Below are 72,089 nucleotides of genomic sequence, written 5' to 3'. Positions count from 1 at the left end.
AAGATCGATTATGGATGTGTGGTTTATGGTTCCGCAAGACAAAGTGTGCTAAAAAGATTGGACCCTGTTCATCATTCAGCTCTCAGACTTTGCAGTGGGGCCTTTCGCACTTCTCCTGTCGAAAGCTTGTGCGTTGAATGTTGTGAGCCTTCTCTAGATCACAGAAGGAAAATGTTGACGCTTCATTATTATTTTAAAATTTCATCTCTTCCATCACATCCCTTTTTTAACTACAAACAAAGTCGTTTCATACATCGCTTGCAAAATGCTAGGCCAACAATAATTCCTTCATTTTTCTCAAGAGCTACAAACATTCTCAATAGTTTAGGTATGACTGATATTCATGTTATGCCGATTTTAAAACATCATCTCATCCCATGGAAATCTTATGGTATAACGTATCTAAATCCATTCAAAACTTTTGACAAATCTAATACGACTCCTACAGCTTACCAACAACTTTTTGCGCACCACAGGGAAGAATATATGAATTTTATTCCTATTTTTACAGACGGTTCAAAATGCTTTTCTAATACTTCATTTGCATGTGTTTTTATCAATTCCAATCTCTCGTTCCAACTTCACCCATCATGCTCTGTCTTTACTGCCGAGGTCACTGCTATTCTTCATGCTTTATCTCTACTTTCTAATAGTCCTCCTGATAATTATATCATATATTCAGATTCATTAAGTGTCCTTGAGTCACTGACATTGCTACATCACTTAAGTCACCCTTTGGCCTTTAATATTCTCGAACTGCACGAACATCTTACATATCAAGGATTCTCTATTCTCTTTTGCTGGGTTCCCTCTCATGTCGGGATAGCTGGCAATGATCAAGCTGACAATTTAGCAAAATCTGCCACTTCTATTTTAAACTGTCCTGTCCCTTTCAATGATATAAAAAAATATGTTAAAATCAAGCTCCACTCAAAATGGCAAAGTGTATGGGACCTCAAAAATACAAATAAACTCCATTCAATTAAACACATTATTGATCACTGGCCCAGTCTCTCTAACAGAAAGAATGATACAACTCTCATTCGTTTAAGAATAGGTCACACTCTACTCACGCACAAGCATTTGTTGCTGGGAGAACCCGCTCCTCAGTGTACAGAATGCCAATGCCAATTGTCAGTTCAACACATTCTAATTGATTGTCCACAATTCATTTCACAACGCACCCGTTGCTTTCAGTCTTCCTCTATCATTTTGAAGGACATTCTTCATAAAATGAATCATCCAAATCTTTTCACTTTCTTAAAAATGATCGGTTTTTACCATTTGATCTAATTAAAAATGGTTCAATTATAAGTTGTTTTTTTTACCTAAACATTGACAAATTATGAAAAATACTAAGTAGTTTATGATTATATATTATTATGATGATTAGCTTATGATTATATTTCAGTTTATAAACAATGTTTTAATCAATACCATAGTTTTGATTATGCTGCGTTTGGCGCAGCATAATCAAAAATGGTTTTTGCGCCATAAAACTCCACTAAATCAATCAACCCTGTCTCTATGGGTTTTTCTCGTAAGCTTTGATGTTATAATTTTTGACAAGTCTGGACGGTAAATGCTTCTCAGTCTGTCGTATTCACAAATTGAGGATTCCTGCGCTTTAATACTTCCAAAGTCGATATTAATTAAATGTAAGCCATCCAGACTTGTAACTCTCGAAAGTGCCACATAAGCTTGACAGGATGTGAATACTACAGAACCTATAGCCATCAGTGCATTATTTAGACCTAGGCCTTGACTTTTGTGTATGGTTATAGCATAGGCTATACATACGGGAAACTGTTCGCGATGAACATAAGCTCTATTAATAATTTCAAATTTAGTTTTGACCGGACTAAGCTCGTAAACATGTTCTTTATTAAATGTAATGTATATTTTCTTAATTATTTTTGAATTTTCCGGATCAACCTTTACTCTTTGCACCATACCGATAGAACCATTAACTTAACCAAGACTCACGTCAATATTTCGCCTTAACATGACTTCTGCTCCTATTTTTATAATTATGTTCTCTTCGAGGCCTGCAGTCATAGAAGCATAGTCTTCATATTTTTTTATGCATTCACGAGCTCTTTTTGCTAGGTATTTGAGGCAATCTATGCTATCTACAGCTGAAAGTTTTATTTCGGGATGTGGAAGAGATTCAAGCATTGCAGTATTTAATTGTTGACACATGTTTTTTGTAGGTAATAAGCAAACGGTATCGTTAGAAAGTTTCGAGAGGTGTTCAATTATTTCAATTAATCTGTTTTCTTTTGAATTGGATTTGAGAGTTATTTATCTAGTCGAGAGTAAGTCACGGTCTTTTTCTGTAGTCCCAACCTAATCTTATTCTTTTTAGCATTTCAACAAAGTTAGAATCATTGAGCTGTCGCATGTTAGTTGTAAGTTCATCGTATATGAACAGTTCAATCCAGAGATTCGGTATACTGAGGGAACCTAACAACTTGTTAGTTTCAGCAGTTGATAGTTTTTCAAAAGGTGACTTTTCTCTTACCTGCGGAAGCTGTAAGAGATCTCCGAAAACTACAAGATGTTTTTTTCCAACCCCCCCCCCCTTCTGATCGTCGCTTGTGTCGAATATTTCAGATAAGCGTAAATGAATATATGTTAAAGTAACATTGGATATCATCGACACTTCGTCTATGATAAACAACACTACTTCTTTCAAATCTGATCTCAGAACTTGGAGCACTTCATCAGACAGTGGCTTGTACTTCGGTGTTTGCTTGTGTTCTAGAGGCAGCTGCAATAGTCTATGTATAGTCAATCCATTCACGTTGAATGCAGCATTTCCTGTTGGAGCACTAACTGCCACTTTTTTGTTTAAATACGTCTTAACCCAAACTTTCAGAGTTTTTATTAAAAAGCTCTTTCCGGTACCACCAGTTCCACTCACAAAACAGCGTAAAACGTTAGCATTATAATCAGTTGTGTCCATTTTATTTGTGATCATATCGAAGACTCTTTTTTGATCGGCATTAAGTTTTGCGATCATACTTTGAAGATCAGTTTGTTCTTCTTCTACCAGATTGATTCTCTGAAAGTCACCCATTGCGTTTGCAGCTTCCACAGCTTCAAATTGAATTATTTCAAATTAGATATTGTTACAAACCTGTAATTTTGCTTCCCAGCGACAATAGTGTCATCATAAGAAAGACCGTTTTACAGTAATCTGTATTGGATGCTGACGGATGCCGAGCCAGTGACCCCAGAGCTTGGTGACAAACTTGGCGACCATTTGGCGACTTGGCGACGAATTTTCCGACAAAATAGATAATGCTCGAAACTTCGAGAAATTTATCGATCCGTCCATTATTACACACATATTTTAGTTTTTCCTTGATTTATACACTAAACACTAATTGTATTCTAAATTTAAAGCTTCTATGTCTGCTAGAAGTGTCTTAGAATTTTGATGATCGGTCAGTCAGTCAGTCAGTGACAAAATTCACAAACTTTGACTAGTTATAATTCTTAAACTACTGGTTCAAATTTAATGAAATTTGAAATATACCGTGTTTATATAATGCCTGCTTGGTTATTGAAAATTTATGCTTCTAGTTTTATTCACAACGAAGTCACAGGGGGTCGAAAATGGCCTGAACTGCTTCGAGAAAAGGATGGTACGGCGTGCAGCTTGTTTTTGCTCGACTTGACGGGGGCACAGCCGTGCCCCCAGACTTTCAGTATCCATAAATTTTTTCAAATTTCAATTTCTTCTTGATTCTCGACCAACAAGACTTCATTAAATTTTCTGGATTCTGTATTATCAATCTTCCCCTGAATGCCACTTTCAAATCGTCATACTTCCCTCTCCAGTAATGAGAGAGAAAAAAAGAGTGAATACAGCTACATTCAAAACAGTTAATCCATCAAATGCATAAAATTATAACTGACTCTGTAGAAGGGATGCTTGAAGTGTAAAGGACAGTGAAAATTCAGCACGGCACTGGCAACTCTCCAACAACCCACCCTCGTCTACAAAACAAATAAATGGTTTAAATTAAAAGATTAAAATCGATTCGAGAATGCATAGAGTTTCAACTTGGTATGCAATTGAAAGGAATTTTTTTCAAAACTTACCCTGTAGGGAAGGAGTGTCTCCATATAAGCTGAATTTTATCTTACACTTATTGTATTTGCAATTAAGTTATATGAAACGAAAACGAAAACTCACCCCAACAACTACCGAGAGAAGAAGAGGAAACACCTATTTCCGCTAACGGCTTTTATTCTAGTCATCACTGACACACACACACACACATATACTCGAATGTTACATTTCTAAAAATCGGGATTATTTGGGAGGCGATACAGCGCCCTCTTTCGGAAAAGGAATTCTGAACACTGACTCCCGATGACGAATGTCATCAAAAAGTTACACTTAGAATTAAACAAATTACTAAAACGAATATAAAATACATTAAAATATTTAAAAATACACAAAAATTAATCAAGTATTGTCAATAGGAAGTTTGACCAATTTATGGTTGGGTCTTTTTAACCCTCCATTTGCAGTTTTTAGATTAACTGCTCTAATGAAATTGGTCCCACAATCACTGAATGCAAGAAACGTATCAGTACTCAGGTCACTGACGAGCTCCAAGAGAACCGCTTACGTGATGAAATAAACGAAGACGGAGACATACACCTTCACGGATTTCGCACCTCTTCCACGACGAGGAGTGATCAGAAATGGTTCACAAAAATCTGTACCGGCTCTCAGGAACGCTCTACCTGGTATGACACGGGACGCAGGCAAGTCGGTCATTATTTGCCTCGAGAATTCTGCACGAAACCGCGCACAGAGGACACAGTTTCTCACAATTTTTCTTATGGATGATCTGTCTCCCAACATCCAATAGACCTATCAAATTGCAGAATGAACTGATTGAACTCCTGCGTGAAGATAATTTTAATGGTACAGTCTTATAATCATAGTTGTTACTGGATGCTGTTTTGGTAATATAAAAGGATGCTTTACACTCGCTGGCAACCTGGAGTTTCCAGTTCTTCCCCCAACCCTGAGAAGTCCTTTACTATCCACAAATGGATTAAGCTGAATCAATTTACCTGGACTCAACACATTTCCTTTCTCTAGTACGGAAATTTCGATCGAAATTGCAAACTTCTGAACTAAATATATAATCCTATCAACATCCTCTTTCAACTCCAAACATTCCAAATACGATGTCGGAACCCTATTTTCTCTACTATTTCCCACAAATCTCAAACACCAAGCAACCACATTTTGCAATCTACACCAAACTGAAATTTCGTTCCAAAGCTCCTCGATAACCTCCACCTTAACCCTCTGAGTGGTTTCATTTTACGTGTAAACTTCTGAAAAGCGAGAGATGCCAGACTAGTTTTGTATCGTAAAAGCGCATCGGTTTTCCAAACGAGATGCACTGAAAGCGTTAGCCGAATTTTTGCTTTCCCCCAAACGTCATGTGGGGTCAAGAGTCCCTAAGGGTAGGAACAAGTTACCGCTCATTCAAGTCAAATTTTAATGCTTTCCTTTATTTTGGACGGCTACAAAAATCAGAGGGTTTCTAAGAATAGTGAATGGGAAGACTTCTGTTTCTTTTTAACCCGATCACTGATATAACACTTTGCGAATCGTTGCACAGCAGAATCGTTGAACAAAAATTTCCTTATATATTCGGTCTCATTTCATTTCATTATATAAAGAGAGAGAGAGCAGTCAATGTAGGATAAAATTTTCTTCATATTTCCTTATTATTCTTTTAAATAAATCATTGTAATATTTTTGTATCGAGCAATAACATTTGCAACGCGGTAGCAAATGTCTAAAATTAGAACTAATCATAAATAGTTCTGTTAATCTGAAATGCTTAAATAATAATAAAGAGCTGATGTATTATATTTTAGAAGAAATGGCATCATCTTCTATTATAATAAAACATACAATTTTTGAGTGCAAATCAGCAAATTGGTTGGACAGCTGAAAAAATATATTATTTTAGAGCCACATAATTCACTACCTAGGTATTAGTTATCCAGGCCCTGAAACATCTCGTAGCAGTTTTATCAGAATTCAATATTGTTTATAATCATTATTTTTTATTGAAAAATAATGACATCTTCGTTTTTAAATGATTCAAAATAATGAAATATACAATTTAAAACCTTATAAATTGTGCCAGTGTAAATGCATATCAAATGTTTTTATTTAGAATTTATTTTTGAAGTTGTATACTGTTCTAGTGATTTTAAAGAGTTAGTGAAATTTAAAACAATCCACATTTATTTCTATTTTTTCCCTCATCTATTTCCACCATCTTATGTTCACATTCAATGAAATTGTCATTTTCAAAAACATTCAAAGGCAACTAAAACAAACAAACAATTCTTTTAAGATATTATGCAGGAGTATTTTATTCCTCATAAATTTCAATATGTTTATAACGCTTAGAATTTTCTTTTAAAAAATACAATGTACATAAATGTTTTTTTCTAATTTTCGTCTAATCTGAAAAACTAGTTTGATACTTTTCATTTAAGCAGTTTTAAACTTATTAATTCAAGATATCTCCTACTGTACGATGTTTAAAAACTGCACGTATCACACACCTGGTTTTTGCAAATTTATCACCAAAATTTGATGTAAAAAATTTATTCGCAAGTTTCAGAAATTCTATATTCATATATTTTCCAACACTCAGAGAAACGGAATTATAAAGAAATGCTGAAAGAAAACAAATAGTATCCACCCACAATATCATCCACAGACGTTTATTATTATTATTATTATTTTGAAATTGGGAAATCATAGAGAGCAAGCGATCATTGATAACATATCTAATGGACAAAAGTTTTAATCTATACTTATAATAAAGCTCAATGTGTGTGTGTGTGTGTTGGCGCTCTACAGGCCAGACCATTCAACCTACAGCTACCAAATTTGGCACGTGTATACCTTGGAGGCCGGGAATGTGCACCTGGGGGTTATTTTTTCGAATTTTTAATTAGAATTTTATTTATTTAAAAATTAAGCGAAATTTTGGCGTGTTCCTGCTATAACTTCCGAAAATATTACCGCACAAAAAATATTTGTACATGAAGTTAAAGATCAAAAATTTATCTTTTAAATGATACCAATGTTTTAACCTTAAAATTAAATTTCTATTTTTAATGAATTTTTAAATAAATATTTAAATTATATTTTTCAACATTTTTTTTCGTAAAAAATAAAAATAAAATTTAAGCTGCACGAGCACGATTCACATTCATGGGAAAAAATTAGTTTTTTTCAAAGTGTTGCCATCACATTGATTAAAGCTCCAACTAAAAATAAATTAAATCTTTTTGGAAATGAAATCTGCAAAAATATAATTTTCGGCACGTGTCTGTAGGAAATAAAACAAATATGAAATATTATTTTTTCTAAAAAATAAATTCAAGAAAAATTATTTTATGATTTTTTACACTCTCTATATTATTAACCAATAAATCAGTTTTATTTTAAGGCAAGTTTTGTTTAATATGAACAGGATATCCATTCAAATCAGGGCCACACAGCTAATTTGTAAACCTTTAGTAAGATACAGATCTGCTAAAATGGTCTGAATGGAAAATGATTATATTTTATGTAACTTGATTCAATAAATGCTCTAATAAATAACGAATTTTTGATTTTACATAAACCTTCTGCTGTGGAAATCACGAATAACAAAATGTTCTTGAAACACTAATATTTTAAATAAAAAGAGTTAATTTCCAATCAACTAAATCAATCACTTAAACTGACTGATTAATGAAAATTTGAATATCCCTATTCAATAAAAAAGGATAATTTTAGATTTTCCATCGATCGTTTCAAAGAAAATACGCCAATCAGCGCGCAGGTTTCTCAAGATTAATTGGCCTAAAATTATGAAAATGTTGAGTTTTTCTAAATTTTTAACATTCAAAACTTCATAAATAAGTCTTAGTTGATCGTGGAAAATAGAAACATTCATTCATGTATTTAAAATTTGGTGTGTCCAGAATATTTCTCAGAATCTGATACCTTACTGCATTAAATTTAGACTTCATAATTTTTGAAATATATTTATAGGCCGGAACAAAATATTTTTATTGATTTCATTTCAATCCTTTTGAAAGCATAACTAAAAACTGCATTTTATGCTGAATCTGAGAAATTTTTTTGAATTATTGTTTGAGATATTACATGAATTATGAAAATATTTTGTAGTTCACATAAGACTTAAATACCGAGCGATTCTGTTTGCAATACTCATATTCAATAATAATAATAGTAAATAAATAAATAACAATAAAGATAAATAAAATAAAACCCTTGGTTTTATTAAAAAATATCTTTATATTAATTGCAATTTCATCATTTCCACTTTAAATTAAAGTTGAAGTTTTACCGGAAATGACAACAAATTAGCAAAATATATAAAGTAAATTGAACGAAAAGATCTAAACAACAGTATAAGTTTGGTATGACTATCAAAATCTGAAGATTAAAAAATGTTTTGTTTGAGAATCTATTAAGAGACCAGTTAATATATTTAATTGAAAATTGTAGCGAGCGGTAATACTGGCGAACCGGCTGGTCGCCAAAGGCGGCTAGTATGAAATAAAGATTGGCAGAATCGGTTGAAGCAGCTTAAACACCGAAAGGCTTTGGAAATAATTTTAAATTACCGCCATGTGACATATCTAGTGAATATATAGCGAAGAAATATATATATATATTTCTCTTGAAGGAAGGTGATTAGGGACATGCGATCTTTTATGATGTATCTATGCTTATAAGCTCTCATATAAAACAAAGATTAATGAAATTGGTCTTGTGGTTGAAGTTGGCACTGATTGGAATTATATATATACGTGGGTGAAATTTTGAAATCATTCGGAAATCTAGTTATTAGTGGATTTGAAAGTACAGAAAAAAAATCCTATTAAATAGAATTTTATACAAAAGGAACATTTAAAAAAATTCTTTTATCACCAAACTATGAAAATATTGTAATGTGGACTGGGAATTTAAAAGTGAAACACATTTGAGATTCTAAAAGCAATAAACACTGGATTTTAAATGTATTAAGAAACATGCATGGAAATTAAATGCAACTTTTTAAAACATTAAAAAGCAGATTAAGAATTAAAAATGTGTAATATTTAAACGTAATAACGTAGATTAAAAAATTCAGCTTTTTTTAGAAACTTGTTAAAATGTTTGGAAAATTTGCATAGCAAGTATTTATTTATATAATTGACTTAAATAACAAACAATTGTTCCTCAAATTTCAGATTAATACAGCATACTGGATATGGCTTATCCCCTTTTTTTAACCATTTCAACCCCTTTATTAACCTTTTTTGACCTCCTCTCAATTCAATAGCTAGGGTTAAAAAAGCAGAGCATGTACCCTTGGAATCATTCCATGCAAAGCATTTGGGATAACTTTTAAATTCTTTCTGTCTCGTACGGCAACGTATTGCAATTTTCATAAATTAATTGCAATTAACTTAAATGTAATCTTATCTCAAATATTAGATGAAACTGGCTGATGGGAAATCTATCTGACCTTGAATGCGTGAGCATGATACCCCAAAACAAAAGCGACTAGATTAGTTAAATGTATCATGCAATTTTATCAAAATGTAGATTTATATTAATTTTTTTAAATATAATTTGTAAAAGGATTAATTATCCGTAAGTCTGTCTATTCGTGAGTGTTTGATTAATCATTTAAAATTACAAAAAATATATAAATGAAATTTGGTTCTTTGCTTTGACATCATTATTACAAATATGTATCGAATTTTTGCTCCAATCTAAAAGGATAGGAAGACGTACCTAATTTATACTTGATTATATTCTAAAGAAATGCGGATACCGCTGCACTCATAAGCATATGCATAGGAGAAAGTAGAGAGGTAAATAATAGCATTGATCTTTACCTTGATTGCAAATTCTTAGTTTGCTTTTAATAATAATAATAATAAAGTATTGATAAAATTTGTTTTCCAGTTTGGACCCCGCAACTTTTAAGGTTGATCCTGCCCCAATGTGTGCAGTTTATGAAATTTTGTTCCATAAGTAACACTCCCATAACAAAATCTGAGTGAAGTAATGTATAATCCTTTATTTTACACGAGTAAATAACAGGTTGTGATTTCAAGGCATAACTATGAATGTTACACTTTTAAATATTCAAAAATAATTTATTGTCCGTGCACCATTGAAGCATTTATCTGCATTATTTTGCCTTAGAACGTCCTTAAAAACATGTAATTAAAAATCTTGCTGCACTTTGCACAAGATTCATCAAAAGCTATCTCATTTATCCACTCAGATTTTAGGTTTTAATGAAGAATTCTCATTAGCATATTAACAAAATAAAAAAACAAAAAATGCTTCAAAGAACTTTAAAATAAATATAGAATTTTTTAAATTCCTATTTTTTTTTTTTTTTTTTTTTTTTTTAGATTTTATAAATCTATTACTTTATCTAAGAAATATATCTTCTTTGATAAATTATTGAAAAAAAAAATCTTATGATAATTTGCTGTGTTAAAGACTTTTACGGTGTTATCAGTCTCTTAATGTTCCTAACAAAATTATTCAAACATTTGATTCAATTTATTTTGCTATTTGTTTTCATCTACATCAAGATATAAATACTAATAACTAATCATTAACAACTGAACTAATATTAATAACTAACTAAATATTAAAAACTAAACTAATAGTAATATCTTCCAGAATAGAAATAATTTTTTAAAAGATCTTTTTGTTGTTTCTTTTACGACTTTGAAAGAAATTATTTTATTCAGTTCGTTAAGGAACTTTAAAAAGGAGTCGCATTATAAAAAATCGGACACACAATTCGATATTTTTATACGATGTAAATCTGAAAAGTGAAACAATATAATAATATCCTTTATTATATTTTTTGAAATTTACGACTGTTTTAAAACACAAAATTCAGTTTATCTGTTTACTTTGAACGAAGAAAAATAATTGGAAGTAGAGATTAGTGTAAAAAATATAAATTTGCATTATAAAAATAGTTGAACTAAGAATGAGAAATATATTTAATGTATTAACTATATATATAGGGCGATTTTTCAAATATATCCTTCCGAGTTCCTAATAATTCAATGCGATGTTTAATCACAAGTAAGGATAAAACTGCATTTTGAAAAATACTTTAATGGAACTTTAAAACAACATTTCGATCAAATAAGCTATATCAAAGAAATACTATTGAAGCCAAATGCAATTTAAATCTAAGTCCACATAGAGCATTAAGGGACACACATTTGGGGAAAAATTCATGTTCCCCTTTTCTTGAACGAGCTTTCGTTCCTCCCTAACGCCGACACCATCACAATGCCCTATGCCTAAAGCAATCTTCCGGCCCTCAGATCCTGCGACATCCACAAATGGCCGTAAAACTTAATTGTGTTGTCTCCCCTCCAATTCATCAAGATGTCGAAACTTGTAGGGGGAAAGAAATACGTTAAAATACGTCGACACCATTTTCGGTTCAGTATGACCCCTACGTGATTTTCCGTGCAGTGCGAATTTGCATCGTTCGTTACCCTACGTTAAAATGGGTGCAGTGCACTTTAAAGACATCTATGGGGCTACGTCGAAATGCGTGTGGAACCCTTAGAGGGTTAACCACAAAACAAACAACCGAATCTGCCTTTTGCTCCCTCAATATTTCTGAATTACCCACATCCTGCGATTACGTGACTGATTTTTCCAGCCAATAATTACAATTCTGCAGCAACCAGTTGGGCCCATTCCACCATTTTTGACTGGATATCAAATTTTCAACAGAAAATCCTCTAGTGAGCAAATCTGCTGGTTATCTGCCGATGGACAATAAAACCAATCATTCGAATTCAACTTTTCCTGCACTTCTGCAACACGATTCGCCACAAACTGCTTCCACCTCTTGGCATTTCCTCTAATCCAATACAACACTATCTGAGAATCTGTCCAAAATACGAATTTCCCAACAATTTTATAATAAACACCTTCTAGAAATTTCGCAAGTCTAACCCCTATCACAGCAGCCATCAATTCCAACCTAGGTGACGTTAATGTTTTAAGTGGAGCGACTCTATTTTTTGACATCAAAAAGGACACTACGTTTTCCAGTGTTATCAACATACCTTGTATAGGATGTTGCCCCTTAGGCCCTGAGTGATGCATCGCAAAATATTTGAATTTCTGCCAATCCTTTCCCACACTCCTGTAAACAATTCCTAGGAGTAACTATTTCCTTCAACGTCCTAATTTCGTTACACCATGTAATCCACTTAAGTCGCAAATCCTCTGGTAAATCATCACCCCAGTCCATACCCCTTTCCCAGATCTCTTGTAATAAACACTTAATTCTTACTACAAAGGGTGCAATCAATCCCACAGGATCGAAAATTCTCGTTGCAATCTGTAAAACACAACGCTTGGTATTGTCTAAACCTCTTAAACTATCCAACGACAAAACATCTTTGTCGGGGTTCCAATTTAGCCCCAGCACTTTCAACTCAATGTCTTCTTCACTCTCACAAAATCCGTTTTTGACCCACAAAGCTCTCAAGTCACTACTGTTGGACCTTAATTTTCTCAACTTAAAACCACCACTTCTCAAAATTGTCACAGCATCTGATGATAGCGCAAACACTTCCATCACACTATCCGCACCAAAATACAAATCATCTACATACAAACTAGAATTTAGCATTGACACTGAATCGGGTCTTTCGGCATCGAATTTTGCAATGTGATGTTTAATTACTGCACTCAAAATAAACGGAGATGTTTTGCATCGAAAGGGTAATCTAGTCATCTGCATAATTCTATAGTCCCCATGATCGCTACCTCCATTCCAAAGAAATTTCAAAAATTTACGATCTTTAGGAGCCATTCCTATCATTAAAAATGCCTTTTCTATGTCCCCCTGAAATGCAACCTTAAATCTCCTAAATTTCATTATTACCTCAAGAATGCTAGGATTCAAATTCAGACCAACCTCTAAACAATCGTTAAGTGACAAGCTTTGACCAGATTTGGAGCCACAATTGAAAACAACGCGAGTTTTAGTTGTTTCCCTATCCACTCTGACCACTGCTCTATGAGGCATGAAATATTCATTCCTATCTCTATCACATTCTCCAATTATTCCATTAGTTTCCTGATCCCTAATTGTTTCGCGATTAGCACTAGCTATCCATTCATTTTTATTGAACCCCTTTTTCAATTCATCGAATCGCTTCTTGGCCAGATTAAAGTTGTTCTCCAATTCTCTGGGATCAATCCTCCCCAACAACTTGACATCATATCTTTCATCTTTAAATTCTAGGATTCTAACAATTCCCTATCGGTTACGCTCATTTCAGTCTTATCTCTGATGCCCGACGTTTCCAAATCCCATAGCACCTGAACATCTCACGCAGACACTAAAAAAATTTGCTGAACAAGGACCACTATTTCCGCTTTGAGTACCCTGTAATGCGAACCCAAAAATAGTAGCAACACAGGTCACTGTGTTGTTTAATTTCTCAACGTGAGATGCATCTATTATCCGCCAAAATACATCCCCTCCAATCAAACACTCAATTTTTGACTTGTTTTCACACGTGTCAGCAAGATTTAAGCATCGCAACTGCATACCTTTCCGAACATCTGCTTTGGGAATAGCCACAGGAGTTGTAGTTATTGTATCAGCTACTAGTATTTCTATAGAAATTAGTTGATCAGGGTCGTATCGGCTGATAATGGTTATTACTCCGACGTCACATGTTCTCCCCACAAGCTTGACAGAACCATTAGAAAAAACAGACAACCTTTCTTTCCGAATCGATTTCAATTTTAAGCAATTAACCAATGATCTCCTACACCAACTTCTTTCGCTACCATTATCACACAAAATTCTTATGTTACTCAAATTTAATTCCGAATTACTAGCATAAACACTGCATGTAAGCAAAACAACTGTAGGTACACCTGTACTAGTTACAGATAAATTGCACTGCGTACTTGTTGCATTATCAGGCTGCATGCGTTTACCCTCATTACCATCTCTTTTATAATGAATAAGCGTGTGATGCGGACCACCACAGTAATAATTTCTTGATTTGCAAGCTATCTCACAACATTCGGAAGAAAAACACTTGAAGCATAAATTATTACCTTTCACAAAGCTTACTTTATCGTTTACTGAAAGTCTTTTAAACCCGGTTAAAGATGTTGGTATCATCCATGAAATTTAACTTACAGTTTTAATACCTTCTTTCCTTAACTTTTGACTAGTTTGAACACTGTCAGTTGCACTTCTTGTAACGATAAACTACTTTTTATTTTGCTGTGAAAATTGTAAGCTGCTTCGGCGCAGCATATTCTGCAACAGGATCTTGCGCCAGAAATCTAAATCTAAATTCCGATACAATTAGATAACAGATGGGTCCCAGTGTTACAAAATCTACACTTCACATTCCTCGCACTAGACAGATACACATTAGATACAGTTTTATTGTTATAATTACAGTTTGTTAGCCAAAGACACTTCACTTCTCCCACCTCCAACATCTGAATATGGTCTCGTAGACGTAGACTCTACTTTTTGTTTACCGTTTGAAGCCAAATAAATATCACATTCCCTGCCTAAAACCTGAGGTCTAAACCATGACTCTCCCTGCTTTACCGCCACATGAGTTCTTAACTCGCGATCAAGTTCACTATATAGTTTATCAGAAACTATCAATTGACATAACGATTTAAAATCCTCAACTGCTCTCAAACTGCAGTAATATTCGAAATTAGCACTCAATCGAGATGAGTATTGCGCATAATTATCTGTTGGAAATTTTTTCGAGTTGCGAAACTGATCCGAACATTCCAGGGGGGTTGGCTGAAATTCCTTCAAAACGATAGCTTTAAGTTCATCGTAATTCGCAATGTCTTCCTCAGTTACATAAACCAATAAATTTCAAATCCTTTCTCCTAACATATTTAACAAGATCTCCACTTTCAAACCGTCTGGCACGTTTTTGGTTTTAAAAGTTTTTCCAACGACTGGAAGAACAAATTAAAGGACTCTGCTCTAGTAGGTACGGAAATGATCAACGTTTTGATACTTTTTGTCAAATTCTCAACATTTTGATATGATGTATCCAAATCACCACGGCCTGCACTATTCAATCCATTTTGCAACTCCAACTGTCTTTCTAATTGCGCTAATTTTACCCATTCCATTTGCAAACTCCTTACCTCATTTTCTTTTATCACATTTTCCTTTTCCTTCTTTAATTTTTTATCCTCGATTATTTTATCAATTACGCACTGTACAAAATCTGGTTATTTCTTAAATACGTCGCTCTTTTCGATTAATTTTTTCAAATCAATTAATTTTAGGTCCTCCTTAACATCCAAACTAATCTCCTCCCCAACTAACCTCAACTCGTCCTTCCACAAATTACCAAACGACATTTTCTGCACTTATTACACAAAAATATTATCAATAAAATCGCTAAAATCTGCCCGAAAAACAGACGCTTAAAATATCACCATCTGAATTTGACCAGTAAATACAATCAAAATTCACAAACTAAAACAACAAATTATACCACAACAAGCTCAAAACTCAAATGCAAACAACCGAAAAAACACCACACTCAACACATCCGACTTCCGACACCAAAAAATGTATTTGCAATTAAGTTATAAGAAACCAAAAAAAAAAAAAAAACTCGCCCCAACAATTACCGAGGGAAGAACAGCAAACACCATTTTCACTAACTGCCTTAATTTTAGTCAACGCCTGACACACACACATACATATACTCGAATGATACATTTCTAAAAATCAGGATTATTTGGGAGGCGAGGCAGGGCCCTCTTTCGGAAAAGGTATTCTTAACTCTAACCCTGTAGAGAAGGTGTGCCTCCGGATAAGCTGAATTTTCAGTATCCATAAATTTTTTCAAATTTCAATTTCTTCTTAAACAACGACCTACAGGACGTAACAAAAACAATTTCATCTCTACGGAAAAAATTTCGTATTCCGTGTTTACGATAAATTTATAGAATTCTACCAGATTTTGAGCGCGATCTGTTCGGAGGAAACGTATCTTTCCGACGGTTTGTATAGAAGTTAAACCGATAATGTATGGATAAACTCGGTGCACAGATTTAACCATCTATTGACAGCTATCCTATTTTGAAGCCAAATCTAACAAGATATTGATCGATCTGTACTTTCAGAATGATGTAAACTCGATTTTTCAAAAACGAAATTGCGTAATTATATCCTCCTTGTTATATGATTGATTTATGACTACTAGCATAATTTTGTGTCCAATTCTTGTTTTAATCTTTTAGAAATAACGTGTTTAATACCGAAATAATATTTTCGGATACGTTTAACCGCTTTCCATTTATTAATCGCCAAAAAACAAGCCAAGCATCACATGCAGACAGAGCAAAAATGCTTACATTTTGCCAAAGATAAATATTTAATAACTACTGTACGCCAATGCTATGCAAGACGTCCTTTTGGATGACATTATATAAGAAAAATATTAAAGAGCATGTGAGAAAGTTTTAAAGAAAACACGTTCGCTAGTTTTTGTAAAATTAAACTAATTTTTAATTCTGTTTTCAAGGATTCTAAATCAAATTGTAGAGACCCTTCTGTCTGTTGAAAATAAAATTTTATTAAACAAGTTTGACCTATACTTGAATTTTACACTAAAAGAATTTAGTGTTATTATTTGTCTCTGTGAACAGATTTTTTTAAAACTTTTTCATAAACTGAGTTTTGATAGTATGTATTTTGTTTATATAACTGGAAATTTGTGAAATCGTCAAAATATAGATAGTTTACAAAAAACTGAAGAGTGGCGTTAAATTATGCTAAACTATTTCAAAATAACTGAGTAAGGAGTAGAAGTGAATGTTATTGCAATCTAGCATGATTCTTAGTGAAAAATATTCAACCTAATTATACTACTCAGAATTGCATTCTATAATCCTATTTTTAGCAATACTATAAATTATTTAATTTTAAATTTCGGATGTTTTCAGATGGTAGATTTTACCTTCATCTAGAGTAATGGTTATCTAAGTGAAGGCAGAGAAAAATTCAATTATTGATGTTGTTTTAACAAACATAGTGCGCGAGATAAAATTCAAATATTGCAAATTATGAAATTACATCAAATATTTTTAAATACTTCACATTTTCGTTAATCTAACGAAAATAAAAAAAAACATCCAGTTGTTAATTTGTTAAAATAATAATAAACTTCTCGCGATGCATTAATTCTCGATTATAAATAAACTTACATAAATTGGAAACAAAACTGTAATCCCACTTTTGTTTTTGTTTTTCTCTCTTATACTTATTCACAGTGTCAAGATGAAAGCAAGAATTATTCAAGTCAAACCTGACAGAATGCAAACATAAATCTGAATCAATTTCATCATTATTTTATTTTATTCTATAAAAGCTAAAATTTCAGCTACGAAGATAAAGCAATTGAAAACGGGAGTCTCTTATTTAACATTGATGTTCACGTTCACTATTCCTATTCAGAAGAAGGAATCTCGATGGTTTTTATTGAAACAACTTTTACCACAAGTTTGCAGACGTTTTAAAGTATGTAGATGATCTTTATTACTTACCTTGATTGAAAGGATAAACACATTTTAAAATCGGGATACTCTGAATTGATCGCAGTTCAAAATGTTCTGCCTGCAGCTTCTCAAGATGGCGGAGGTAAGACGCTTTCCGTTGAAGAGTCCTAATAATAATGATTTTGGACATTCTTCAGATGTGAAATGTATTGTTTAAAGGTAAATCTAAACAGAGTATAGAACAATAAATGAACTTTAGGGAACAATACTACTGTTTGTTGTAGTTCATTCTTTTTCCAACAATGCTTCCCATTGTTAAAAAATTTTGGTCATTTAGTTCTAAAATGGAAGTTGACTGCATAGGTTGAAGTTTATTAAAATAATTAAAATTCAGCCATTAATTAAAATATCAATTTCGTTACGAGTTCGATTCAAAAAGCCCGATGCACTGCGACATTTTTGCAATGGTTGAGATAGCATCAAGTGCAATCCGATTTATTGTACTAATTCCTCGTTTTTGAACAGTAGTATATGATTTCTTCGCTGATAACTTTTTATACTTCGGTTCCTAAATTACATTATAAGACTTGTTGCAGAAGCCTTAATAATTGCTCGCCCTCTTCCACAAGCCATATTAACTTTAAAGTCAACAAGCTGATGTTATTTAAAAGTCTTGTTTCCTGCAATTCCATTGGTATTATGACATTTAACATGACTGAGTGACATTCAGGATAGTGCAATTTCATTCAAAAGCTATAAAGTGTTTTTTCAGTTCACAATTAAGCATGTCGCTGATTTCTAATTTAGCGTTACGTTTCGAAACATTTCGTTTTGACTTAGAACTGATTTCTCGATAAGAGGCTTATATATTACATATTTATTCTTCTTTCTTTCCATAATTTAACCTCAATTTGCTTCTGCAGTTTTCCAAAATACCGACTTGCAAGGAAACGTATAGTTTTCGAATGTAGTTCTCCTCTGACATATAAACCGAATGTAGTTCTCCTCTGACATATAAACCGAATGTAGTTCTCCTCTGACATATAAACCGTATGTAGTTCTCCTCTGACTTTCATGGCTAAAGGGAGATAGATATAATAAAATAATCTTACAGCAACAAATCCACCGATTGAAGTATTTTTCGCTTACTAATTTTTTATGGTACAATGGCTGAACTGAAATCTAAAAAGAAATGAGCACCAATTTTTTAGTTGAATGCCGACTGTTCCCCTAGCCGTCAAAATTAATCTATGGCTTTTGTACAAAAAAAAAAAAAAAATCCACCAAATTTTTCGCCAATATAATATAAATAGCCATCTTGATCTTGGTAATCTTCATCTTAGAAGTAATATTACTGTCGAGTTTCAAATCTTTCAAGCAATTTGTCTCAAAAAGTTGAAATTATATTAAATATGGCAAATAATCTATGATGCTTGTTACTATAAAAGCTGATAAAAGAGCCACCAATTTTGCCACCATGCTTTATTGTTGTACATCATTGAATATATTGTTTGACGAAAGGGAACAGCTTTGATATACAGTCATTTTCACCAAGAAAATAGTTTATCTCCCTATTTATCGAAATGGCCGAATGTGGCACGAACGGCAGCAATAGTGAAACGGTAAAAAAAGCGCCACCAAAAAATTGCCAATCTCGAAAAGCGCCAAATGACTGTATATCAAAACTTAGCTGAGGAAATTTCTTGAATATATGAAAATGAGATTTTTCAAACGGATGAAGAATGGTACAAAATATCTCATTAGTTAATAATTTATTTATAAAATCTCATAACTACATCTTTACATGGATATCTGTTTTTCCAAAGTATACATAGGGATTTTGTGAACTGTTTTTGCAATAGAAATAAAAGTATTTCTGTAACTAATCGCATTCCGACGATCAATTGTGATACATCACACGATAATAGAATCTTTCGTAACTAATGTTCGCCAGTGGCAGGCGCTTGGTATTAAAAACGCCGAAATTACTCGGCTAATGAACAAGTATCGAAATAAATAATTAGAGATGCCAACAAAGACGAATTTTAATAATTTTTTGCGCGGTTTATCGCCAAATACTATAAGCCAAGTAAAAGTGTGGGCACAAAATGCGTGAGGAATGAGATTGACATGAAGTCAACAAAATATTTATTGATGTTGCTATAAAGAGGTTTCTGCGCTAAATTTTTTTAAAGTAAATTTTGTGTTTGTTCTTTTGCTCTAATTCTTCAAATGCTCCTTTTTTCTATCAAACGATAAAATTAATTTACATACTTTCGTCTTGTTAATGTTACTAAGATGAAAAAATGAGGCGGGCGATTACTTCAAAATCCATTTCTTTTATTGTTATCTTAACAAAAAATAAAACCTTTTACATACTTCCTTCATGTTGATGTTGCTTGGATAGCAAAATGAGATGGGTGAATTTTTCATCCACCCTTTCTTTATCCTTAGCCACTTCTTTTATTCTTAACTGAATTTCTGAAATTTATAGCAAAAAACGATGATTTTTCCTATTTGAAATAAAAATATTCTTAAAGCTTATTTTTTACACTTAATTTATTTTAAATAATTGAAGAATATTGTTAGTTTGTTTGAGATGAGAAATTTTTTAATTACAATTTTTCTCATATTAAACTCAGCAACAATATGTCACTGTGGCGATGCAAGCAGAAATTTCCGAACTTCGCGATATATTAACAGTTCCGTTTAACAGCTTATGAAACACGCAACTAATTTTTTATTCAATTTTATGACTATTTATTCTATTTATTATTTGTGGATTCTCTCCGAAACTTCCTTGCACAATCTCTGTTATGTCAGAGAACGCCTTACATGGCATTGGTAGAATAGTTACAAAATATTAACTTTTTAACAAAATATTAACACATTTTATGGAAAAATAGGAGAAATTTTAGGGCAAGATAGGAGAAATGCTGGAAATATAGGGAGAAATGTTAAGAAACATAGAGAAAATTTTAGAGAGAAATAAGGAACATTTTATTGTAAAATAGGAAAAATTGTGAAAATGTTAGGGAAAAACAGGGGAAATTTTAGGGAAAAATAGGGGAAATTTTAGATCAGAGTAGGAGAAATGCTGGGGAAAATGGGGAGAAATGTTAAGAAACAGAGAGGAAATTTTGAGAGAAATAGGAAAAATTTTATTGTAAAGGAAAAAATTGTGAAAATATTAGGAAAAAATAGAAGAAATGCTGGGAATTTGGAAAGAAATGTTAAGAAGCATAAAGGATATTTTAGAAAGAAATAGGGAAACATTTGCTGTAAAATTGGAAACGTGAAAATTTTAGGGAAAAAAATTGTGGAAATTTTATCGAAAAACAGGGGAAATTTTAGGGAAAAATAGGAGAAATTTTAGAGAAAAAAAAAAAGGACTAATACTGGGAAAAACGCAGAGAAATGTTAAGAAATATAGAGTAAATTTTTGAGAGAAATAAGGAAAATGTTATTGTAAAATAGGAAAAAACTGTGAAAATCCACGGAAAAATAGGTGAAATCTTAGAGAAAAATAAGAGAAATGCTATGGAAAATGGGGAGAAATATTAAGAAACATAGAGGAAATTTTAGAGAGAAAATGGGAAATTTGACTGTAAAAAGTAAAAAATTGTTAAAATTATAGGGAAAAATGGGAAAAATTTTAGAAAAAAATAGAAGAAATGCTTGGAAAATTGGAAGAAATAATAAGAAATAATGCACAATAAAACGTTTACAATCTTTACATTCCAATCATGTTTCGAATCGCTTTTTGTGTTTGCTGAAAAATATGTCACAGTGTAGGATATGTCACAAATGAAGGATACGTTCAAAAGATGCTCTTCGTTCGGAGAGAGAAACTCTGCCTAAGCGGCTACAGGTGCTGTTCGCTCAGAGTAAGCGTCTACAGCCGAGTGCCGAAAGGCGCTGTTCGACGCAAAAGTGTTAGTTTAGGTCACTGAGCCATTTCCAAACAAAGAAATATCTTTTAGTTTAACAAATGATAAGCAGAGTTTGATTGCACGATTTTTAAAAGTGTACCCAACCATAGAGCAAGAAAATTTGGTTCCTAAAATTGAGAGAAAAGAATTAAAGAAGGAGCATTCAAAACAAATTTAACGATTGCAATATCGGTCAAAAATTAAATTGGCCTACTGTAAAAGTAAATGAGTTTATTTAACTATTAATTAATATTGAGGGGAGGGCAGTGAGTGTTCTGTGTGGTGCGAGCGTTGCGTGAGCCGCGCTAAGTTTTTTGTTTCGCGAGCGAGGAACGGGGAGGGGAGGAAGGGTTATTCGCTCGGGAGCTTTGTGTGTGGCAAGCGATTCAAGAGGGATTGGAAGAGGAGAGTGTTGTTTGTGGGTCGCGCTAGATGTGCGCCCGGTGAATTAGTGTTGTTCGGCGGTCGCACTGAAGCCGGGTGGTCTTGGTGTGTTTTTTTTAATTTTTTTTGCGGTCGCGCTAGAACTGGGAGTTGTGGTTATTGGGTGGCTGTCGCGCTAGAGTTGAGACTTGTGTGTGGTGGTGGTGGTTTTTTTTTAGCGATCGTGCTAGAGCTGGGACTTCTGTGTGTGGTGTTTTTTTTTTTGGCGGTCGCGCTAGAGCTGGGACTTGGGGGTGATTGGGTGGCGCGCGCTAGAGTTGTGGTGAAGCAAGCTGGAGGGGTGGGGGGTTCTATCCTACTTAATAAAAAACGTGTTGTGAGAGTGAGCATCCTGAACCTAATAAAATTTCTAATTTAATCGCGTCCAAATTAAGATTTTATCTTCACTAAAAGTGTTCTATTTTTTTTTTTAATTACAACACTGATATTTTAATAAAAAAAATTTTTAATTATTTTTAAAGATTAAATTTATATTTTACCTAAAGTAATTTTATAATTAACTAATATTCTATCTTTAAATAGATTGATGGTTATATTCCAGAGGTATTGAATTTCTATTATATTAATAGTGTACCTACAAATGATTATTTCCTATTATTATCATTTAAATTTTACTTTTAAACGTTTTATAATATTATAAATCTTTATAAGTAATTATTATTTCTCCTCCTGAAACATGGTTAAATCTTCTTTAGGACTCTAGAGGAATAAATAGTGCTCATAATCTGAGGTCCAGCATTTGTGGATCGCAAGGATCTAATTACATGGATGTAACTGTTGTTGGAATGGATTTACTGGAAGATGTATCTTGTGGGTATTTGCATATATATATGCTTCTCTGTCTGACAATCAATTAATTGAATTTGAAATATTTTATTTATTTATTTTTTATTGTTGTTGTTGGCTAAAAGATCTATTCCTGAATACATTTGCAAGACAGAGCAATAACCTCAGAGAATAATTTATTTTCAAGCGCAGATCTAATACTTTTTTATAAAATTTCATGCTAAGTTCATGTTCAGTTTAAGACTATTATTGTCTTATTAGCAATTTATTCTGCTCTGGTTACCTAAATTGATTAATAATTTTCAAAAATAATAGTTTTCAAAAGACTCACTGTAACTGCAATGAAAAGGTTAAATTAATGGCTTTAATTGTTGATTCTATGGCTTTAATAAATGTTAGTATTCCCATAACTGAGTTCACTTTAATGAAAACTCCACCATTTAGTTGACAGTAATTCTTCCTCTAATGAATAATAAATGCCATTCACATGATTTCTGTTCCTAAATAATAAAAGTTCCGCAACTTTTTTCGTTATATATATTTTGGAGAAAGCTATTGCATGAAATATATTCTTTAATTCTTTTTTTTCTCTATGTTGGAAATAAATCCTAAGAATGTTTTAAGAATTTTTTTTTTCTTTTTTGTTAAGCGTGTTTAAAAAAAAAAAAAAAAAAAAATGAAAATTCATAAATACTTCTTTTTACTTAAAAATATTAATTAAATTAAAAAATGGCAAACCACAAAATTAAAATTATGACATTTTTTTTATTTTTCTTATGAAATATCTTCAGCATTTTTTTTTTTAATTGACACAGACAGAAAACTATGGAATGAATTCTTTTGGAATCATTCAAAAATGTCAGTAAATAAATATTTATGATAGCTGAGAAAAATTAAATAACTATACATTATAAAAATATGTGTAGAAGCTGACATCTTCAAAAATCCAGTGAAAAAAAAAAAAAACTAATGAGAATAAAATGTTTTAATGGAAATACAGAAAACAGGAAACGAAAATACACAGAATAAGTGGAATCCATTAATGATATTAAATAATATATCTAATTAGCAAAATGATAACATTAGTTGGGTTTTTTTTAATTTTCTAATTAATGGCTTTCAGTCTACCCATATTCTATTCAATGCACTCATGTTAACCAAAATATGCTGTATCATTTTAAAGCTAAAATAAACGTGCATTTTATATGAGAAATACAAAAGTGAAATTACCATATGACTAGTATATACAAAATATACAATAGTCATGCCAAAGCATATGACTAGATGTTAATGATGAAAACAATAATTTATATGTACTTGTCTACATTAGGGAAGTTCATGCATGCAATAAATAGAACAGGTGAAAGATTATTTAAAAAATATAGCTTAAATATCAATTACAATCTGATGCTTTGAAAAATATTTTCTTTGTTGAGGGAACTATGAATAGCATTAAGCATAGGAAGTTTAAGTTAATTAAAGATAACAATTTTTCCTAATGAAACAAATGGCGGCCAAACACAATTTGTGATTTAAACAAATGAAAAATAGTAAAAATAGATGGCATATATATATATATATATATATATATATATATATATATATATATATATATATATATATATATATTTACTATGATCAATATTTTCTGTTAGCTCTCATAACTTCATTTTTGTGTGTGTATGATCTACACTTTTTATTTTCAGAATTCACAAAACTTTCTAATGAAACTTTTATTAATTTACATAATGATTTATATAATTTACATAATGATCTTTAATGAAAATAATTAATTAATACTTATTCATGACATTTGGTGAATTTTGAATAAGCATTTCTGAAATTAAATAATGACAAGACTATTTTCACGTGATGATAATTTCATCTTTTGAAAAACCTGTTGCATTTTCCGACATAAGTCTTCTTTGAAACAAACTTTTTAATGCTTTTACTTTGGGTTTTGTTGGATTCTTCTCTTGCCAAGCTGTTAAAAATAAAGGCATATCTCTCTTTGATAGAATAAAATGCCTGATTAAGGCAACAGCAGCACATTCCTGAATATAACTGTCACCTAAAAGGAAAAGAAAATTCCACATTAAAAAATTCTACAAATAAAATGAAAAGCATTAAATTCTTCAACATAATTTCTTAAATTTAAGAAGAAAGAGAATCGAATACCTTGAATAAGACTCAGGGTAAAATAATAACCAGAATATTTCATTCCTTTCTCATTAGCACATGGTAGAGTTTTATGTGACTACTTTATATATTATGGCGAAATGCTGCTCTAATTTTTATAACATATCTTTTTTTCTCCCAATCATTCATTTATTTTTCTCTCAAAAAATACGCACATTTTTTTCCAATGAAATAGAAATTAAAGCTAATATTTATTTACACAATAGGGTTTTAAATATTTTAACATTAAAACTTTACAAATATAAATCAACTTTCATAGATTAATTTGAATACCATCTTCAAAAATGCAGAAAATAATCTATGATGATCAATATAATAATTGTCATCATCTTTGGCAGCTGCTCCCAATGCATACCTTTGAAGCCATTCCATAATACAGTGGAACCTGATTTAACAAGCATAATTTGTTCCCAAATCTTACTCGTAACGCAAAACACTTGTTAAAAAAACAATTTTTCATGTGGGATCAATGTAAAATAGGATAATGCATTCCATTCCAAAAAATATTCAAACAAATTTATAATAAAATAATTCATAATTTATAATATATACTTTCTTTTTACAAAAAGGTATTTAAAGGCATTTGTTTTTGCACGTTTCAGAATTTGGCATAAATGAAACAGAACATTATCATTAAATAAATTTGTAATGCACATAGATCCATTTTATTAAGAAGATGCTTCTCAACATACAATGCCGCAATTTCCCCGTGCTTTTGATATTTCCATTATTTTAAGTGGAAGGTAGGTGCTTTACTGGGGCAATCCCTATTTTGCTCACAAAACCACTGCTACAAGTTATTGCTATAAAACAGAATGCTGTTTCTAACTTTGTTTGTATTTGTGCTTTCATGTTATTGAAATACTTTCAATTTATATTGCAAAGAGAAATTATGGTGTTTGCTAAAATGTCTCACATTTTTTTTTAAACTTTAAAAATTATATATTTCAAGATCTGTTTTGAATAAAAAAAAAAGCAAAACAAAAAGCTCTCAACAAACAAATGTTAAACACAGACTGATAACTGAGATGAAGGCAGGGTTCTGAATGTAACATTGCATTGTCACCTCATCATTTATTTTGTGAAATATGGCTCATTTAAAAGAGTCAACTTTACATTTTGTTTTATTCAATATGCAAATCATTTGTTATGAGAAGTGCTTATTAAGTAAGGTTTGACTGAATGTTAGGGAAATTAGAAATATGTAGGACACTCTTCTTTTTAGAATAATTGTTACCCTTAATACTTTTGATTTTGAATTTTAGTGCCAAGTATGCCAAATATTTATTATTATTATTATTAAACTGCTGTTTTTATTAAGCATGTTTGTAATATGTAAACAATAAATCAATGCAGTAACTAACTATAAGCAAACATTTTGATTTGATTTCCAAATGAAAATAGAGTTTACATTCATGAATCACAAATTAAAAGATTTCTTTACTAATGTGAATTCAGGCTTAATCTTAATTTTTTTAAATTCGATGAAATGACATGTAGAAGTTTTTTATTTGAAACTAATTTAACAAAATTTTTTTGTTGATTATATATATATATAACTCTTTATTTAATCCATATTAATTTCCAGGGCTTTATTTTAATTTAGCTCATAGTAACTTCATTCTGTTATTTCCTGATTCAATTCCACTTTCTCTACTTAATTAATTCAAGAGAAGCTTTATAAAATCGCTGAATTGGATAAACGCCGACACTTTCACACTCTATGCGTGAAGGGACAAATACTAATTTTATTTTAATTATTTAATTTAATTTGATTTTCACATACTTGCTAGCATAAAATTGTTTTTTATAAACTTTAAATTATTTTAACTTTTTAAAGAACTTCAAACTAAAAAATTTTGCTATTAAAAAAATTATGCATAAAAAAGGAAATAGAAAGCCACCCATTATTATCTTGGAATAATTGTTGTAGAGCATACACACACATTTTTTTTTCTTGGTTAGAAATCATTAGATCCATTAAAGGACAAATAGTGTGCTTTTATCTCATGGAATTATCTTGAGGTAACTTTGTCAACAACTTCATCTGTAGAACTTTTAGATTCATTTCATTTGCTACCAATGTTACTTTTCCCCCACAACAACTTTAATACCTTTTCTTAGTAGTATAACAAGTAGTGAATCTGAAGTGATAACTGCAAATGAACAAATTTGACAGTGTCTATCCAGAAATGGAAGTAATAGGCATAAATACAATCCCTTCGCCACTTCTTCTGCAATAACAAGCTCCATTGCTCCCTTTTAACTCTTCCATACTTTTAAATAGCGCCTACTTGTTTCAGACCTTGACAAATTCTGAAATATCAATACTCTTTCTTAAAATGCCAATGTTTTATGGCTATCATAGTAGATTCAAGACTTTAATACGTGAAAATTGAACTTCAAAGAACAAGTGGTCAGTGCAAATGAACAAATTTGACAATGTCTACTCAGTGATAGAAGTAATAAACATCTGTGCACATTCTAATAACTAAAACCTCCCCATCTTTTGTTACAACAAACTTAATCTCACATTCAGGAACCTGAAAAGTCATTTTCTTGAGGAGGAGGGTCAGAATTGAATTACCCAACTTTTTCAAGAAATAAAATTATCATTACAGACAGATGCATCTAAAAGGTGATTATTATTATGGACTAATATAAAACTCAAAAAATAATGGGGAAATAGAAATTCCATTAAAGATATCACAGGTATATTTATCATTATGAACAATAACTACAAACAATATTTCACTATATCTAGTATTACTTTATTTATAAATGCTTAGAAATTTTTAATTTTTAAATATTCTAGTATCATAGAAGACAGAAATAATTTAATTTAAATGATGCATTCAATAAGTAAATGCTATAATGTAATTAAAAAGATATTGCAGGGAAAAAATTTACCCATGTTACTTCCACTAAAATCCTCTATTAATATACTTTTATTTGACAACCTTGACTACAATTTTAATAGATAAACATATTTGGCTCACAAATGTTTTTAAAAATGTAAACTGAAGATATAACATTCAAATATGATCATTTTTTAATGAGTTTCTTGGTCTTGCCAAGCAATTGTAAGATCATATATTCAATAAAAATGCTCTTTTTCATGATAAAGTTTTTTTAAGATATAAATTTGTTACTAACTAATTCTGCAACAAAGAAGCTATAAATCTGATAAGCATCTTATTTACTTTTGCATATAGATAAAAAAAAAATAACCTCAAAACATTTACTACCTTAAAATTACATTTAAATATCTGTAACATTATTTATTAAAAAGTTAACATATAAAATAACATACCTTCAGATGAAGAATTAGAATGAAAAAACTTCATCAACAATTCATCAGGACTGTGTTCAGGAAATAAAAGAAAAACATCCACTATATGAATAAAAACATCAGTCAGTATCTTTTTATTAACTTTAGAATAAAATATCATTATAAATGATTTTTTAAAATTAAAATTATAAATAGATGGTAAAAATAATAGTCTAAATTTGGTTTGATTTAAACTATCGTATTAGTAGTTTTCAACTGAAATTACTTAAGATAACAGAAGCAAGCAATATTATTAATAAGAAGAATAAATCAATGTATTTCATGGTGCAATTTTTCGATAGTTCTTTAAAAATAAAGCAGGTTAATAGTGTGATTAATATTATTACTTTCTATTACTTCAACTGAGAAAGTGCACATTGCTTGAATTTTCCAGTTTGAGCTGCATAATGAGTATCAGAAATAAAGCTGACTTTTTGGAATATAGTCATTATAATTAAAATATTTTAAAAATTACTTATAAATCAAATTAAACAAAAAAAATACATACCATAGAGATTACAAAACAAATCAAAGGCTTCTTCATTAGTAACATGATGAGAAAACTGTTGCAAATTTGGGATAATGTAATCATCTATCAAGTACTTCTTTGTCGATTCCCAAGTTTCTAACGAAGCAAAAATCACAAACGCTGAAGTCAACTTCCATGAATCTTTCAGTGAATCTGAAAAATAATAAATAATCAATCAAGGATGTAAAACAAATAACAATGAAGCTTTACAAATAAATAAACAGAATCATTATTCTATTTATATATATTTTAGAGACATTCAAATTGTATAAGAAAATTTCATTTCCTGAACACCTTTCTGTTGTCTCACTTGTTTTATAATGTTATTGAAGCTAACTGAAGAAAGACCAGCAAAATAATAATTGCTATCATGTACAATAATATTCAAATAAATTATTTTTCAATTAAAGCAAATATATTTTAAATTTATTTAAAAATGCTTATACAAAAAATACGCTATTTTTAAAATAAAGTAGTGAATCTTTGAGTTCACTAATGTAATAGGTAAATAGGTGAATATCTAGCCCAGGTACAATACAGAAGAATGTAAAATCTAAGCATTTAACAAGTATAGGGCCTATAAAACCAAATTATGGTTCTAGAATCATTAAACTTAATTAGTAAATTTAGACCAATTAATTTTTCAAATAAAATAATGGAATTTTAAAACTCTTCTGGAATGCCTAAAATTTCAATAAAAATAAAAATAAAGAAACTGAAAATATTTATTTTTAAATTGTAAAATTTTAATCAAAATATTTTCAGACTTTATCATCAAATAATAATATAACTGTATAAACATAATAATATGAAAAAAATGAAGATACCTATTGCATTTCATTGAAAAAAAAACCTATAATTCTATTTATGCTTAAATTCAAAATATTCAAATGGCTTTGAAAATCAAGTACTTCATAATCTCAGATAGTGAAATCAGATTCATAATCTCAAAAGTTTTGGCAGTTTTCTTATTTATAACTCTTGAAGGGAAGAGCTAACTAATGCTTACTTTCAGTGCTTTTCTTAAGAATTTGGTTCTTTAAGACTTCAATGACTTTATTAACATCAGACACATTTCTTGAAACATCAAAATATTCTGAAACCACTTCAAGACTACAATACATAGAGACTATTGCAGAACTTTTAACACTTTTTGTAATTCCATATGCAATAGAAATTTGTAAAGCATTTTCTTCCTCTGGAATAAAAATAAATGGTTTTTAAATTTCCATAATATATAATAGTAACATAAAAAACTATGTTATAACATTTAAACTATCATATTTTAATACCCAAACAAATCATATAATTAATCAATTATCAGTGTAAATTATATTACACTAATAATCGATTACACTGATGATCAATTATATATATATAAGCAATTAAATTGCTGATAAATTATTTATTACATATTTCGTTATGAAGGTTTATCATGCATTTAATCACCTACAGATGGATTTCAATATTAAATATAAAACTAAACAAGTTAGTGGTTGAAATTATAAATTGAGATCAATCACATTGAAAGATTTCTCACCCAAATCTTATAATTCAAATTGATTTTATAAATTTATTTTCTTTACAATATTATTATTTGCAAGTTTTGTGAATTAAAAAACATTTTTTGCAACCCATAAATAATTATTCAAAAACATAAAAACGTTTTAAAATCAGGAATGTTAGCTTGTTACTCAACAGGACTAATTTTAATTTATACTTTTAACCTCTTTTCAGATGAATATTTTAAAAAATACAAGTACTAAAATCATAAATTTCATTAAAATTAGGAAACTTGCATTTGTTTAAATTAAAAATAAGTTGTTTTTTACAAGTTAATGGTATTATTAAAAGATGGAAATTTGAAAGCAATTTTAAAAATAGGAAATTAGAAGAAATTTTTAATTGTCAAATATGAATAATTCCTTTAAAGATAATAAAAAAAGAAATTTACTGTTTAGTAAAAATTAAAAATGTCCATATGTAACATTTAGAAAAAAATTTACATAAATTTGGAAGATTGTTTGATCAACAGTTTTCTGAAAGCAAATTTTCTTTACTAGTGTACTATTTGGCACGTTAAAATCAAACAAATAACTTGACTAGATGAAAAACATAGAAAGAAATTAAATACTTTAAGCACTTTTGTAGTTACAAACATAAACCAAGATTAATTAATAAGAAAAGCAATTACCTGATAGATTATTTGATATCCAAAATAATTCTTTCCAGACTTTAGCTATAGAAACAATAAGTAAGGAAGCAAATTTATGTTTTTCTTTTAGTAAATCACAGCATAAATACAAAGGCTTTACTTTATCATCCCTGCGTTTGCATATTTCTGTGAGAACTTGACATAATGAAGCCAGACCATAAATATGCATTTTATTCTTAACTAGAATAAATTGATGCATTGCATTTAGAATAGTTGCTAACAATCCTTCAAAGCGAGGATTTGATTTCTGCTCAATTTCAAAGAGTGCAGTAACAATACAATTTTCTGCAGTTGATAGGAAAATACATTCTTGATTTTCAGAAACCTTTCCCAAGGGATTTTCTCTAGTATGGTGTAAATATTTAATAACATGAAAGATTAAACTTTCCATATTGGGTGTTTTATCAGGATGCATTAAATAATTCACCACTAACTTCACACAATGTGTAAAGCGTACATTAGCAACAAATAAAGAGGTATGAGGCTTTAAATTTGTATAAAAATTTTCTTTAACTTCTATGCCTTGCAGAATACTTTTAATGGGATTTTCAGGATTAATTTTAACATTTTTGTATTTTAAATATTCATTACAAGTTTTTCTTTTTACAAGCTTTTTATGTTTGAAATATTTTTGAGAATATCTTTGTCCTCCAAAGCTTTCTGAATGCCTTTTTATATTTTTCCTAATGCCTGACTCAGAAGATTTAAGCAAAGAAACTGCAGTTGAAGAAATGTCAGGATTGGTATCATTATCTGAATTAGATTGTAATAATTTTAAAGTAGGTTTCTTTGAATAGTCAAGATTAGTTTGTAAAAATTCCTCTTGAGAATTTTCATTCTCACAGGTATGAACTTGAGAACTGTCATAAGAATTAGAAACCACCTTGTTCAAATTGTCATAATTTGCTTTGACTGATTCTGTAATCAATTCAGAAGCATGATAAGAATGATTACTAGTCTCTTGATAATAATTTTCCATATTCTTTGTAGTCATATCACTATGTGCCAACATTTCCTTTTCTTGAGGAGTGTTTGAATTTCCCTCATCTAAATTTTCATAATTATTTCCTCTGATTGATTCTGTAACTAGTTCAGGGGCATAATCCGAATTATTGCCAATATCTGAACAATAAATGTCCTTACTCTTTACAAACATATCATTATCAGTCAACAATTTTTTTTCACTTGCCAAAAATGTATTTTTTTCTGAAATAGCATTTTCCATATTTTGTTCATTTCCAGATTTTTGTTTATCTGTCATTTTCAATTTGGATTTAGAGACTGAGACCAATTCCTCAAATATATTTTTGTTTCCTATATTATAGTCTTTGATATCAAGAGGCAAAGAATCCATTAAATTAGATTCTATGTAGTCTTGCATTAGCTCCTCATTATCAACTTCATTAGTAATCAATTTAATTTTACTATCAGGAATATTTTCATTTTGTTCTTCTATGCCAATTTTAACACTAAATTCTTCCTTTTCAGAAATAATAGAAGCATTTTCACATGATTCCTGAATAACATTCTCAATATTTCTTATTTTACTGTCAGCGAGCTGCATTTCCAATAAATGTGATCTAGTCTCATAAAATGCAGCATCCTCTTGAGATGACATTTTATTTTCCTTTGTACATTTCAACATTTTATCTGTTACTGATATATTTTTCTGGTGGTCATTTTCATGCAAAAGTAATTTTTTACAATCTGGTTCATTTACAATTAATTTTGAGCCAATATCAGAATTACAGTTATCAATGCAATTTTTATTTATTCTGTGAACAATTTTTTCATCAGTATTTGAATTTCCTTCCCCAATAGTAACTCTTCTATATTTTTCTGCAGTAATGTTATTTTCTAAGATAGAAATAGAACCAGATACTTCATCTTCAACTGCTGTACATTTTTCTTGATCATTTTCAACCAATTGTAATTCTTTCAAGTTTTGTCCATTTTTAATCGATTCTGAAGTAATATCAGAATCATTGCTATTATTATAAAATTTATTTATTTTCCACACAGTTTTATCCTGATGAATTGAACTTTTTCCTGCAACTTCTTTGCTTTCCTCTGTAGTGACATTTTTTGATCTACAACAAGTAAATGCAAATATTTTATCTTCAATTGGCAGAGTTTTTTTAGGATTATTTTCAATCAAGTTTTCAGGCAGCTGCATCTCTTCATAATTTTTCTCACATACAGTCAATTCTGGGATAATATCAGAATCACCGCAGTGATTTTTATTATTTTGATGTATAGTTTTATTATTAGAAATTGGACTATTTTTCTCAAATGTTACATTTTTAGATTCACCCGAATTTTTTATCCCATTATCAGATGTAACTATTTTGTTTTCAACTGGTATATCTTTTTGAAGATCATTTTTAATCAAGTGTTCAGGTAATTGCAATTCTTCACAAATTATTTCATCTATAAGTTCAGGGTCAAAATCAGAATCATTGTCATTATTATTTTCAGATACAACTTTATGATGGCAATTTGAAGAGTCAATATCATTATTTTTCTGTTCTTTTGGCATAATATTTTCCTCATTACTCAAGCTGGAGTCAGATCCAAATATTCTATCTTCAACTGATAAGACTTTTTTATGACTTTTCTTTCTAACCAAATTTTTGGGCAATACTAATGTTTCACAGTTTATTTCATCAATGATCAGATCTGCATCAAAATCAAAATCATTGTCATCAATTTCAATTCTACTTTTTTTCTGCATATTATTTTTGCCTTTTTTTACAGCAGTCTTTTCTATATTTTTTAAACTACAATCTGATTCTCGATTTTTTAATAATTGATCGTTTTTGATAGCAGTAACTGCAAATGATTCATCTTTCATTTTTAAGCTAGAAACCTGGTCTTCAGTCATAGTTTCTGTACAGTTATTCAAATCAGCATCTTTAGTTAAATATTTCTCATTATTTTCATCTAAGGCAGATTCTAGACAAGAGCCTGAACTGGAATCAGTACCCCAAAAAAGCTTTTCCCATTTCCTTATGGTTTCATTCTTTTTGGTTAAATCTTGTTTTATGGCAGAATTAATATGATTTTCCAATGATGATTCTTTTTTAGTTATGATTCCATTACGGGGCTTCTTTTTTGGTACATCAAACTTTACTTTTAAAATTTTTTGGTTGAGGCTTAAATGTTTAATTTTCTTTGCAACATTAAGTGTCTTATTTTCTCTAACTGGAATCTTATCATTGCTACTATCTTCATGCAATGAAATTCTTTCTTTATTCCTTTTCTCTGAGGATTTACATGGATCTTGAATAGAATCATTCAAAATCCAATCAGGGTCACCATCAGAATCGTCATATATACTCTCTTCTGAAATGAAATCAGAATTAATATCAGGGGTACTATCAGAGTCAAAACTGAAATCCCCTTCACAATTTTCCTTGAGAGGATTTGTAGAATCTTTTAATTGGCTCATAATATGTTTCTCTTTTTTTGCCTTATGTTCTGTTTCCTCTATTGCAACAAGAGGATCAGGGCCAGAAATTTCAGTCTTCTCTTCAATACTACTAGCTGGACCTTCACTTAGAGTAATATTCAAGTGATTAACATTCACTGACTCCCTATTTTCAAATTCTGCTGGGATATTTATTTTCTCTAACAAAACAAAACATTTTTTTGGAAGTATATTTTTAAAATCTTCTTCTACTAAATTTTTATCATTCACAGAAATTTTTTCCCTACAAATTGATGAGATATTGGTGGATTTCAAGCTTACATATTGTTGCAACTTATGTAGGCAATTCTCTGAAGTTTCTTTAATATTTTCAGATATATTTCCATTGTTTGCTATTTTTGTTTCTTCTAGAGAAATTAGACATTTAGTAGATGTTTGATTCAAATCTGGAGTCTTTTCCCTAGTAATAACTGCTCTTTCTATTGAAAATTCTTGCTTCGTTGAAAAGATACCTGAAATTTGTTCAATGGATGAACTTGTTATTAGGATAGGTTTCACAGCTATTTGTCCTTCCATCTCAGCAAGGTTATTTTTTTTTGAATGTTGATTCTCATTTGCCAATTCTTGATTTGTATTTTTATTATATTTGGAAAGTGATTCTTCTTCTAAATTCTTATTTTCCCTGACAACTGAAGTAATAGTATTTTCTAACTTAGAATTTATTTGATCCTCAACTAGTTTATTGTTTTCTGCTGAAACATTTATCTGCCCAATCTTATCTTCCAAAGAATTTTTAGAGAACTGTTCCTCTTCATGATAAGTTATTTGTGAACTGGTATTTTCTAACTTGGAATTTATTTGATCCTCAACTTTATTCTCTTCTGCTGAAACATTTATCTGTTCAATCTTATCTTTGAAAGAATTTTTAGAGAACTGTTTCTTTTGATGATCAGTTATTTGTGAACTGGCATCCATTTCTTCTTTTGAAATGATATGATTCTTTGTTGAGGTTCCGTGACTGAGAGGCAGCGGCGTTTTAATACTATCAGAGGAAACAATATCTTCTTTTGATGGCATTTTATTCTTTTTTAATTTGCTAGAACATTTCTTGATTAACTTATTATTTTCTGAAGACTTTTCTTGACAATTCGATCCTTTCTGCATGATTCTTTTTGAAGCACTTGAATTTGAAGAGGATTGTTTAATGTTTTGCATTCTTTTCCTCAAAGATCTTGTAACAGTTAAACCAATTTTTTCAGAACAGCAAGGATTTTTCTGAGATTGAGAAACAATGCAATTTGATGGACAAATTGATGAATCTCTTTTCTTATTACTTCTTAATTTTCTTTCGGATATAATACTTCCAGTATCTGAATCTTGGTTAACATTTCCTTCTAATTTTTCATTCCTTTTACTTCTATTATTTTCAGCCTTTGATAACTGCTTAACATTTGTTTCTCTTTTTATGCAACTTCTCAGGTTTCTTTCAGGCACAATTTTCCTTTTACTTTTAATGTCTGCATCTTGATTAGTATTCTCACCTCCTTTTTTATAACTTTTTAATTTTCTTTCAAACCCAATATTTCTACTGCTTTCAGTATTTAAATCCTGGTTAACATTAATTCCTCCTTTTTTGTGGTTTCTTAGTTTTCTTTCTGGTACAAAACTACGATTACTTTCAGTGTCTGAATCTTGGTTAGTATTTACTTTAATACTGAAATCTTGTTTCAAAGATATATCATCCCTAATTTCACCTTGGACTGTTCCTTCATGTTCTAAAAATGGAATATCATCCGATGTTTCACTGTCAAGAGTTTTCACTCTCTTTCTTAGTGGCTTTTGAATAGATGAATCACTTTCTTCAACATGAGAGGGTTTTGGAGATCCAACAGAATTTATATTACACAGATCGTTTGAACTACCTTTTGCTTGAAATCTTTTCAATTTTCTTTTACGATTTTTTCTTCTACTGTTTTTTACATATTCACTTTGATTAAAAACTGATACACTTGTTTCAGAACTACTACCCTTTTCAGGTCCCACCATTTTACTTTTGAATGGTCTTTCATCATTAGATTTAAAGTGTTCATTGTTAAAAGAAAGTATAGATTCACATAAAACTTTGATATTTTTCTGTTTTTCTCTGTATTTTGCACAAGCACCATTCTCTGAGTTTTCATCCATTTCATTTTCAGTCATAGCTGTTTCAGTACTAAAATCACTTTCAGAAAATGACTGTTTGATACTTAAAGTTCCACTGTCAATAATGCTTTTCTTATCTGACTTCTTATTAAGTAAATCAAACTGGGGAGAAATTTGTTTGTGTGAAGATCTATAGATTTTAGAGGTTTGTGCAGTAAAAGATTTTTTCTTCTTTCTAAGCCTTTTTTGTTTCTTTTGGAAATTACAGCTTGAGTCACTTTCAGAATTTTCATTTTTATCAGTAACTGCTTCTGTATCATCATCAGATATAGAACACTTCCCATTCACCGATATACACTGCGCTTCTTTTTGTTGCGTTTGGACAGAAGAAACACTGGAAACTACATCTTGAAAATCTTTTGTTCCCTCTTCTAAAGTATTTTTAACATAAGATGCTTTCTTTTTAGTTGGTATTGATTCTTCCCGATGCAGAAAGTCACCACAGTTAGTTGATATGTCCATTTTCTTAGGAATACCATTTTCAACATAGGTTACAGGTGATTCAGTTAAAGAATTTCTACTTAATGAAGGATTATTGTTATCTATAAAGTTATTCTCAAAATTTTTAATTGGAATTCTTACACCGGCCAGTTTATGAAATTCTAGCTCTTTTTCTTTTTTCAATATAATAGTATTCATTGGAGACTCAGACAATTCTGTTTTGATATTAGTACATTGTGCAGACGCTTCAGTTGGATTAAATTTGGGAGGTGATTCTGTCTCAGATTTAATTTCCTGAAAAACTGATTCACTCAGTAGTTGAATGTCTTCTATATCTCCTTTGTGATTTTGTTGATTTGATAATGGTTTCTCAGTATGAACAACTTTCCTGTTTATGAAAGTTTTTCGTGCTTTTCTTTGTTTTGCTGGTGGATATGATGAGATTTTATTTTGAAATGCATTTGAATTGTGACAATAATCATTTGCTACTTCATTATCTGATGACAGATATGGAATGGGATCCTGCTGATCTCGATTCAAGGAATTATTGCACAAATTATCAACCTTTTCTATGTATGCATCTATTTCATCTGCAAAGAGAAAAAAAAAGCAAAATTTTAATGGTAAGCTACTGCACAGTCTTTGGAAAAAAGGACACATATTTGCCAAATTCAGAGAAATATTTATGACTTCATTTTTTATTACATTACATTGTAATAACTTTAAGATTTTAATAATAATATTAAAGATATAAATACATAAGTAATTGAACTGTACATTATAAAATATTCATAAATTATGTGACCAAGGAAAAAGATAATTTAATAGTAGTTTAACAAAGAATATAAGAGTTAAACTGGCAAAAATGATTTAAAATGCAAGAAAGTAGTGAATTGCAACTTTTAACAATATATACAAGTTTTTTTCTTTCAATAGTATTGTCATAGAAAAATCAATGAAATATTAAAAATAATACCATAAACTGATGAATAAATTGCATTAAAAAAGAAAACAAAAAATAATATTAAATAAGATCATTTTTCATGATTTCCATAGTTACATTAAAACTTGCAATTTAGGTGGAGCCATATAAGTGTTGTTCCATAACAAATTAAAAAAAAAAAAAAACTGCATTATATATATATATATATATATATATATATATATATATATATATATATATATATATATATATATATATATATATATATATATATATATATATATATATATATGAGTGTTATTTATTGTAATGTTTTTTCCCCCTACCACATGTCTGCATGAAATTACTATTTATTCAATAATTCATTTCAGAGTAATTTATTCTGTTTCAGAATTCTATATTTTAAGATATCTATTATTAACCTATCAATCATTCCTATTAATGATAAAAATGAATATGTGAATGTCTGTCACTGTGTGTGTTGACACTCTACATGTCACAACAACTAAACAGTTACCAAATTTCGTACATGTATATATTGGAGGTCAGAAATGTCCACCTAAGATTGAATTTTTTGAAATTGTGCTTAAAATTTTAATTAAAAATTTAGTACAAGGCACTTTTCCATAATAATTATTGAAAATATTGTTGCCCCAAAATACCATTTCATTCCATTCCAAAAATTAAAATGACATTAATTTAATATTTGTGCACATATTTACTGAATTTTAGCATATATATATTATCATATTTTCAAACATTATATTACATTTTTATCTTAAATTTCAAACCATTTTCACTGTTTTACCAAACATTTAATCATGTGATTTTCTTTAAATTATTGGAAGTTAAAGATAGATTCTATTTAATATCTGGGAAATTTATAACACAAATAAAAAAGTTATAATTTCAAGAAACTTAGAAAATAAATTAACAGGGTATTTACATTTGTAACAGTGGTAATTGTATATTTACATTTTTATTGTTATGGGACTGTACTAGATTTATTAAAAAGGTTCAAGAACACAATAAATGAAATTTAAGTAAGACAGTTAAAGTAACGATTTTAATGACAGAGAATTTGGTTTATGTCTAAATGTTTTATCTGAAATCAAATATAATCAATATTCTGGATAAATAGCTGTTTATTAGAGATGACTGGATTTTTATAAATTAAAAGCAGAAGTTTATTAATATTAAAACAATTGCTAAGAGTTTTCACAGATGAATTATCAGTAAGTAAATCAACTATTAAAAGTTTGAATATTATTTCTTTTGATATTAAATTTGAAATTGTGTTATAGCAGGAATTTTATGCCCATTAAAGGAATGATTGAATGTTAAGACTTATAACATCTCAACCTCTTTGTTTTTCATAATTACAAGATTGGAACAATTCATTGAATTTAAAAAGATTTTCATGGATTTTTAAATCAAGCAATCTACAAAATGTCTTATTGCACAAAAATCTCCAAGAATGAATGATTTTATAAGTAATAAATAAAAAAAAATTACATTTTTTATTTGTGATGTTATTAAATTTGAAATATTTCACACCAGATGAAGAGAAGCAATTACATACCATCTTTATGGAATTCAGCAATATGTTCAGCTAACCTTTTCTAGGAAAAAAGAAATATATTTAATGTTTAAAATAAGGAAAAGCAGGCATTTTTATAAGAAAAATGAGTTTTAGAAGTTTTTGTTATTTTAACTATTAACAAAATTCTTTTAAAACTTTTATGAAAATAAAAAAAGTCAAATTTATAATAATATTTCAAGAAAATTAGTTATAAAAAAATGCAGACTATTTTTCTTGATTTCACATAATTTGATTTAGATTATAACAAAATATATCTTTCAGAAGAAGTTTGTACAGACCTTTGCTAAGATATAATTCTTAAACAAATAAGTTTCAGTCAACTTTAATCAAAAGTTATTAAAAATTACAGAAATAACTTTTTAAAGAAAACCTTTTTCTTTTTATGCAATTTCAATGGAAGCTATTTGTCATTTTTCAAAAGGAAAACTGCAAATTCTGTGGAAATGATTTTGGCTTTTTTTTCTTTATATATTACATTGGTATTTTAACTTAATAATAATAGAAACTCTCATATCCCACAACTATTTTTTTAAAAAAATCTTTGACTTTTTATAGAATGCCAAATGTATAAGCAGTTTTCAACTGTCACAAAAAAGAAATTAAAAATAATTTCTAGTGAGCTAGTGTAGCTGTGTACAAAACAAAATTAAGCTTTATTATATAATAAATATACAAAGCCAGAGACATCAAAGGCAAATAGTATTACACTTATTTCATTTTCTAAAGCCAAATACTTGGGACAGAGGCATCCATCTGAGGAAAGAATAATTTAATTCTATTAACCTACAATATGTTAAAAATCATAACATAAATATGTTTAAGGCATGCAATAGAATCAGTTCTTTATATATTTAAGCTAAACATGTGATGAGTCTTTAATCTGAATTTAATATATTAAATAAATTATAAATAATTTACAAGTTATTAGAGCAATGATTAAAATGCAGATAGGAACTTGCATGCAAATTACTGATCCATGGTTAGAAAATACCCAAAAAGTGTGCCAACAATTAAGTTCAAAACAGAAGTTCTCAAACTAAACTAACAAATTATCATTTTAAAATTCGGAAACTAATTAACTTCAAAATTTCCGAGTGATCATTGTGAAAATATAATAAAATTTTGAAATAAACAACAAATCTTCCAAAAAGTAATCTCAGAGTAAATTAGATACTGAAAATCAAAACAGAGCATTTAAAACTATATGTATTAAAAAAAAAAATTTAAGTCAATTCATAGCTTATTAGAGGCTGAAATCTGCTTCTGTTTCAAAAATTGATCATATACTCCATTTGATAGATTATTTTATTTTGATTTCATAAGTGATGTTTATTCAATTTATTTCCTTTTATGAAGATATGCAATTCATTAATATAGATACAGCTTCAAAATGTGAAACAAGAAATTAATTACCTCTTAGGGAATTAGCAAGTAATAAATATAATCACTGTTGTACAAGGACAAAAATTTACCTCGAAATAATAAATTTATTAGCATTGAGATATAAATAAATGCACATAAATATCTAAAGGGAAAAAAATATTTAAAAAAATTTGAAATAGAAAATACATTACAAATCATTAATAATTTATTTCACATTACTTTTTTAGAAGATACTAGAAAAATGATAATGACCTTATAGACTTTCTCCATTAAAATGCTTTTATAAAACATATGAAGATGCCTAATGTGCTATTATTTGGAAATCAAGATGTTGTAAAGTATTCTGATTCTGCAGTAGATGAGAATTGCTTTATGTTGCGCTAAAGGTCCCTGCCGTATTCCTCTTCTTACAGGAAAGAGAGATTTACAGAGATGCTTAATGGTTGCCAAACCAATGTCTCTTATCTTGCCGACAAAAAGAAGTAAAAATAGAAAGAATAGAAAATTATATCTCTATTCACTTAGAATCAAGATATGGAGTTTCTTCTAGAGTATTCTAATTAAATTATCAAAAAAATTTGTTTTTATAAATTACTAAAAGGTTACAGTCACTTCATGCAATCATGTTCTAAATGCATATTTTACAACAATAATGATGTAGGGAAAAAAAATTCCTAAGAATAATCCAACAACAACAAGTGGACTGAATAAAAACCTTTTACAGTCAAAAGAGTACCTATTAGATTCAGCAGCTATCTGGATAAGATCGGAAGGAGTGCAATACCGATCAGAGGTTGATATCTTGTCTTGAACCTATAAACCTAAAGAAATACAGTATTTACCATTCTTTTAAAGCCTCAGGTAGCAATATGTACATTTACATTCAATTTTACAACAACATGACAAACTGTGTAACAATTCTCCAGAGAAAGAGAAGCATTTCAGTTTTCAGGTGAATGAAATGAAATAAAAAAAAATTGCTACCTATGGAAAATATTTTATAAAAAAGTAGAAAAAAGAAATTTAGAATTAATTAATCACAGATTAATTCTTATAATCTAGTCACTACTAGATGGATTAAAATAAAGTTTTAAAATAGAGTTCAAATGCATGCAGAAATATATTTATAAGTTACCTCCAATTGCTGAATATGCAGTCGTTGCCGAATATTTTCTATTTCAATCTCTTCATTCCTTTTTTTTACATAGCTGAGTTCCTAGAAATACAGATACATGAGAAAACATTAAAAAAAACCTACCAATTCAAGTTTGAAACTAAATTAAAGAATGTGTGGTATTTGTGAATATTTACAATCACCTGGACTTTCTCCCCAAGCAAACAAGAAATACTGTCATATATATCCAAAAGTACCAAACATTAATTTTTTTTAGGCGTCAAAAATAGAACAATCATCGAATAGCACAATTTTTTTTTAGTTCTTTTTAAGGATAAAACACTTTTGGAACAAAAAAAAAAAAAAAAAAAAACTATAATTATAACATTTTAAATATTTTTCAAGAAAATAAATTGCAATGTAAATTAAGGTATTTAAAAATATATAATCAATTAGTCAATACATAACTTGTTCAAGTAAATTAATAGCTTTTCTAGCTATTTACTGTACTATTATGATAGAGCAAATGCATAAATAATGTAATAACATAATGAATATCAATTACATAGTTAACATAAATGTTAAACTATATAATTGATATATTGGCACATTCATTGATTATTTATTTACTCCTTTAAGTGGTATGAAATTTAAAATTCAATCTTTTCCCTCCTGCTTTACTGAATTACTATACAAAAATAATAATTCAGTTTTTATCTAATTTGTACAATAGATTCCTGTAAAGATTTTTTTTATAGATAAATTCAGTCTTTAAAAAAAAAGTTGAACAAGTTTTTTTTTTTTTTTTTCATAATACAAATAATATTTAACTCAAAATAATTCAGTAAATTCTATTAATTATCAAAATAGTATTTTTAGGATTGATTAGCACAATTTCTACAAACTTAAAAATCTAAAATGTATTTCCTTTTAAACAATATCTCAAGAGCTTGCACACAAATGAACTGCAAATAACTTTTCTCAAGTGTTAAAATGCCTATTTCATAAAACATTTAATTATTAATTTATTTAATAATTACATTTTATACTGGATACCAAATTATTTGTGCCATGTTTGAATCAGGACAAAATATTTGCTATTTTTTCATTTACCTTTAGCATGCTTTATAATTAATTCTGGGGTGTAAGCTAACAGCAAACGTTAAAATATGGTACTTTCATTTTAAAATTTTCTTAGCTAAATAATTTAATCATACCAGAAAGAGAAAATGATAAAACTAGATAATCTGTACTAAGTCAGTAATGCTTCTTTATAGGGATTTCAAAAGTAAATAATTAAAAAAAAATAACTTAGAAGAAAAATTGTAGTCGATATATTAAAAGAATATAAGAAAGAGAGAGAGTGAAAAATTGATTTCATTACCAGATTACACATTCATGAACAACTAACATTTTCTGCAATATAATAAAAAATAAAGTGCACCCACCCACACCCACACAAAAAAACCCTCTATGCTTACTCTATTAGCAACACTTTGCCATGCAATTCACAATTGTGATTAAAAACTGATGTGATTTATATTTACATCACAAATTCGAAGCAAGTTTCCAAAAACTAAAATTGACAAATGTTATGAAAAAATATTAAGTAATTGCTGCAATAATGCAGATTGGCTTTTCCTTTTGTTATTTTGTTCAGAAATTACTGAAAGCCATTTTTTTAAAACCATATTTATTTTTAAATAATTACATGACATAAAGAAAAATATTATATTTACCTTATTAAACATCAGAAGGACTTTCATACTGTGTGACAATTTTTCCTTATAGCGGGAAACTAGACTAAAATTCAAAATAAATAAATAATAATCTTCACAAGAAACAAATGAATCTTCAAAATAGGGAAGGGACTAATTTTTATTAATAGTTTAAAATATACAGTTATCTAGAGAAAGTTGAAGCTAAATTGTCAGAATTCAATACTAATGCACCATTAAAATTGAAATAAAGATATTAATTTTATATATCAATGACATTTTACATATAAGATATTGTTTTACATTTTATGAAATTTTTTGTAGTAACAAGATTTACATCAAAATTCAACTACCATAATTTTAGATAAAACAGAAAATAATTAATAAACTAACATATTTTCTAAAATTTTCCCTGAAATTCTTTTTTTTTTTTTTTTTTTTAACAACAAGTAAATTTATTACGTTAGAATACTTACAATGATGGATCAGCATCTGAGACAGCCATATTTACTGTTGAATCATTGGTTTCTAAATCAGGAATGTTATTCTAAAAAGAATATAATCAAATTTATACAGAAAAAAAAGAAAATTATCAAAATAATAATTGTCATAAAATTATTATTAGAATAATTTCAGAATATTATAAGATCTATTTTTTTCCTGTAATTCATAAGGAGCATTTTATAAATGGGATTTGATGATTATGAAATAGAAAAAAAACTTATATGCAAAGATAACAAACTTGATAAGTTTTTCCAAGTACTAATTATAGGAAAAATTAATCAAGATAATCTTTTACAGGTTATATTAAGGGGAAAAAATGATTACATGCATATAGATTTATATTTAAGAATATTTTTCACAATATATAGATATTATATATAGAATGCTCATGACTAATAATGAAATAAAAGATGAGAATTTTCCTAATACATCACTATAACACATAGTTTACTATTAGTAAATATAAACACAGCTACATATTTAATCATGCAAAATATTTGACTTTAGATATAGTAATTTTGGTCTAACAGCCTGATTTAATGTCATATATTAATTTTACATATGGATTACTAGATGAAGATTTCATTATTCAAAATCTAAAACAAGATGATGAGAACTAAAATCCCTTAAGAATTCTAAAGTTATCACTTTTTGCATCATTTTCAACAAATAATAGGAACTGTTGCTCTCTCATAATGATTGATATAAAAGCAAAATCAAATAGAACATACTGATTATGTCAATTCTACATGAATCAGTATTTTTAAGATTATACTTATTACATTTTGAAGAGAAAGAAGCAAAATCCAAAAAAATTCTGATATCAACCCTTTTATTTTCAATATTAGCTTATTGATGCCAGATGGTGCATTTTCTAACACAATACTTTGATATATTTGGAATGGTTATTAGAACAAACTGACATATTTTAAATGCATGAACAATAAATCAGGGTGTATAGTCAGAGACTGCAGCAAAAATTATGCACTTTTTAGAATCTTTAGAATTATATATATATATATATATATATATATATATATATATATATATATATATATATATATATATATATATATATATATATATATATATATATAAACGTATCTATTTGCTTAGCCTTGGTTACTTTCTGTTTTAAAATAATACATAGTTTTTATTAAAAAATTGTTTAATTAATTTTAAATGCATATTCTTTAAATTTTAATATTTATTTTTAAATTTACATAATATTTGCCCAATGTCTTCTATAGTAAAACAAATTATGTCTTTTTGAATTTGACAAATAAAAAAAAGAAAAAAAAAAAGAAAGAAAGTAAAAAATGAAAAACTATCAATACTAAAAATTTAAATCAACTTTTGAGAGATTAACAACCATGATCTGTGATATTTTTCAATATTTTTTAAAATAACAAACTACCAACTTATCTAGATGGATATATAATTTCTAAAAAAGATATTATTGATGTAGAAGCATAGCATGACCAAACAGTTTGTATTTGATTTCTTTCTATATATGCAACAACAAATAAGATTTGACATAGCTGGGATGGAAAGTGTAAATTTTCTCTTACACTAACTCTCAACATTTAGAAATTTTAGTTGCAGTCGTATAAAATTAAGTAATGAGCATTCCAGAATGGTTACCATCATAAGACTAGCAAAATTGCCACGAAATTGATGATAGAACAATGTCATGTTCTAAATAAGTTTTTATATCTTTTTTTTAAATAAAAAAGAATAGCAGCATTCAGAAATGGTCAGGTTATAAAACAAAAAGGTTTTATCGCTTCTATCTTCTTAAGTTTAGTAACAGCCTTTCATTATTTTTTTTAAACATTTAAGACGTGACTACTTTCGGATTAGTTTGGTTTAGTTATATTAACCCATTTAAAGCAACGCTAGGGTTAATTTGGGACGAACTTCATAATTCTGAACCATGGTCAGATGACGAGGATGACACCTGAGCTGGCACCCCCTCTCTGAACTTCCATACCACACCAGCAGGAGGATGTTTGGCCCTGATGGATTTAACATGCACCAGACTAGCTTAGACAATGGTTCTTCTGTGGAATGAGATCTTGAACCTAAAACCCTCCGGTTCCAAAGCTATGATCATACCACCAGGCCACGAAAGCCCTTTTGACTATGTTCGGAATGAATTTTTTGAAAAATGTTCAAATACTGTTATATTTTGAATATTTTCATAAAAAAAGATTGAAAAAAACATCTACAAAACTATCAATTAAATGGAAAACTCTGTTTAAAAATTTGAAAAAAAAAATGCCTTTTTTTGGCTAAAAAAATCAAGTAAAAATCTTCTAGTTTAAAAGTTTATCAAATAATTTGCTTAATATTTCACAGATAACTTAAGAAATATATTATCCAGTTCCTGAAATAAAAAATAAGTTGTATTTTTATCTATTCCTTAAATATTGGGGTTCCATTGATAAATAAAAAGGAAATTTTCATTTTTTTTGCAATGTGAAGCAATAAAACAACTATAAAATGTTTCTTAAAAAATAGAATACTTATTCTCTATTTCAGAAACTGCTGAACATATTGAGAAATTATTAGACCAAATTTGAACAAAGATTATATATTAGATTTTAATTCATGAGGTTTTTCATAAGAAAATGCTATTACAGATTAGAATTTGTAAATACAAGTATAAAAATTTAATTTCCCCAAAATGGATTTAGAAACAAAATTCCATTAGTTTTATAAAGAAATTTGCTCAAACATTAACAATATTAAATTTTTTAAAAAATCATGATTTTAATTTTAAAAAAATGACTTTTGAATGTAGTCACCTATTTTAACATTCCAAAAATAAAAATTTGCTTTATATCTTATATACTCAAGAAATTTTACTTTAGCTTTAAAAAAATTACAAAAACAGGTTATTGTGTATTTTGTGTAGAAATGAAAATAATTTAACTAACTGTTTCCATTAATAATGGAAACAAATGTGTGGAGTTAAAAAAGAGCCAACTCTTATAGTTATAAGCAAAATAAAAATAAAAAATGGTAGTTAAAAATTTTTTTTAAAATTATTTTTTGAAATCAGCACGAAACAACATATCACATTGTTTTAAAATGTAACAAAACTCATCAAATAAAGGATTTTATTCAATGAAATGCTTTAAAAACTTTAAAGTTTAAATTAAAGCAAAAAATGCATTTTTTTTGTTACTTTTATTACGACATTAATAGGGGTAAAATAACATGACTCAAAAATTCAATGAAGCAATAATATTGTTTTGAATCTCAATATTATAAAAGTCATTGTTGCAAATTATGTCCAAAACTAATTTTCAAAAATTACTAAAACTAAAGAGAAAAAAAATGCATCCAATGAAATAAAATTTATTAATTCAAAAATAATTTTAATTCAAAAGCTTTTTTTTTTAAACCTTTAAAATGGTGTAAAAATAACTTTTATGCAATGATATGTTGATATTATGGCAATGACACATTAAAATTCTGCTATTATTTTTTAAAATTAAATTTAAAACTAAACTTTTGAAATATCCATTCTTAATGGATCCCTAATACCCAAGAAATAACTTTCCAAATGTCATGCTCCTAACTTAATGATTTGTACTCTATCAATCAGGGCAAACCTTTTTACAAAAAAAGAGATTTCATTGAGAAAAGATAAGATTCTATAAGACTTATAAAAAAAAGAAAGAAAAAGGAATTTTTTTTTTAATAAAATAATAAAATCTACAGGCTATAGAATAAAATTTTTGATGAACTTTTTTTATTTCTTTAAAAATGATGTGCCAGAATTAGTAGGTTTTTTTTCTTCTTCTTTTTCCTTAGTGAAAATGAAAATTTGGTTATATTAATCCAACAAATATTAATTTTCAAATGATGGGGACATTTAAGAAGTACACCAAGAAAAAAATTGCAATCATTGAAAACTTACAGCTTCAAGTTAAATTCTCATCACACTAGATTTTATACAATAAACTAACATAATTACACACTACAATTAATTACAATTCAATTCAATTACAATACTAATGAGAATAATGATCAAATGTGTTGCATACTAAAGATTTTTTTAATGCAAGTGTTTTTTCAGCAGTTTCTACCATGTTCAAAATATCTCTGGAGTAACAAATTCATCTGCTGTATTCTTATTTTTCATTGATTGGACCATTTTGCATATTCTTTTTTAACAACACATAAAAGGTTAGAGATACACTCTTCAGATAATTCTTGAATATTTCAAACAAGTGTTAGAGACATTTCTTTAAAAAAATTTTATCAAACATTTATAGAACTTTAAAAAGTGTGGCACAGTACATATTTCGAACTGTCCCTTCGAATACTGTTCCAGTATTTCAATAAAGGGCAATGCATATTGTTGAAAAAAGAGAGAGCAGGGGGAAAAAAATCTCATTAAGCATTATCTTAATATGCAACCATGAGTCACTTGTCCGAATTCGTCCTTTTTCTTGATATATCTGATAAACAACCTTTTATGATTATGCTTTCGAATTATTGTATTCAACGTATGAAGAAATAAAAAGCTGTCCTTGCACTTCTCAAGAAGAATTAGCACTTTTTAAGGACATTTTGCTAAAATTAAGCACTTTTAAGGTGCTTAAAAATGGCTTTCAAATTTAAGCACTTTTTATGACACTATGCACCTTGTAAATCTTAATGTTTTTAGCAAAAATTACAAAAGTCCAAAAAATAAAATTATTAATGATTGTTATTATCTGTCATCCACTCATCTGAATCTTTCTTTAAACACCTTAATAGATGACGATTTTCTTTATTAAAATCTGCCCTAAGTAATAATCATGCAATGTTTATGTGTTTATTGTCAAGAATTGTAGTAGGCAATGAAAAATGAATATAGAGTGACGGTACAATACTGTATTTCGTAACATTAAATGGAAATATATTGTAAAAGAATATGCTGTTTATGACAAATAATATTTTACAAAAATGAACATTGATAAAGAAATCTACTATTTTAAATAAAATAGTAGTATTTCAAACATTCTTCTTTAACTACGTATCAACAATCATACAATTAAATGAAAACCCAAAAGTTTAGGTAAGACAAGAAGAAAAATTTCATATTCATGCTTTCCGATTTCAAGTTCTATAGATTCCTAGTCGTTCATTTTGTTCTTATTAATGCCAAATCTAAAGAATTCTTATGAACTAAATACAATTTTTATCATACGTTTACTTACACTTATTTTGGACATTTCCTTCGCGAATATATAAACATATGTGAAATAATGTCAAAATATTAAAATGTTTCAGCTGAAATGAAATTTTACTGCCTTGTACTATCTAGATACACAAAGCCTTACTAATGATCATTTAAACCAGAAAAGAAAACTTAAGAGATTAAAATGTTTAATTGAAGTTAAAGAAGATTACTATTTTAACATTACAATATTTAAATGTTTATTTACAAAAAGCGCGTGTCTAGTCTATTTACTACTGTTGCCAAAATGGACAAAAACTATTGGAAAATATTCATCAATCGATTTCAAGTAAAAGAAGTAATAAATAAATAAAAAGGATTTTTTCATTCTATATACCAATTAATTTTAATATATGAATGTAATTGAAATTCTGAAGGCACATATATATTTCTAGAAGAGGAAGTAATCTGAAATAATTCAACATTTTTAATTTGTAGGAACAGGTTGTGAGTAACGCAACTCATCATCGCAAGTTATTGTGGTTCACACGTAACTAAATATTATAAATAATTATTAATGTTTTGTATTTGTTATAATTGTTTATGTTTGTTTTTGAAGTAATTGCATCAAAAATATTTTATATATTATTTTTGTGTTAAATGAAACTATTTTTCTGCTGTTGCATCTGGCAACGAGATTATTATTGTAAAAAATAAATAGAACGAGTGAGATGCTCACCGTTGCTTGAATTTGACGTAGTTTGTGTTTTTATTTTAATTTCTTTAAAATACTTTAAATCGTTGGTCGTAATATCCTAAAATAAGAAATGTTTATTTTATGTATCGAGCGTTTACAATCTGCACATTAAAAAGCAGAGTCATACGCCGATAAAGTGGTGACCCGGAAACAGAACTGCAATGGCGACCAGCGAAAAACACGAACCGAAACTAAGTGCAACGGAAACTGCAGCTAATGGTGAAGTAGCCAAGGTTAGTATAAAAATACCTCCATTTTGGACAGAAAAGCCAGAAATTTGGTTTTACCAAGTGGAAGCGCAATTTTCCATTAGTGGTATTAAATCGGAGGAAACAAAATTTCATTATTTAATTGCGCAGATGGAACCAAAATTTGTTGAAAATTTATGGGATATAGTCACTGATGCTAATGAAAATAAATATACCGCTGCGAAGGAGAGATTGCTTAATACCTTTAAAGAAAGCGAAAATAGACGTATTCAGCGTCTCGTGTCAGAAATGGAGTTAGGCGATTTACGGCCAACTCAACTACTTCAAAAAATGCGTAGTTTGGCGACAGATGGGATTTCGGATAATGTGTTGAAAACTCTATTTCTTCAAAAAATGCCGGATTCCATCCGAAATATCCTAATCGTCAGCAATGAAGATATCCGGAAACTTGCCGAAATGGCTGACCGTATTGTAGAAATGCATCCGAATCGGGAAATATATGCTACATCTAGAGATGATATACAGCAGGATAGTGAAATAAATAGTTTACGTTCACAAATTGTTTCTTTAGAGCGTAAAATCAACCGCTTACAACTTGAACGCAGCCGTTCAAGGAGCAGAGCTGCTAATCAAAACAATCGGGGGCGCAGCGCGTCTCGTAAACGATTTAATCCTGCTGGTAAGTACTGTTTTTATCATTATAAATTTGGAGCAAAGTGTCATCCCGATAAATGCAAGAAACCTTGCGAGTGGAAAAATGCAAATTCGGAAAACTAGCATCAGCAGCAGACTTAACGGCGAGTTCTGCTGCGGAAGTAAATCAAGATTGCCGTAAATACCGTTTATTTGTCTTTGACAAAACAACGGGTTTGCGTTTTCTTGTGGACAGTGGAGCTGATGTTAGCATTTTTCCCAATACCGCAAAGCAAATTTCAACTAGTGATTATAAATTATATGCTGCAAATGGAACTGAAATTGAAACATATGGAACGAAAGTATTGACCCTTGATTTGGGATTACGTCGTGAATTCCAATGGCCTTTTGTCATAGCAAATATAAAACAGCCAATTTTAGGAGCAGATTTCCTAAATCTTTTCCATTTGTTAGTTGACGTTAAGAATAAAACATTAATTGACGGAATAACTAACCTATCTACTCAAGGTAAAGTTGCACCTGCCTTAAACGTCAGTGTAAATACAATGTACAGTGCCTGTAAATATTCAGATTTATTGTATTTGTACCCATCTATTACAAAACCTAATTTTTTTATTTCTGATGTAAAGCATACTATAAAACACCACATAGAAACTAGGGGACCACCAGTGTACTCTAAGGCAAGACGATTAGATCCGAAGAAATTAGAAACTGCCAAACAGGAATTTAAGTTTATGCTGGACAATAATATTATTCGTCCATCTAAATCAGAGTGGGCCAGTCCACTGCATATGGTCTCGAAGAAAGATGGATCTTTCCGACCATGCGGGGACTACAGAAGGTTGAATGACCAAACACTCCCAGATAGATATCCAATTCCTAGACTCGAAGATTTTCAGCACATTTTGCCAAACAAAGTCATATTTTCTAAAATTGATCTTTTTAAGGCCTATTTTCATATTCCTGTTGCAGAGGAGGACAAGAAAAAAACAGCTATTATTACTCCGTTTGGACTTTACGAATTTAACAGAATGAGTTTTGGTTTGCGGAATGCTCCGGCAACATTCCAAAGATTTATTCACGAAGTATTTCGAAATTTAGACTTTGTGTTCCCTTATTTAGATGATGTATTGATTGCCTCTTCTAGTGCAGAAGAACATCGCTCACATCTCAAAATTGTTTTTCAACGCTTAAATGATTACGGGCTTCGCATAAATGTCAGCAAATCAGTTTTCGGAGTTGATTCACTAGAATTTTTGGGCTATAAAATTTCGGCTAAAGGATCAAGGCCTCTGCCTGAAAAAGTAAAGGCCATATTAGAGTATCCATTGCCAAACACCCTTCAAAAATTGCGTACATTTTTAGGTATGCTAAACTTCTATCGTCCATACATAAAAAATGCTGCGGCAACTCAAGCCCCTCTTCATGAATTTTTAAAAGGTGCCAAAAAGAAAGATCAGAGAAAAGTGCCTTGGAGTGAGGCAACTGTAAAATTATTTGAAAAATGCAAAATGGATATAGCAGAAGTTGCAATGTTGACATATCCAAATTCCGATTATCCTCTGTCTCTTCACATAGACGCATCGGATTTGGCTATAGGAGCAGTTTTGCAACAACACGAACCTGATGGGTTGAAACCTATCGCATTTTTTTCAAAAAAGTTAAATGAGGCACAAACCAATTATTCGACGTACGATCGTGAACTTTTGGCTATTTATTTGTCCGTAAAACATTTTAAGCATTATTTGGAAGGTAGAGATTTCCAAATCTTCACTGATCATAAACCTTTAGTTTTTGCTTTTAAGCAAAAGAACGACAAAGCGTCGCCAAGACAGTTGAGACATTTACAGTATATTTCTCAATTTACCACAAATATATGTCATGTAAATGGTCAGGAAAATATTGTCGCAGATACATTATCGAGAATTGCTAATGTTAACCTGCCATCTATAGACTATGATCAAATTGCTGATGCCCAAATTGATGATGACGAACTGAAACAACTGCGACTTTACAGTAAATCCTTGAAATTTAAGCAGTGTCAACTTCCATCCGGAAAATCTTTATGGTGCGACACATCTACATCAAAGGTTAGACCTTTTATTCCAAAGCCTTTTCGTATGCGGATGTTTCAACAAATCCATTGTTTAGCTCACCCCGGAATTCGTACAACAGTTAAAGAAATGTCATCACGATTCATTTGGTCTTCACTGAAACAGGAAGTTCGCAACTGGACACGGGCATGTCTACATTGCCAAAAAAATAAAATTTCGCGGCATACAAAATCCGAATTCGGAACTTTTAAACCGCCTGATGATCGTTTTAGTGTAATTCATATTGATTTGATTGGGCCGTATTCTCCATCGGATGGATACATCTATTGTTTGACATGCATCGATAGACACACATCTTGGATGGAAGTGGTTCCTTTACGGCAGATCACTGCTGAAGTTGTTGCACAAGCTTTTTACGAATGCTGGATAACACGATTTGGAGTACCTTCTCTCGTGGTTACGGATCGAGGAACTCAGTTTAGTTCAGAATTATTCAAAAAATTAGCAATCATTTGTGGTGTAAAATTACGGCATACGACGTCTTATCATCCCCAAAGCAATGGAAAGATAGAACGCCTACATCGCACGCTAAAAGCAGCCATTAGATGCCACAACTGTATTCGATGGACTGAGTCGTTGCCTACGGTTCTCATGGGTTTACGAGCTTCTCTTCGAGACGATTGTAGTTTTACAATAGCCGAAATGGTATTTGGTAAATCTATCAAATTACCTGGTGAGTTTTTTGAAGATTCGAAAACTGTGTCCATTACAGATTCTTTTGTTGATAATCTGCGAAAACAGATGCAGTTAATAAAACCAAGAATACCCAAGCAAAAATGTAAACAACACATTTTTGTTCCACAAGATTTAAATACAACTACTCACGTATTTCTTAGGATTGATCGCGTAAAAAAACCCTTAGAACCGCCATATGAAGGACCATTTTTAGTATTACAACGAACGCAAAAATTTTTCACGTTATTAATCAAAGGTGAACATGTAAATATTTCTATTGATCGAATTAAACCAGCCTATAAGTTAACACATTTTGACACTTCTGATGCTCCATTGCCATCAACTGTTAACAGTCCTGCATCTTGTGAACCCAAAAGAAGTGGCTCAACTGAAAGGATGCAACATAAGAATGCATTAAGTGATTCAATAAAAGACGAGAAACTGCCTGCTTTAACCACACAAACACGTTGTGGAAGGAAAATAAAACGACCTGTGCGTTTTACAGACGATGCATAAAATGTTGTTCTAGTGCATTCTATTCATATTAAATTTAAATGTCATTTTCAATTTTTTTTTCTAATTAACGTAACTTCGTTACTGGCAAGGGAGTGATGTAGGAACAGGTTGTGAGTAACGCAACTCATCATCGCAAGTTATTGTGGTTCACACGTAACTAAATATTATAAATAATTATTAATGTTTTGTATTTTTTATAATTGTTCATGTTTGTTTTTGAAGTAATTGCATCAAAAATATTTTATATATTATTTTTGTGTTAAATGAAACTATTTTTCTGCTGTTGCATCTGGCAACGAGATTATTATTGTAAAAAATAAATAGAACGAGTGAGATGCTCGCCGTTGCTTGAATTTGACGTAGTTTGTGTTTTTATTTTAATTTCTTTAAAATACTTTAAATCGTTGGTCGTAATATCCTAAAATAAGAAATGTTTATTTTATGTATCGAGCGTTTACAATCTGCACATTAAAAAGCAGAGTCATACGCCGATAAATTCATTAAAATTGCTATCCGACTAGTTAGTGCTTTATATTAAAATAATAATATTTGAAGCAATATTTTCTAATGACTTATAGGCAAAAGTTCACTATATAGTACAAAAATATTTCATATGTTGGTGATTTATATATATATATATAGAGAGAGAGATAGAAAGAGAGAGAAAAAGAGGAGTTTGACTTACTTGTATAAGTAGTATAGAGAAAGTACAGAAATTATAGGGGGGGGGGGGGGTGAATCGAATTCGAGACTTTGACGAATTTTTACATTTTAAATCTCCCTGAGATGGAAAATACATTTTTGGAAAATGACTGGCCATATGTCTGTGACAAAGATACTTCAAATACACTTTCAGCCAGATGGTTGAAATTTGGTATACTGTCTTTACACCAAATCTGAAGATTTCTATTAAATTTTGAATAAAATTTGTTCAGAGAAAGTTCGTCTGCCTGGCTGTTCGAATATAATTTAACACGATAACTACAAGACGAATAGAGCTAGAAAGATCGGATTCTGTACACAGATTTAACATTTATAGCGTAAATACCTGCGAAATTTTGAACCAAATCCAACAACGCATTTATCGTCTATCGGTTTGTACTTTCAGATATATGTAAACACGATAATAGCTTAAATAATATCAAATTTGGTATGGAATTTTTGCGACTACAAATGCAGTTTTGTGTTAAATTTTGGTTTCAATTGGCTGACAAAAAGAAACATATCTAAAGCATAAATTCGATTTTTGAATACTACTTTTCCGCAGGTTGCGTGGACACTAAAGAGAGAGAGACTTATGAGACCGTGTGAAGTTTTATATAAGAGAAAATAATTATAAAAGTCTACTTCAGTTCATGCCTGTCCCCATTTGCCATAGATAAAAACAATACTCTTGAAAACTTACCCTTTTTCCTTATTTTGGGAGCAAAGATCCTCTCCCTCCATCTTCCCTTGGGTCATGCACCATCTCGGTATTTAGTGAATGTAATCTCCAAGAAGTGACCAATCAACTGTGAAGAAGAAATTGCCGAAAGGTTCATAGGAGCGTAACAACAGCCAAAGAGCCACCAATATGGGGAGAAAATGATGGTGGTTTTGTATACAATGTTTGTAACTATTAAACCATTACTATTTCTATAATCTTTTTGTTTTCTTCTCCGAACTGCCCAACATTTTAGATTGTTACATTTTAATCAATTCCTGGAGCATTGCTGCATCAAGAAAAATCTTATGCATCTTAACAAATTCTGATAGACGAATTAAATTATTTTAATTTTACACATGTCCAATTTTTTTTTTTTTTTTTAAGTAGAAGGCAATTATTCGAAACATTTTAAAACTGCTAGGGTATAATTATGAAATAGCTGTTTTCAGAGGTACAGCGATTCGGTACGTCTGAAACAGTTCTCCTAGAAGCCAGTCTTAGAAGGTATCAAGGAGACTAAGATTTTATATATATAGGAAAATTTTTAAAGAAAAGTATGATGAAAAAATAACACCATGCATTGGCAATCTATACTTGTAAAGTCACTAATTTTAACTAGAGATGATTATATATATATATATATATGTTTGACACCATTTCAGTTTAAAACAAAATTAATTGCATGATTAGAAGATTTCAGAAGCCGATATAATTATGATTCAGCTCAGTTTACAAAATTAGAACATTAATTTATAATTTTTTAAAATTTTAGTCCCCAAAAGAAAGTGTAAATGAGAAGAATAATTGCAATTTATTAAGCAACTAAATCAGTTGATGACCAGCTGTTCATTGGGAATATTAGTTATATTTAATTAATTTCAGTTAAATTGTTTAAATATAATTTCATGTCCATGATTATCAGACATTAAATCTATGTTATTTTAATCATCTTCATTTTACATATGTTTTATTGTGTATTAAATATGTTTCGAGTTTAATAACTCTAGATCAAATGGTCTGGTGTATGGTCTGCCAACATGCACACAGTTATATTTATTATTAATAAAGATTATATTTAATTTAACCTTTTAATCGTCATGCCTGCCTGCCGTCTTTTCAAACCTGCAAGCTGAAATTAGATAATTCAAGGATGCTATAATTTATTTTAAAAAAATCCGCATTAGTCTTTAAGAACACCTCATGTATGCTGAGAAATTTAAATTGAAAAAGCAAATCAACACTTTCCCAAAATAGAAAGATTGATCTAATTAGATAATAAAAAAAGTAAAAATCAAGAAGTTAAATACAAGTATTGAAAAGTATTTCATTGTTTGTGATAAAATTATTGATTTCTTTCAGGACACAATTTTTAAATTGATATTTTGTGTTTCACAAATAGATAATAGATTTTAAATTGGTAATTATTAAATCTTTAAATGATTAATGAAGTAAACTGTTAGTATTCTTTTAATAATGATTTTAAAAAATTATATAAGAAATAAAGAATGCTGAACTGAACACTTAGTGTTTAATACAAAAAGATGTATTCAAGAGAAGAGTCAATTCAAATGACATTTCTCAAAAATTTATTTAACTATTTAATAATTTTGCATTGCATTTTTGTTTTGTTTATCACAAATTCTCTTCATATACAGAGAAAGTCATGAATTATTTTGCATTAGATTTATTTTATTCAAAGATAAATATAAAATTTAACAATAATAATTTAGAATCTACTACTAATGTCTATTTGTCATGAAATAGGAAAGGACACAAATAATTTCACAATACATGCATTTAGTTATATAGGATTAATTTTGGTCAAACATCAACTGTTATATATTTATAACAATTACATTTTTACTACATCAACTAATTTGTAATTTATTTTATAGAGAACCATTCAGTTTCTTGTTTCAGTCTATCCTATTTATGACTGACTTTAAATTCACAATAATTTTTTAATTTTATTACCCCTCCGCTTATTTCAAATATCTGAAATTTTCAAAAAAACAAAACCTTTTTAATAAATGAGACAGAAGCATCAATTTCCTATTTCTTTATTTTATTAAATTATTAAAACATCAAAATAAATTAATTTTATATACACAGATATGAACACATATTTGAATGAGAATCACTATACAAAAATCATAATATCTTTTATAGACAACTTCTCTGCAGAAGTATGTATTCTTCTTCTTCTCACAATATCTTCAAACATTCCTATTTTGGGACTGTTTGTTTTTTCAAAAAAGACTGTTAAAGATACTGGTATCTCCCTTCTGGCAAGTATTAAATACTTCATTAAAGCAGCTGCAGAACAATCCTGAACAAAGCTTTTCTCTGCAATATATATATAATAAAATCTATAACTAATAATACAAATGTGTAAACACTACTAAAATTGAAATATAAAAAAGAGACTTTAAAAATAATAAAAGTAATAAAATATAGCAAAAGATAAATGCTATCATTAAAATTCTTAAAATGAGAATTTTCCTCCCATAAAGTTAAGTAAAGCATTAAAGGGGGGGGGGATAACACAAGTTCAATAAGTGTGCTATTGTAGCAACTCCAAATGTGCCATAAAAACCTTAAAAATAATGTAAATAAGAAAAAAAATAAAAATAGCAAAAACTTGAATATAATGCAAATTTTAAATGCTTTTTCAAAGAAATATAGTACTAAAAACTCTAGAAAAATACAATGAAATATCTTTACTATGTTGTGCAAGTTATCATATCATTCTGTCACGGCTGCAATCAAATTCCTATTAATAATAATAAAACTTCCAGCACACTTCATCTCTCTTTTCCAAGCTCAAGTAAAAATGCTGTATTTTTTATTTGTTCACAACAGTTTCTATTTCTTCATAATTAATGTGCAGATTCATTTTATAAGCTATCCAATTAATATTTGATGATCTAGGAAATAAACTTTAGATTTTTATTAAAGAGTATTATGAAAAATTATAAAATAAAAAAAAGAGTGTCATAAGTAAACTACTAATCCAGTAATAATGGTTTAAAAATCATACCTTTAGACACTACTTTATGCTCAACATACTTTATTAAAATTTCATCAGCATATTTTGTTGGGGCTAAGAAATATACATCAACTGGAAATATTAAAACAAAAGCATCAGTACATGTACAAATCATATGCATCAAAATTTTTAAGAGAAAATATCAAGATAAAATGCCACATAAACATATCTTTTGAAATAAAAAGAAGAATTAAATTTTATTTCTTTATTACTTTTGTAATAGTTCCCTGACTCTCATTCAGTTCTAACCTCTTTATTCATTAATCAGTTTGACAACGTTTATGGTTAAAGTTTTTGTCAAAGTTTATTACTTATTTACAAACAAAAGCATGTATATAAAACCATTTGCTTACTTTTCAATTATTGCAACTAATTTTTTTTTAGTTTCAATTTTTCATATTAAATTATATGAAATTCTGTAAAATTTCAATTATTGATCTAATCATCATTCTTTTCAGGTGCAAAAAACACAGTTGGGGGTTTGATATACATCATTAAAACACCTACTGTTTTACTAGCTTCAGAACAGATGAAATAAATTAGAGTAAAGTGATTAAAAATTTATTGTAAATACAAAATAAAAAGAGGTAATTGTTTTTTTAAAAATTTTACTTATTTAATATAATTTTCAGTTTAAAAGTACAGAATAATGAAGCTATTTATTATTGAAATCTCAAAAATTATAGTAATAAAAAAAATTCAAATTTAAAATTGAGATTAAATTCTTTAAAAATCTCAAAACTACATAAACGCTTTTGCCAAACCCATTGGACTTGTACAAATAAAAGTCAGGGAAAAGGAAATTTTTAGATTTTTAAAATTGGTATAATTTGTTTTGTAACAACTTTTTTTGAAAATCAATAGAAGTGAATCAGTGAATGTGAAGGTCAAATTTTGCACAATATTAAATAAATAAATAATAATTTAATCTAATCTAACAGAGTTTGTAGAAAATGAAAAATATTTTTACAGTGTATTTTCTAATTTTAAATAAAAAGATTTCTTAAATAATAAGCTCATTTTATTATTACAAATGATTAATGTTCTTCAGGATAAAGTTAAATATAATATTATTTATTCAATAGTATAAAAGATTTACTATTTAGAATCTATAAATAACTTCAAAATGATGTGGGCTCTTAATATCATCAAAATGACTTTCAATGCTAAATGATAATTTTACTAATAAAAACTTTATGAATTTATAATACCTATCTAATAACTGAAGAAAATATCCATTCTTTTTACAAATTAGAAAACATCATTGTTTAGCAAGTAACAGCACCTATTTAAATTTTTCAAATTTTACAAAAGGAAGAATAATTGCAACTAATAACAAAATTTCTATAATTAATAAGGAATATAAACGATTAAAGGAAAGGAATTAAAGGATTAATAAGGAATATAAAGGAATGATAAGAATATTAGATCACACTTGATGTACTGATGTGAATTTCTTTCCTTTTTTTTTGTTGCCATGTTTGTTATTGGTTGAAAAAAAGAATTAGGCTTTTCTATCTCTTTCAAAATTTGGAAAATTGAATTAGTTGGTGCAGTTTATTAAGAGTAATATATTGAAGTTATCATAAGTTTTGCCTTTTGCTACTTCATATGTTTATTTATTGTTTCACTCATGCTTCTTTTTTTCTAATATTCAGTACTTGTATTGGAATAAAATAAAAATTATTATACAATTAATACTTAAAAAAAAAGAAAGAAAAGAAAAAGAAATATTGCTTACCATAGAGATTACAAAACAAGTCAAAGGCTTGTTCATTTAAGTCTTGACTAGAAAATCGCTTTAAATTTGTCACAATATAATCATTTAACAAAGACTGTTGTGTCCAATTCCAAGGTTCACGAGAAGCTAAAATAACTAAGGATGATGTCAAGTATTGAATATTCTCAAATGAGTCTGGAAAATTAAAAAAAAAAAGTTTAACAGGCTTTTTAATAAAGAATTTATTGAAAATGGGAAGAAAAGTAAGACAAAGTAATTTTACTATTATTAAAAAAGTAAATCTTTTTGTTATGCATAATAACAAACAGATTTATACTAAAACACATAATGAAATATATTTAAATAAAATGTATCAGAATTTTTTTAAAAAAAAACTTTTAAAAGTTTTTCTTATTGATAAAGTAACATTTCATTCAAAAAAATGCATTAGTAAGTACATTTTGTAACAAAAAACTTTCTTCTTTGACTTAGATTATATAAGACAAATTTCTTGAAAACTTTTTTATTTCCAAAAACAAAGATTGTACAATCCTTATTAAGCAAAGATAAACAAAATTAAGTGCATATTAGTTTTATACTTTAAAGACAGTTAAAAGATATGTTTTATTGTTTAAATATACAGATAAAAATAAGTTGTTGAAAAGGTTAATATTTCATCATAAATTTGTTACTTTTCTTTGGCTGTTGAATAGAAATGAACATTAAAAAGAATAAAAACTCTCACTGATTCTATTCCTACATTGGCCTATGTCAAGGTAGGGATACTGCTTATATATATTATAGAAAGAAAAAAAAAATTATATACTAGTTTATATTTAAAATTAAATAAATGTCTAGAAACAATTTTGCACAAGTTTTTGTTAGAGAATAAAACCTTTTCATAAGTACAAACCATTTTAAGACATAGCATTATGTGGAATGGGAAGGAGGGATTAATAATCCTGGATACATAATTCAATAAGCTCAATATATTAAATGAGGAATAGTCCAATTAATATTTTGCCATTTGATAAATGTCATATTTTTGATGAAAAATAAAATAATAATTCTGTTGTCTTGAAAGAATTGCATTAAAAATTTCTCTTAAATATTTTTAGATTTTATTCTTTAAGTATTCATTTGCACTAGTTATTGGAATATAGAAAATTAAAAATATCTTTTTTATTTAGTACACATTAAACTATGGAATAACACAATGAACACATAGAATATAATATCGTAGACAGTATTCTTTTTAATTTATTAATTTAAAAGTATTATCTAAGAAAAACCTATTAATTTTATAATATTATAAACATAAATATGTTTCCAAAATCATATGATATACATTCTTTAGAGACAAAATAAAAAATTACTTTGTAAAGATTTTGAAACTATTTGCTCCTTTAATAATTCAATAGCTTGCTTTGCATTTGGTATGCTTGGAACAGCAATACACTCTTCTATTAACTTAAAACTGCACTCCCAATTGGATTTTCTAGTTTTTTTAATTCTTGTCTGGGCCCCATACATGATGGAGCTAAGCAAAGTTATTTGCTCATCTAGAAGGGAAGAAATATATAATATTATTTTAAATAATTTTAAAATAAGACAAAATAAAAATTGAGAGAGATGATACAGTAATGAAATAATTTTACAAATATTCAAAATATAATCATAAAAAGATTAAAAAACAAACAAACTCAAGAATAATTTTTTTAGATATAATAATTCTCTTTTTAACCTATTAATGACTAAATTAATTCAAAATGAAGGATTACGAATAATTTTCTAAAATTATGCTTGAAACACAAAAATTATATTATGAATTTAAACTCCAGTCTTCTTATTATGGTTTTAAGTAATTACTTATCAATATCCAAGAGTCTGAGTAAGGAAGAGTGGGGGAGGGGGGGGGCGATACAATGCTCCTAAATGAGTTTTGTAATAATAAATTTAGAAATGAATTTTCAGTGACCAGTTTAATACAACCATTAAGTGTGAAGTGGGAGAATTTTTTTTTGCCCACCCAATATAATTTTCACAAAATAACCAATTTTCTACAAAGTATTTTTGCAAATTATTATCCCTTATGACAATAATTCGGGCATTTGGCTTTCAGCTGAAATATTGTGGATTAGAAGTAAAAGTACTGCTTCTTATGAATTTCATAACCATAAATGCAAATATAAATCCAGTTTCATGTAAAATTCACAGATTTTACTAAATTAAAATAAAGAACATTATTTTTAAGATAACAGAAAAAAAAAAAAAATTCCACATAGCTTTCTCATCCACAAAAGTTCTTTCAACCCGAATAGAGAATCTAAACTCACTACCAGTTTTCAAAGCTTAGATTCTGTCAGGATCGAAAGCACAAGTTTTCTTATTGTTGTTATTTGGCTAATCGAAAAATTACAATTCCTTTCTCAATTAATTTGTACTTTTTAAAAGTTAGGGGAAAGCGGGGTAATTCCACTCACGGAAGTTTTCGATAGTAAAAAGCATGGAAAATAGTTTTGGATCACCTACATACATGGAATATGTTAGAAGATACATAGTGGAAGTTATATGTATAAGAAGAAACCTTCTCGCTTTCTAATTTTACATTTTCATTATATGTCATTCAAAGCATTATATGTTATTGAGAAATATGGAACTCCTTACAATTTTGTGCCCCAATTTTTAAGTTAAGACTCTATTTTAAAGCAACAAAAACAACTTGCATCTGCAATTATAGTCAGATTTAGCATTTTCAATTATAATATACCATTTTTTGAGTCAATTAATCCATTTTTAATAGAAATAAAGCCAACTGAATGAATAAATTTTGAGTCGGGAAATTCAGCAAAGCATGGAGTTTGGTGGGAGGTATTATTCCATATAAAAAACATACTTCAAACATAATTTTCTTTTTTTCGAATCCGAATATAAATAAACAAAACTCCACCCTCAACATAGAATCAGCATCACATACTTCTCTGCTAAATATCAAATTATATTTTTCTCAAGAAGAGAGGTGAACGAAGAAACAGACATCCTAGACGGACGGTGTTCTCAAATGATGACACGTGTGGATCAGCCAATTTGGTTCATTCTTAAATTAATTTGAGATTAAACAAAACTATGATTTAAAACTTATGGACATTATAGGAAAATGGGTAAAGCTAAAAAAAAAAAAAAAAAAAAAAAAAAACCCAAATTTGAGGCAAAAAAAAAAAAAAAAATTGGGGTATTTTTAATATAAAATTAATGCCATAAAAGAAACTAAAATTGCTCATGTTGCTGTCTATGTTCCTAAAAGGAGACAAAATGCTACTTTTCTATAATTTTTTTTATAGAAATTTTTTATTTTGGTGTCTTTTTTTGCAACCCCCACCCCAGAAAGGGTTAAAAAGAAAGATACAGTAATATAGCATAAAAATAATACAAAAAATAAATAAATAAAAATACAATTACCAGAAAAATTATCAGGAATCTCAAAAAGTTCTTTCCAAACTCCAGCAATGGATGCAATGAGGAATGGTGAATTCCAGTGTTTTTGTTTCAATAAGTCGCAACACAAAGACAGAGGATTTTGCTTATCTCCAATATGTTTGCATAACTCGGTAAAAACTCTGCACAAAGATGATATGCCATAAATATTTAGTTTTCTTTTTTCAAGAATTAAATGATACAGAACAGACAAAAGAGATTTCAGTAATCCCTGAAGATGTGGTTTAGTCATTTTTTCTATTTGAATCAGTGCTGTAACAATACATTTTTCAGACGACAGCATGAAAGGAAATGCTTCCTGATTGTAAAGAAATTTCTGCAAAGGATTTGCTTTTCTCAGGTGTAAATAATGCACAACAAGAAAAATTAGTGTAGCAGTATCAGGAGCATTTTGAGGAATTGTTAAAAAATTGACTAGTGAATCAACATAACTTTTGAAGGCTACACTATTCATTTGTACAAGTTTGATACCATCAAGAATTTCTTCAATACCTAGTGAAAATGGAAGATCATCCTCATCTTTAATACTTTTACAGTTTTTGTTCTTCAAAATACTTTCAACAAGTTTAGTATGCTGAAATTTCTGACTTCCTTTCTTTATAAATCTTTCCTTTTCATTATGTTTCAATTTTTGCCTTGAAAATTTAGGATCACAACTTGTGGAACTGTTTTTACATTTAGAATTTGATGTAGTAACAGTTTTTATTTTTCTAGATACAGCAATAGAAGACTGGTTCAGGTCTTGAGGGTCTGTTCTAGATAGGATTTTTGATGCTGGAGCTGTAGAAACTGAAAATCTGTATTGCTTGTCTGTATTTTCATCTGTATTGCTTGTCTCTAATGAAGAAATACTAATATTTGAAAAAATATTCTCAGAAGGTATTTTATCTAAAGGTGGGCTTTCAGATTTATTACATGATAAAGTTTCTGCAGATTCTTTATACCTCTTAGCGGGCAATAGCAGTTTACTTACATTTGTTTCATTATTATCAGTGGGCATATTTTGAAAATGAACTTTGTATGAATCATTAACAAAATTATAACTTTCTTCAAGCAAATCTGGATCTTTGGATTCGACGCTTAAAGATTTTCCAGAAGTACTTTGCAAATGTTCATCAACAAGATTATCATATGTTTTAGGTTTTCCATTATCATCTTTATCAACAGCAAATTTTTTATCAGAATCATTTTCAAAATGACAACCTTTTATTGTTTTAGTTAATGGATCATCGTTAATCAATAAATTTTCATCTAGTGCAGAAATATCTTTATTAGTTGAAGAATTAGTATCAACAATTTCAAAATTTCTATCATAATTTTGTTTTTTTGTCGGACATTCTATTTCAAAATGCGAAGGTATTTCTTTAGATATGAGGTATTTGTCTTCAATATGTGCGAACTTAGATTTATCTATATTGTGTATATTCTCATTATTATTTACTGTTGAGTTTTGGCTACTTAAATCTGGTGGTAGGTCAATTGAGGAACAAAGTTTTGGACTTTCAAATTCTGGATCTTTTTGTTTTATGGATTCATCAATAATTAATTCTCGATCAGAATCACTTTCAAAATTCCCATCACATTCCATTGTTTTGCTTAATGAACTATTATTAACAGAGAAATTTTCATTTAATAAAGAAATATGTTTGTTACTTGAAGAAATAATTATTGTATTCTCAAAAGCATTTGTACTCTCAGGATTTCCACCACAATTTTGTTTTGTCAGAGATTCTATTTCTAAATCCAAAGGCATTTTCTTGGATGCGAGACATTTATTTTCAGTTTGCCCAAATTTGACTTTATCAATATTGAGCATATTCTCACTACCATTTACTGTTGATTTTCGGCTACTTAAATCTGGTGGTAGGTCAACTGAAGAAGAACAAAGTTCCGGACATTCAAATTTTGTATCTTTTTCTTTCACACATTCATCAATAACTAATTCTCGATCAGAATCACTTTCAAAATTTTCATCACATTCCATTGCTCTGCTTAGTAAACTATCATTAACAGAGTTTTTATTTAATAAAGAAATATTTTTGCTACTTGAAGAAGTAACTATTGTACTTTCAAAAGTTTCACTACACTTTTGTTTTTTCATAACATTTTCTGTGTTAGAATTCAAAGGCGTTTTTTTGATTTTCAAACTATTATTTTTACTAGGTAGATATTTAATATTATTATCAATATTAAGCATATTCTCATAATCATTATCTACCAAGTTATCATCATCTGAATCTTGTGGTGGTTTCACAAGAGACTGATCATTCGAATCTTTTCTATCCATAAAAGAAGTTAAGTTCACAGCTTTTTTCAATTTTGTTTTACTAGGTAAAACATCAGTGTTTTTATTATTTTCAATTATCATGTCATCTTTTTTAGCACTCAATTTTTTGTTCAGCATTTCAGTTCTGTTTTCTGTAGAAGAATGAACTTCTAAATGTGATTTAGATGTAGTAAATAATGGACATTGTTTTGGGAAGTTTGATGATACCTGTTCTTTCAGCAATATTTTCGAACCTTGCTGTAAAAACTGTGTTGAATCTTCAAAATTTGCTTCTTTTAAATTCAAATGAGTTCCTGTATTGTGAGAGCTAAGCATTTTATTTGAGATTTCCACCGTTTGGTGTTCTTTTCGGATTTTGGGCTTTTTTGTACTGATATAATTTTCTACATTTTTATCCAGATCAAAATTTTTAAGTGAATTATTTTGCAATTCATCAGAATTAGAACTTTTATTTCCATTATCTTTATTTTTGTTGAATTCATTTACAGATTTTTTAAAGAAAGCTCGAAATTCTGATGTTCTTCCTCTTACTCTTGTGGGAGCTACACATGCTGCCAAGTCATCTAGAGGTTTTAATTTCCTTTTCAATGAACTTTTAACAGGCAAATTAATATTGCAAACTGTAGATGAAAGCCTTTCCTTAGATACAGATATATAATTTTTTGAGCTTACTGGAACAGAAGGTTCAGGCAAAACAAAATTAATTCTTTCATTTGATTCTGAATTTCCATCAGAACTTAAATCATTAAAAGATTTTTTTCTAGGATTCTTAGCAAAATCATCAAGATCAGAATTCCCTGTCCTTTTTCTCTTTGCTGTAGATTCAAGAAATTTGTCTTTTACAAGCAATTCAACTGATTCTTCATTTAAATTCCCAGGATTCATTTCAGTATTTGTTGCAATTAAATTTGGCACATTTAATCGGCATTTAATAGATTCTTTATCAAAAGAAGAGATAGATCTCTCAGATAAATTAGAAGAAGAATCTTCAAATTTAACGATATTATTATTTAATTCAAATGCAGTTTGATTAAAATTATGAAAAATAGATGTTGAGGACAGGTCTTTATTTTGGTAAGCACATTCTAGTTTTAATAAATTAGAGGAATTATCAGTTGTTTTTAAATTATTGCAAAGCAATTTTTTAGATTTGGACACCAAATTGGAGTTTTTAAAAATATAGGTTGCCAAGTCTATATCTTCTGTGCTTTTTTCCCCTTCAAATTCACATGAGTCTTCAATTTCATCATCTGATAAAGCAAGATCATTTTTAAGAAGATCAATTTCTTGGGGTGATTTCTGAATACTGTCATTGGTTACTTCTTCATGTGTTAATACAACATCTTCTGAAGATTTGTGATCTATTTGTAATGGAATTTCAGGAATAAAACTATTTTTAGATGCCACTTTTGTTCCTGACATAGAATCAATATCTTTTTGAACAGAATTTTTTTGTACTTCTCCTTTGCTGGTTTCAGAATTTTGTTTGAGTACTAAACTATCACTATGTGCAATTTCTTTATCAGAAGTTGCAGTTCTTGTTTTCATATTGAGGATTTCAGAAGAAAGATTACAAGATACATTCTGAATTTTGTCTTCAAGAGACAAAGCAGACTTTGATTTCATTGTAATTTTTTCCTTAGCTTTTGTTTGTTCAACAAATGGATTCAAAATACTATTTTGGAATAAAGTAAAAATTCCGTTGGTTCTTTTGACACTGCTATTTGCTGATGGATCAACAAATGAAGAATTATTAGATATGTTAGAATTTATTTGTTGTGACTGATTTTCAAAAATAGGATTAGCATGAACTGAATTGTGATTTTCATTGCATGTCTGTGAAGTTGTTGCAGGTATATCAACTAAATTCCTAATGTTTTCTACTTTTTCCAAAATCCTCGCAAAGTCCTTTTCAGCTGAAAAGAAAATCAAAGACAATTTAATTTTATGACTTATTTTTTTAATAAAATATTATGTAACAATTTTCCTAATTATATATTATTTATTTTGTTATTAATAAAATTCTTAATTCAAGTATCTAAAACAAAATTTACAGATTATTAAATATTATTAATTACAATATGAAAGCAAAATACAGTATTTTCAAGATACTTAAAAATATTTTTTATGAAAGAAATTTCTTTCATTATGAATATAATACACAATGAATAAAATACAGAAATAAAGCTTGAAGTTTCTTTTCAATCATCAGGAGTTAAAATGAACATCTTGAAAATTAATTTTTAAAGAAAATTTAGCCCCATGTATTTAAAGTGCTTTCATCCATTCATTATCATTATAATTTTATTGATAATCTAAATAATAGCTAAAGCCATTTAACTTTATCTTTACAAATGGTACAGAAGCTATACTAGTAGTGTTTTTCCATGCAATGGCAGGCATTACATCAGTGGAAGCTCATCTGCACAAAAACAGCGGTTCTATTGGAAAAACATAAAAATGGAACTAAAACCATAAAAGAATGGTCAAACAAAAAGAATTTAACTTTGGATATTAAGGTATGGTTGATCAAGTTAGCAAACCCGAATTGCAAATACCTTTGCAGAGCCACAACTCAATTCTAAGGGAGAAAAACAGCCTTTTGGCTTTCTGATATCAGAGGGAGTATTACATTTGAATATGAAATTTCAATTCTTTTGAATTTAAATTGTTGCAAAATCTAGGTCCTTATATATCCTACACTGATTTAAAAAAAATAATAATTCTTTTTCATTTTGTTTATTGCTCACCATGTTCTCAGTGTGAAAAAAATAACTTAAGGTTAAAAGTATAATAATGATATCAGGGGGAGAGCAAATCCAGCTCTAATACATGAGACACAACTGATAAAAACTGTTTTCTCCACATATAATTACTCTGCCCCTTTTCTCCCAATTATAACTAACGAGGAAAGACAAGAATAAATAAACCTACAGGATACAAATACAAGAAATGTATCATCTATACAACTGTTAAAAATCACTTGAAAATCACATTTGGGAACTTCATCTAGCTATAAGTTGAAGATTCAAAATAAGAAATTTTCATTAAATGTTAGCAATGAATTAAAATTATATTTCATATAGCTTATATTAATATTTATAAGTCTTTCTTATTTCAGATTGTAATTTGAGGCAAAAAATGATTTAAGAACTATGTGAATTGAATACTCCTGAAGATGATATATATATATAATCAAAGTTAAAAGATTAATGACAGGAATGCTTGGGAATAAGCAAAGAGTTCAATTGATAGTGAAATGCAGAAACTTTGGGAATTGAAACGAACCCTGCAAGCATTGCAGTTGTTTCCACAGCAGAGCAGTATATAATTAACTTTTATGATGTATATATATGACATAATATTTATGAAGGAATTATGAAAATATCTAACCCATAAGCAATAGCTTAAAAAACAACTGAATATTAGAAAATAAATTTAGAAATACATAAATAAAATTTAGCATATCAATCACACCATTTATAAACTAATCCATCAAAATTTATAGGAATTTGATTAACTCATTTATACATTCTCCTGTGTACATGAGAAAATCACACCAGTAGATTTTTTTTAATATTAGTGACTTAAAAACAATTCTCAAGGCTGACAAGTATTTACTGTATATCATCAATTAATAATTCCAATTTACTACAATCGACAAATATAAATTTGCAAAGAAAAATTTATAAAAACTGAAAAATTCATAAAAAATATACATACATTCCCCATAATTCTTCATCTGCCTGCCACTTTGTTCAATGCAATCATTCTTTTCTTTCAAAAAATCAGGACTACAATCATGAACATTCTTATCAGAAGGATTACTAATTTTTTCAGCATTACAACTTTCTTCAGCTGAAAATGAAACTTTTGAAAACTCTTTTTCGTGTAACTGGGTCGAATCATCCTTCAAAACATCATTACGTTTTTCATTAAGGTCATCTTTTACCAATGAAAACTGAAAAGAGTTATTTTCAGCAAAATCTTTATTCTCAGGTGCATTTACTTCTGATTTAAAAAGCAAATGGATATCTTTATTTAAAGACACCGAGTTTCCTAAGGAAGGATCATATGTGACTGAATTTAAATCAACAATATTTTTATCAATCTTAAACATAATTTGAAATGGTTTTTCAGTGTCAGATTTATTTTCTTTATACAAACTTGATTCTGCTGAATGCATTTCTCTATGAGAACCACATGCATAAAGTGAAGAAGCATCCATTTCCAAATTTTCTTTACAAGGAGATAGATCCTTTTCAGAATTTAATCTATCAGAGAAAGATTGGGAGAATGTATTTTGTTGAGTTTCATTATTTATAACATGATTAAAATTTTGCTTTCTTAAAAATGTTTTTCTTGCCTTTGCCTTTTTTACCAAAGGATTGTTAAGAAGCTCACTGTGTAATTTGTTTACATTAGTATAACTAATATTCGTTTCGTCATTACTTGATGAATCTTTTGTTAAGGAATCATTTTGATTCCCACTAAACATGCTATCCTTTACAGTCATATAATTTTCTTCACATTTGTTGGAAGAATCATTGATTTTTGCAATTGCAGGAAATAAACCCTCCAGATTTTTCACAGACCTGGAGCCACCTAATAAAAACAATTTTGGAATTAAATATCAAAAGAATAAAGAGCACAGTTAATGAAAACTAATATATTATCTACTTTAAAATTACTTGCAATTAAACTTCATCAACAGATATAGTAGATATTTAAAACAATGTAAAGAGATTTCAAAGGTACTTAAATGGGATGAAGGAGTAAAAACAAAATTTATTTCATGTCATAACTCATATATAGTTTTTCTACTTGGTTTGATAGTACTATGATTACCTACTGTTACTGCTATGATACTGTAATAATGATATTGTTTTTAATATTTACAAATATTACAAATTATTTTTTAAATATCAACTTTCAATAAAGAGAGTTTAAAATGTTTTGTATGTATTTTATTTTTAATCTCTCTCAATATAAATCAGCTGTTCTAAAAATAATTTCTAAATCACACAAACTCTGGCTTCACTGTAACTTCTGAGCTGCTGATATTTGCCCTTTTAAAATCACAATATTGTGTCAATAAATTCTTTCCTCATTAAACTGTATAAGCTCAGAATACTTTCTCTGAGTCCTTTCATTCCTGCTTTCTGCTGCTATATACAAAATAGGAAGTAACAGGCAGTGTAATAATGTTTGGTACTTAATCATGGCTTTAAACAAAGAAATAATGGTAAAAAATCAAAATCGAACTATTTTCTTGAAATTATGAAGGATAAAAGTCATTAAAAGCTTCAAAACAGTTAATTCAAAGCAAGTTTTACATATATGTATTTTTTTCCCATTAATATTTAGTAAAGAGAATAATTAAAACTAAATAATACTGTTTAACAAGGATTTCTAAATTTATTTAGCACTATGCTTTTTATGTACATTTTGTTATTAAATTCCAAACATTTTAAGAGTTAAAAGATGACTCTACTAACACATTTGTAGTGAGTTTATGAGATTTATAAACCAAATACAAGTATTGTATATGTGTGCAGTAAATATT

The 72,089-nt window shown here is 28.9% G+C and overlaps 2 protein-coding genes across 4 annotated transcripts in view; both read right to left on the bottom strand.

Moving 5' to 3' along the window:
• Positions 1-24,493: 24,493 nt before the first annotated feature.
• On the bottom strand, positions 24,494-49,905 carry LOC129968679 (uncharacterized). Its single transcript, XM_056082815.1, has 10 exons — positions 49,662-49,905; positions 44,415-44,485; positions 43,960-44,023; positions 42,242-42,322; positions 39,703-39,742; positions 31,084-37,767; positions 29,899-30,087; positions 28,869-29,042; positions 28,343-28,423; positions 24,494-24,901 (listed from the first exon to the last, which is right to left on the bottom strand). The coding sequence occupies exons 1-10, from the start codon at positions 49,674-49,676 to the stop codon at positions 24,696-24,698; spliced, it is 7,605 nt and encodes a 2,534-aa protein (XP_055938790.1). The 5' UTR covers positions 49,677-49,905; the 3' UTR covers positions 24,494-24,695.
• An 8,136-nt stretch (positions 49,906-58,041) lies between these two features.
• LOC129968763 (MATH and LRR domain-containing protein PFE0570w-like) overlaps positions 58,042-72,089 on the bottom strand; it is a 25,713-nt gene continuing 11,665 nt past the window's right edge. For 2 of the 3 annotated variants that reach the window (XM_056082991.1, XM_056082990.1), the window contains 6 exons: positions 70,247-71,128; positions 64,201-68,439; positions 62,118-62,303; positions 60,763-60,936; positions 59,013-59,093; positions 58,043-58,318 (listed from right to left, as the gene is read on the bottom strand). In XM_056082991.1, coding sequence (XP_055938966.1) covers positions 58,113-58,318; positions 59,013-59,093; positions 60,763-60,936; positions 62,118-62,303; positions 64,201-68,439; positions 70,247-71,128 — 5,768 coding nt within the window. In that variant the 3' untranslated portion in view covers positions 58,043-58,112. Of the gene's footprint in view, positions 58,319-59,012; positions 59,094-60,762; positions 60,937-62,117; positions 62,304-64,200; positions 68,440-70,246; positions 71,129-72,089 lie in introns of all 3 variants that reach the window. The other variant, XM_056082989.1, reaches the window with a different exon arrangement.

This window comes from Argiope bruennichi, chromosome 5 (genome assembly GCF_947563725.1).
Source record: "Argiope bruennichi chromosome 5, qqArgBrue1.1, whole genome shotgun sequence".
NCBI lineage: Eukaryota > Metazoa > Arthropoda > Arachnida > Araneae > Araneidae > Argiope > Argiope bruennichi.
This window is presented reverse-complemented; position numbering and strand designations above follow the sequence as displayed.

Bases quoted from the DNA above. Each gene is read 5' to 3' on its own strand.
- LOC129968679 (XM_056082815.1), bottom strand. The intron at 37,768-39,702 runs GTATGTAATTGC...TTCTCTTTGCAG, and splicing joins TGCTGAATTCCATAAAGATG to ATGAAATAGATGCATACATA. The intron at 28,424-28,868 runs GTATGTATTTTT...TTATTCATATAG, and splicing joins TTTGTTTTGTAATCTCTATG to TGGATGTTTTTCTTTTATTT.